The 72,089-nt window shown below is 42.6% G+C and overlaps 2 protein-coding genes across 4 annotated transcripts; both read left to right on the top strand.

Moving 5' to 3' along the window:
- Nucleotides 1-2,096: 2,096 nt before the first annotated feature.
- LOC147624174 (putative sodium/metabolite cotransporter BASS5, chloroplastic) lies at nt 2,097-6,221 on the top strand. 3 transcript variants are annotated; one of them, XM_086819106.1, is made up of 8 exons: nt 2,097-2,565; nt 2,866-2,949; nt 4,045-4,180; nt 4,269-4,462; nt 4,561-4,813; nt 4,900-5,153; nt 5,458-5,540; nt 5,660-6,221. In XM_086819106.1, exons 1-8 carry the CDS (start codon nt 2,409-2,411, stop codon nt 5,738-5,740), a joined length of 1,242 nt encoding a protein of 413 aa, XP_086675232.1. In that variant the 5' UTR covers nt 2,097-2,408; the 3' UTR covers nt 5,741-6,221. The 3 variants fall into 3 exon arrangements, with proteins under 3 accessions (XP_086675232.1, XP_086675234.1, XP_086675233.1); XM_086819108.1 differs by having other exon boundaries at nt 2,172-2,235; XM_086819107.1 differs by lacking the exons at nt 5,458-5,540; nt 5,660-6,221 and having other exon boundaries at nt 2,267-2,565; nt 4,561-4,797; nt 4,900-5,097.
- Nucleotides 6,222-35,665: 29,444 nt separating this feature from the next.
- Nucleotides 35,666-36,932, top strand: LOC147624173 (uncharacterized). Its single transcript, XM_086819105.1, has 2 exons — nt 35,666-36,217; nt 36,462-36,932. The coding sequence occupies exon 1, from the start codon at nt 35,766-35,768 to the stop codon at nt 36,213-36,215; it is 450 nt and encodes a 149-aa protein (XP_086675231.1). The 5' UTR covers nt 35,666-35,765; the 3' UTR covers nt 36,216-36,217; nt 36,462-36,932.
- Nucleotides 36,933-72,089: the final 35,157 nt, after the last annotated feature.

The raw sequence follows: 72,089 nt of genomic DNA, 5'->3' as shown, positions 1-72,089 counted from the left end.
GAGAGAATATATTCTCTTCCATAATCGAGCCACCATATATAGCAGAGAACCAAGTTACGATGGCAAAGCTGCTAGGTGAGGATGAAAAGGCGACTGCTGTCGAGGCAACACATCGATGCTGCCCATGGCTAGGCAAAACATAGTTGGCTAGCGACACATAGGTTAGTGAGGTGACTCATGATTCTTTTGCTAGGGAAATGCATAAATGGCAGCAACATTTGATGAAAAAAGAAAACATTGACTTTAGGCTGAAAAAGGGGTTATAAGGAAACCCAAAAAATACAAAAACCCCAAAAATATAAAAACCCTAAAAATGCAAGAATTTGATGAAGAGCTTCCAATAGGAATTTGATGAAGAGAAGGGCTAGATAGAACTACAATCAGTGTTATGTCATGAACAAGTACATGGAAAAAGACACAAAGAAGTAGATAGCATGATGGCGTGGAGAAAAGGGTTAGTTAGGCATGAGCATGGTGGGATGGAAAAACACGAGTGAGAGGTGGATAAGGTGGCTCTGAAACCATGTTGAGATTATATAGTGCTTCAAAGAGAGAGAGAGAGAGAGAGAGAGAGAGAGAGAGAGAGAGAGAGAGAGAGAGAGAACACAATGGAGAGAGAGTGATTGCACAACACAATGATGAATGAATTATATGCATCAATGCTTTTATAGGCACTAGGGCCCTATCTTTTGTCCCTTAATAAGAGGTGGTTCACACTTAATGTATTTACACCAAAAGACTTAAATAACCTTTCACACCACTAAGACTCCGACTATTCCAACACATACCTCCATTGCATTAGTCAAATGGTACCGGAGGCTTGCCCTAGAGCCCTCGAGACAGCTAGCACTTGAGGGTTACCGTGGAGTATGGTATGCCTGAGTTTCCACTTGGTTCTTAGTATATGGGCTCCGCTTGGACCGCCTGCCACCCCTTCAGTATAGTTTGGGGTCCCCTTTTCTCCAACTCTCTCATGAGGACACCAACTGGGTTATGTGTTTAGATCTCCTCAGCCTCTACACCCACTACACATGGATCACACGTGCGGAGCTCCCACCAAAGATGCACTTCTATAGAGATTACTTCCTCACGCTCACTAAGGATGGGTTCATCCTCAATAAAGTTGGGCTAGTTGAGTGTTCACATGTCCCATGCCATGCAGATCACGATTGGCCAGATACAGGTTTTATTTCACTGCCTCAAAGTGGAGACAGGGAGAGCTCAACATGGCTTTAGAGCAGGGGAGCTCATACAGAGACCCGAGGAGTTCATACGGAGACCTAGGGAGGAGAGGATCTGCCGGTTATGCCACAGAGAGGTTGAGATAGGGGAGCATTACTCTCGCTACCCAGTATACTATGAGATCTGTGGGAGGTTTGGCCCACTTTCCAGGATCGTTGACTTCTTCAACCATCGTTGCCTAGGACACTTCCTGCTCAAGCTTTGTAGACACATGACACTTTCTTGAGAGAGCTTTGGCCCCAGCCATCCTGACTCCTCTCTTGCCAGCCAACTATCACTAGCTTCTGGACGCCCATTCAATGGATCCCGTGGACCTATCTTGGGCTGTTTGTAGATCCACCTTGCTCGAGAGGAGTTACCTTGGATTAGGGCCCCTGGCCTCCTTGACGTAGGCCATGATCCACCTTGCTCAAGAGGAGTTACCTTGGAAAGGTAGCTCATCAGCTCCAGATCCAGGACGTGCTTCATTGCCATTGAGCTACCTTTCCATGTGATGTAGGTGAGGGAGCATGCTTGATATTTTGGAGAGTGGCATTCCATGATGAGATTTTGTGTATTTTTGAGTTCCATGATGCGATATGCCATGGGCACTTAGGTCTCATAGGCCCGAATATACTTTTCTTTCTTTCCAAACTCCACCAAAAAAGGCAGGCTTTACCACGCATAGACTTATTTTTTCAGCACATGCCAAGAAAATTAGAAATGTGCACGCCTCTGTATTGTCAAGATTCTAGAACTTAGAATCATTTTATTACAGGACTTTCAAGTCTCAGTCTACTGAATTTCGAAGTTTTAGTGCGCTTGGAAACCCCCACGGCATCAAAGAAAACCAGGTACGTCCACTGGAGGGCTCCAGAGACGAATAAGAAAACTGCTGCAGTGGACAGTTGCCGGTATTAGGTCTCCGCCCTTACCATGGACTCTCGATCCATGCGCATTCTATTTCTGCGGGCGAAACGGGCAGCAGCGACTTCAAAAAAGCTCACTGGGCAGGTTTATTCTTCGTCGTCGTCTTCTCCTTCTTCATCTCTCTCTCTCTCTCTCTCTCTCTCTCTCTCACACACACACACACACGCGCGCATACACAGCACAAGCACAAACAAACAACAAACAAAGAAAAGTCGGAGGGCTTCAGACAAAACTTCTAGTGTTATCTCACCCTCACCATGAAGACCCTCGTCATTCAGAGTGCTGTCTCGAATTTCCCCCTGCTTTCGCTTCAGCAGTGTACCCATGTCCACCTTGGCAGCAGAAGCAACAACAAGCACATATTTAGGGTTCTTGTTGGTGCTCTACCCTCTACAAGCCGCCACCATTGTACTTGTATGTTTCTTTTTCCCACCTTTGTTTTCATTACATGTGCAGCTGCCGATGTAAAAACCGTGTTAGTAGTTCCTGTGGGGAACCTGCAAAACGTGCTTGGCCTATCCACGGCCTAGCGTTCAGTGGGTTGAGCTTGGCAAGATGGTTGACGGATTAGCAGGATCTCTGCCCGGGAAAATAGAAAAGAAAAGCATGCTGCTTGGCCTAGTGACTCATGCGAAGGAAGAAATACTGATTGAAAATCCTGATTTATGTGCAAAACCCTTTGTGAGCATCTTGACACGTTTTTTGGTTTTGCAGACACTGGCAATTGGAAGAATCCTTCAATCCGAGCCTCTGGAACCGCTGGTGAAGATGGCCAGCTTCACAAAGCAACATCACCAGGTACTTCGGTTGAAATGAGTCGAAATTTTCGTTTTTAAAAAACAAAATAAAATTGACAGAGAAGAGCTGCAATGTTTTACACTCTCCTTCCCTCTTTTTTTTAATTAAACGAAAAGTGCAATGGTCCTTTCCTTGAGATTCACTCAAAGTCAATCAGAGGTAAAGGAGAAGCTACCCAACCTAAGACGTCTTTAGTACGGCCAAGACGTAGGTCATGTTTGTAAGGGATACCCTGCGTGCCCACTTTCACATCAGGATGTGTAACCTCAACTATAGGGTAGGTGTGACAAGACATTGAAGAGCCTCACTCTAGACCACTTCAAGAGCTCTGCACAGGGTTTGGCAGAGGTGGGTCTTTGTGGACTTGATCTGAATCATCTTTCTTTGAGGTCGGGAAGGGGAATCCAAGACGTGGAGCTTCAGATGTTGGTGCAAGGCAGCCGCAGATGTGACACCTTTACTTGTCAGTCCCTTTTGTCTATCTTCAAACACCCTGCTGCCGACAAGTGGCAATGCTCTGCTAACTCTAAAAGGAAGGCCTTGTTCTACCTTGTACATGTCCTCGTGTTAGACTTGGTGTATGCACTTGTTGAGGACAGATTCACGTTTTACACTCTCCTTCCCTTTTTTATTGAACGAAGACTCCAATAGTCCTTTCCTTGAGATTCACTCAAAGTCATTGGTATGGCCAAGAAGTAGGTCATGTTTGTAAGAGATACCCTGCCGGCCCTCAGTTGCTGAGATCCACTTTCACAAAATTGCAATGCTCTGCCAACCCTAAAAGGCCTTGTTCTACCTTGTACATGTCTTCATGTTAGACTTGGTGTATGCACTTGAGGACAGATGCACGTGACGTGCTTTCCTACTTATCTTTGAACAGCACGGTGGGTTATCTTCAAAGATGCTCTATCTTTATCTAGGTCTTCGTACTGTTCTTGCTCCTTCAAGAACCTATTGGAGCTTGTCAATGACTGTTGCTGTCCCCATGGATGCGTGTGCTTGAACTTGTTTGAGGCCTTAATCGTTGGCTGTTTTTCAAAAGTTGTGTTATTGTGTAGTCCGATTGTGATGACATTGTACCCTTTTTTGGCACAGCTCTCTCTCCTGTGACAGCTTCCGGTAACCTTCTAAATGCTCTTCAGAATGCAAACAAGCTGATACCTTATGTTGTATTAGGAAGCACATTACTTGCCCTTGGTTATCCACCATCCTTTTCATGGTTCACAAACAGGTATGTCATTTATGTGTAGCTCAAAATCCTACTTATACCATCATGAAAGGCTCCCAAGCTAATCCAACTCAAAACATTGTGCTTACAGGTACTATGCACCAGCTTTAGGATTCTTGATGTTTGCCGTAGGCATCAATTTGAACTACGCAGACTTTGTCAGTGCCTTCAAACGCCCTTTGGTAATAGCAGTGGGATACATTGGGCAATTTGTTGTCAAACCTCTTCTTGGTGTACTATTTGCCTCCGTCGCAGTCTCCTATCTCCATCTACCTGAGGCCATTGGTATGCCCATGATCACATGCGGCAGTATTCATCTAACTTGATTTTATCTCCATGTTTCTGATGAAAAGATTTTGTTTGTGTTTTGATGTTTTACACAGGGTCGGGAATAGTTTTAGTTTCTTGTGTAAGTGGGGCACAGTTATCTAACTATGCAACATTCTTGGTTGAGCCATCAATGGCGCCTTTGAGCATAGTGATGACGGCCCTCTCTACAGCAACCGCAGTGTTTGTCACACCAGCCCTAACACACATGTTTTTAGGCCAACGATTGCCTGTGGATGTCCGGGCAATGATGTTTGACATCACACAGATCGTTGTTGCACCTGTTGCTGCAGGTCTTGCACTCAAACAGTATGAGACTCCACTCTTGAAAAGCAAAAAAAACTTTATTTGAAAAAAAAGCCCAAATGTTTCTCATTGATATATTGTATTTACAGGTTTGCTCCACCAATTACAAGGATCATCAAGCCCTTTCTTCCTATTCTCTCCGTGATGGTTACAGGCTTGTGCATGGGGTCTCCCTTGGCCACGAACATCAACGCTGTTGAGTCTCCATTGGGTCTCGAGCTTCTGCTGCCTATCATAGGATTCCATGCAGCTGCTTTTGTGGTCGGACACAAATTCTCTGGACTTATTTTCTCCAAGGAGTCCGACAGGAAAGGATTGCAGAGAACGATATCGTTTGAAACAGGTTAAACTTTACTTTTGTAGTAAGAGAGCAGATGGATAGCAAGGTCTAGATAAATCAGCAATGGTCTATTTTTGAAGAATCCAATTCAGTTTTTTAAAAACACTGAGTTTTTGTTTAGTTTGTGAAATAACCTGAACTTGCATTCGTATATTCAACTGTTGGATGGCATGTGTCATGGCATCGATTGGATGCATGTGACATGAACTTGTGCAACTTACATGTGCACCACATGTGCGTTGTGATTTTGCTGAGTTGTTTGTTTTGGAGAGCTTACTCCTCTGGCTTGTTTGGTGCTTGTTTACAGGCATGCAGAGCAGCCTTCTTGGCCTGGCATTAGCAAACAAGTACTTCTCGGACCCCCTTGTTGGGCTTCCATCGGCCATGTCGGTAAGTTGCACCTGGCACTTGATCTACAAATATTTGCTCCCATCAAAGGTTGGATGGACTTGACACACAAGTGTGATATTTTTTTTGGTCCCTTTTTGTTTCCTGTGCTCTTGTTGCAGACTGTCCTCATGTCCCTAATGGGATTTGGCCTAGTCATGTATTGGAACGCAAAGAAAGAAAAGGAACTACGAGGCGCATAAGATTTTTCTGTCTTTGGGAATCCTGAATACTTTTTTTTGGGTACATTTCACGGGTGGGTACATTTTTGTGTAAATGTTCGGTGGTGAGACACCATTATAAGATTTCTATGTCAGAATTCCTGTGTAACAGCATGATTTATTCTCTTAAAAAAAGAAAAAGAAGATTGGTTGCAAAGCCAGAAAAATCAGGGGAGTGTTTTCAAGGGACATCCCAAGGAAGAACTCACGATTTTTTTGTCAAGGGTAATATGCATAGGGGTAGTCAACGATTGTCCTGGTAATGTTGATAGCTTACTTTCCAATTCTTAAGGATTGGGTTCCTTTTCTCTCACAGCTACTTAAAACCAATTTTTATTAACCACTTCTTATGGAAGGCCAGCCTTTTTTAGTATTTTGGATCCCTCGGGATGCTTTGTATTCTGAAACCCCAAAGGTTATGAGTATATGCTTTTTGTGAAGAAATAAAACTCGACATTTCTCTTGCATGATTCATACACTTTAAAAGCTAGCATTAAGTAGCAGTTTTCAAATTTCCTAGCTAGAAGAGCGAAACTTATGGCCAAAAGCCAGACACACAGTCATGAAGGGTCACAATTATTCGAGAGTGTAGAGGCTTCTATCGAAGATCAATATGTATAATGGGGCCACCTCACCTGTGAGATTTTACATGCAACCTGTTCTTTATAGATGGGTCACAATCTTGTTCATGTGGTCAATGGTCAAAAAGACCATTCTGCAGCGCCATACAGTACACTGAGCGAATCTGTCTTTGTGGCTGGGGACGACGAAGCTTATGACAAGCGTTTCTGTTCGAGTCTTAGAACGAGTCTGCTCGTCTCTGACCTTTGCTCGAAAAACAAAAAAATCAAGCACATTGACACTGATGATATTTGTCTTTAGTGCCTTCGCAACAATCCTACTTGAAGCAAAGCCTTTCGGAAAGTGATAATGAAGCAGATTCATGAATTTGCATGATCTGGGCCCTAAATTGGTATGATGCTTGCCAAATCTGACAAACTAACGTTACTACAATTTGATTAGAGAAAAACTCTCTTCTTTTCATGCATATTGGCATAGAGCACAAATAAGAACCTTCATTAGTTAAGCTACTAGGTGTTGATGCAGTGAAGGTTGAGATTAGCAGCATGTTCCCAGTTGAGGCAAGGAAAACTGGGAAAGGTCAGTCACATAGGCCAACGTTCATAACACATGGTTGAGGCGTTCATTGCATGTTGTTCCCAATGCAAAAAAATAAATCAAACTATTTGTAGCCAGTCAATCTACAGTTGGTTCAAGGTTTCTGTTAAGTTAAACTAGGAAAATCTACTTCAGAATCAGGTGGTGACGTTTTAAGGGACTACAAATGATAATGATGTGTTATTTTGAAGTTTCAAACGAAATGTATGTCTAATTATGGAATTCTTAGTGATCCTCAAACTATTTACGTAACTTGAAGACATCATTTAACAAAAAGAAAAAAGAAAAGAACTTATCCTCAAAAGCAAGATATTGCAATATTTTGAAGCCATCTGTGTTAATTTTTTTTAAAAATCGTAACAAATTGTATAAAAATGACTTGCTTGCATTTTTAAAATGAAAATTTGAGTATACAAGTTGACTTTGAGAATTTTATTTTATTTTTGGCTCAATTACTACGCATGTTAACCTCCTCACGTACGTACTAACGATTTCTTTCCCTTGTAATGTGCTTGTACCTCTTGTATGTAAAACCATGGACATATTTAATGGTTTATCAAATAATCCATCAATGCTTGTATTTTGATAATAACTCCATTGAAGAACCACAAAAGTTCCATTCTCATTCGGTGTGTGGTCACCTCGATGTGCACATCCTTTTTTTTTTGGGGTTTTTTGTGCTCGTGTGCATGTGTGCTTCATGCTGTCGTCAACAGCTAGGAGGTTTTAAACCCATCATCTCTTGCATGGGACTTCAACACCTTACCACTAGGCTATATTTTCATGGCTCAATGTGCACATCCTAGCCTACTAAGGAATTTGCATATTAGAACTTCTTTTTAACAACATGATTTACTTTTTTTTGTTTGATAATTGGTTGCAAACCTACAAAAATCAAAAGAGTGTTCCAACAGGGGGCAAGCCTAAAATGCATAGGGAGCTATATCTCAATCTTCTTACATGATTGAAGTACGCACTATACTTAATCCAATGTTTTCAATCAATATATCATCTTCCTTGTTGTTCATATATGCCGTAGAAAGCCAACCTTGTATGGGGACACATTTGTTTTGTATTTAGAATCCTTGCATTTTGAATCGTTAGGTTTATGAAATACTTTTCTACATGATCTATGATTTATATTGGACTCACAATGCTTCTTCATGTGACATCATGTAAACATCCTGATTATCCATCATCCAAATATTTATGATTTATCATTGGACTCACAATGCTTCTTCATGTGACATAATGTAAACATCCTGATTATCATCATCCAAGTATATACACATACGTTTCTTTTCTTGCATGCATAATTACATGCTGGAAAGAATTCAGGTGGTTCACTATTAATCCTATGTGTTAACAATTGCTCTTCGCTACATATAAGAAGAGAAATGGTTTTTTTTTTGGTTACAACTACACCGCTAAAAATAGGTTGGACTTATCCAAAAAAGGAAATATATTATCAAACGAGAATCAATTTTCAGGGGTGAGTTGAGGATGTGAGAATAAATTTTCACGCCCGTGAAAATTAACCAAATCTTCACGCCATGAGAATCCTCCGAGGAACCTCAAAAATTGAGAATAGGGTTGATCGTTGAAGTGTTTGAATTGATTGGGAACAAACAAAGAAAGTGAACAAATCAACGCATTTGCGTAATCGTCATATATGGCCATGGGGATGGGTGAACGATGACCTCCACCTAGTGCCATCCACGGATTCCAGCTGCTGAGGTGTCACACCATGATCGCATTCCACAGAAATTAGTGTTCTAGTGCTGAGGTGTCGCATATTCCACATAAATTAGTAGCATTCTCACGATCGTGAAGTCCATGCAACGATCACATATCTCGATTGGGATTGATACACAATACGTGTGCAAGGGCATACCCTTATTTATTCCATGAAATACGCAAACCACACCAAGGATTAGGAGAGGTGCTACCAACACTCTTAAGGCTGGAAATGTTTTCTAGAGATGGAGTTATAAGAGAAAATTAGAAAGACACAAATGTAAATGCTTGAGCTAAGAAGAAAAGCTTGGATTTAAGACGAGGCTATTGAAGATGAAGGGAGGTCAGAAACTGGTGGGTTTAAATTCGACCCTATGATGTAAACATCTACGTAAGTCCATTCCCAGCCTCTTGCTTAAACATTATGGACGAAGGAATGCCACCCAAGAACGCTCAAGGGAGGGTTGGGACTTGGCCACTCAAACAAACATTGTAGAGAGCCTAATTTTGAATCAAAGGAATCCACAGAGATCAATTGTACACCAAAGAAGACATTGACTAATTGTTGATTGATTGCACATGTAGGTCATCTTAATGCAAAATTAAGAAGGAACTCTAACAGCTCCAACTGATAACATATTAGGGGTACAGGTGGCCACACCTCTATTGTACAAAATTCTAGGCCTACACCTTAATTTATGCCTGACCCTAGAAGAGGAAGAGGAAGAGGCATAGTGCCACGCGTAAGACCCTGGAAGAGGAAGAGACGTAATGCACAGACCCATCCCACACGACTACACAAGACCGATACAATCGCACATAAAACTGACCTTGTTCAAGTCAAGATCTTACCTTAGCCTCCTTTGGCAAATTATATGTCGTTAGGTCTTACCTTCGAGCCGCAATTACAACTTCCTGATGTGGGTGCACTAGCTCGTCCATTGCATTCTAACTCCATTGTCACATTAGAATGCTCCTTTTCTTAGGGAGTGAAGGTAGAGTTCTCTATGTTAAAATGCAAGCAAAGTGATGAGCTATGGTGGATCAAATGCAAGAATCAACATCATTAACAAAGGGATTACCAATACCTCAATTTATAGAGTTTACATCCACAAGATGCCAAGCATCTAATCCCACTGATCTCTCCTTGACTCTCTCTACCTCTTCACTTTTCCCAGAATATCTCCACACATCCTAGAACTTCTCATGCCACCCTTTATTCTCTCCCAGTAGATACCTCTCACCTTTTCACTGCTTCTCACTCATTTACAAATTCTCTTTTATAGCCTCTTGCTAAGGGGTTGTTCCCGCACACACCCATTCACTTATATATTTCAACACTCTATAACTAGATGAAGGTAAAAAGTGAATGTTCTTCGTGGTGGTTCTCTCTCCCAAAAACTGGGGAAAGAAGAAGCTAATGAGACGGAGCAACCTACTACAAACAAACCTATCTAGCATGCATCCATAAGCAAGCAAGATTTAATAGCATATATGCAAGCAAGAGTAGAGAAGAGAAGAGTTCATAAGTATTCTATTGCCAAGGAATGAATTTGTATTATTGTGTTTCAAAAATGACTTATATACAAATTGACTAGTCAAGTTTAAAAATGGTTACTACTATTACTGGTCTTAAGAAAAATGTACATGGTCCTTAGACTTTCCCTATTTGACATTAAGCTCAAGGTAAGGCCACTTTATATGTTCTGGTACATAAGATAAGTGCCCATTCTAGTAAATAAAATAGAAAAGTGCCTTAGGCAAGTGAAACCATGTTAATCATCGAAGTGGTAAAACATACCTTGTCTTACAAAAGATAAGTACCCATTCAAGAGGGTAAAATGGCAAAGTGCCTTAGGCGAGTGAAACGATGTTAATCAATGAAGTGGTAAACATACTCTCCCTTCTAATGGTGATTGTATCCTTGCGTCACCCAGGGTGGTGAAATTGCTAGGATGGAGAGGTGTGGACGGTCTAACGTGAAGAAGCGTGCGAGGTTAAGTGGCAGAGCTGAGACTGATCTGTCGGATGATGCAAGGCAGAATGTGATAATATTTGGGTAGCCTTGGCGGGAGGTAGCTTGTTGAGGCGGTATGAAAGGTATAGGTGATGTAGAAGCACTTTTCATGCAAGGCCTCATACTATGAAAATGGCTTGGATCCTTCTAATTCAGGCAGTTAGTAGATGTGACGGTGAAATGAGTCCAAGACTAGAAATAAATGATTGGTATAGATAGATGGAAGTCTAGACCTTCACGGCACATCATAATATTATGCCTTGACATGATCCTTAGAGAGTGGAAGTCTTCGTAGAGTGAATACGAAGACTAAGGCAAGGTGTGGGTGTCTGACATTGAAGTCGAAGTAGAGGTTGTATGCATTGAAGCTCTTGGAGAGGCACCTATGAGGTCAATGGTTTTCCAAGCGATTGGGTTGTATGGACATGGTCCCCCCTATTATGAGGAGTTAATTCATGGAATATATATTCTCACATTTTCTATTATTTATGGATTAGAGTTAATCCATGGAATATATTTTTTAATTTTATGAATCCTCCTAGATGGGTTTAGATTTGGATGCCTTTCTAAATTCGGGCGATTGAAGCTTACTTTACATATATGCGGGTGAATCCGTATATGCGTGGGACTATTGGCTGCATCGTTATGATGATATAAAGTTTCGTATGGTTGTCTATATTTTTAATCAATTAATTAATTGATTGGCTTAGTTGATGCAAGTGCAGATCATTAGGCTAAATAATGGAGGCGAGCTAGTGATGGTGGTTAGGAAAATTTTAAGATGATTGAATTTTGAATGTTGACAAATAATATTTGATTTTGTGAGAACAAGTGCCACTAATTCATTTTGGGCGCCATTCATATTATTAGCAGTGTATTTATTATTTGGGACATGTGAGAGCTGCCTTGTGTATATTTGATTTTTCAAGATATGTACATTGTTATATGGTTGTTGCGTCCAGAAGCTCAGTGGTGGTAGAAGGCTCAGTGGTAACAGGAGGTGCAGTCAACCCACTCCACATGTCATGAGCACCACCTCGGTATCACACGTGTGAAGGTGGCAGACTGTAACCATCGGAGAGCCGTTATTGCCAAGAACAAGAAGTCTCAACTTAAAAGGAGACTCACTACTAAGAGATATAGAGAGAGACAAACATAGATAGAATTGAAGGGTGTAGTCATTGTATGCTCTCAAACAACTGGTACTTGACAGTGAGTGTCATGAAGCTTGTTATAGAGATAGTCCTCAGAAGTCAGCTTTGTAAATTGCTCTATAATAGTATACAATACTTCTCGAAAGTAATCAAGAGCGATTTTGCCATTCCATCATGTCAATACGTTACTCTCTACACTGTAATGATTAAGCATGATGTGTTTCTATTTTAATAAACATGCCGTGTATGTGTGAGAGAGTGAGTGAGATGTGCAGCGAGTTGCAGAGTGAGAGATGAGAGAGTGTGAGTGAAGGCATGCACAACAGAGTGGTGTTTTGGGTGTCCCCATGACCACTTAAGAGTTGGTGTGTATCTAAATACTTTGGCGGGTGACTACACGTCTCCCACGACATTTCTTGACTGGTCTGTCACACCAGACTACTGTCTTGCCATTTTGCTGAGAGGAAAATTAGCGAGAAACACCTAGCGATCCTATTGGGGACAAATTTCCTACTGGGTTCTGTGCTGAGAAAAACCCTTACCACAACTCTATCGGACTGCTATTGCAACTCCGCTCAGAAACTTCCTATGGAAGAAACTCTACAGCATCCTGGCTGGAAATCTCTCAAGTTGAGAAAATCCCTGCGAAGCAAGAAAACCTCCACTGTGAGTAGCATTCTACACCTTCAGGAGGAAAACTCTAAAAAAGAAAGTTGTGGGTCCACTTAAAATAAGTCTGCGGGAGAAACCATAACATGGAAGGAATTTTTCAGAAAAGTCAGTGCAAAGAACCTTTCACCACACAACCCAACTAGATTCAGGCATGCTTTCCGCATGATCATGAATCTAAGGATGGAGAAAAGTAATACCTTCCAAGAGATCCTCTAGGAAGCTCGCAGTTGGGAGTGCCTCACACTGTTATAATCAAGAAGTGAGTGCAAAAACTTCTATAGCCCTGCACGAGCAAAAACTTCTATAGCCCTACACGAGCAAGAGGGAGTGCTAGAATCTAGGCACAATTTGGACCAAGAAAAGGAGTGCCAAGAGTGAGAAGCCGTGCACAGTCCAGGCCCGAAAAGCCCAAAAAGGGTGGAGCAACAAAACTAGGAAGAACAATCACAACAAAACCCCTGGAAAAGGTTCAAAGGAGCCATGACATCATTACCCGAAAATTTCTCGGTGTTCTCAGGAGGAGAGAGAAAAAGGAAGATGTAGATCTACATGTGAGGAGGTTTGAGCAATATTAGAAAGTGGCCAGACCTCAGGATGTGGAAGAGCCAGAACTGAGTGAATTTCATAGAGATGATTTCATGAATACCTTCAAAGATAGAGATGAATACCTTCAAAGATAGAGCCACGGAGTGGGTGTCAAGATATCAAGACAACCATTTCCAGACCTATGAAGAGGTCATGATTGCTTTTTCTGGGAAGATTCCATGAGATAAAGTCTGCAACTCAACTCTGTGATCAAATGAGAGAGATTCGACAAGAGGATGTGAATGTAGAAGCCTATGCAACAAAGCTACTAAGCTTGAGGCAGAGAGTGGCGAAACAAACCCGACCCTCAATGCAAATTGTTGCTGGTTTGTCCAAGGGGCTTAAGCCGGACATTCACGTAGCAGTTAGTACAAAGCAAGCAAAAATTGAAGAGGAGTTTGAGGAACTAGTTGAGTTGGCCAAAATGGCATGACACTTTAGTGGTGGTAAAGAAAAAGAAAGACAAAACCTAGGAAGGCACAAGCAAGCCCCAGAGAATTGATGTTGCAGGTAAAGCAGCTGATACACCAAATGAAAAAGAGCAAAGGCTCAAATTTAAATGTGTTTTGTTTCCAATGCAAACAGGAAGATCACCTCAAGGAGGAATGCACTGGGAGAAATGCACTGTGCCACCAACTTGTACCATTTGTAACATGTACAATCATAGTACATGGAAGTGCAGGTACAACATGAAAAATAGAGCTCCCAGGGTGAACAGCATGGAAGGAGCGGAAAGAAGACCCCCAGGAATGGGAAGGTATGGGAATAGAAGAGGAAATTATTCAGGAAGAAGAGGCCAAGGATGTGTCGGTGGCTCTACAACCTTCACATGCTACTATTGTCAACAGCCTGGACACACTAGAGTGGAATGTGCCATGAAGAAAAATCACGATGAAGAAAGACAAGTAGAATTGATGCAGCTCAAAGAAAATCCGCCAAGTGCCAACATGATGCAGGCATATGACATGCGGATGGAGGTTCATGACATCTTGGCAGTCACGAGGGCTAAAGCTAATGAATCTACTGTAGTAATAACTCTGTTAGATGATCAAGACTTACCCAAAGCCCGCCAACAAGAAGGCAGTTGTGGACTAGGAACAACAGGAAAAGGTGAGGATCCAAACCACAAAGGAAATAGAGAGAAGGAAAGGTAAGCAAAAAGAGGATGGCTCATGTGAAATCATCGTAGATCTTCTAGAAACAAGTAGAAGCAAGTGTGCAGAGCACCTTGTTATGGGCTACCACACCTCCAAGAGGGAACTCAATGCATTCACCTAAAGGAAGAGCAATAGAACACAACTATCGCAGGGCACTTACCAATGCTTCAAACTTGAGTCCCTTGAGGCCTCCAAGCTCACTTGTTAAGCTCCAAACCTCCAAGCTTCACCTCCACGCTGTCATCGTAGAGTCACTCGCATTGTCGCCGCATAAGGTAATCACTCTGTCACTCTCCCACACAAGCATGGAACATACAAGCATAGAAAAGGCACAAGTGCTAGAATGCTTTCTCTCAATCTCTCTCAAGACACAAAGAAGAGCTCTCAATAGCACAAAGGGAGATTGTGTCTTTTCATTATGAAAAAATGCCTTATATATATTTGGCCCTTATTCATAGTTGGGCGCCTAAAACTTACTTAACTAAGGCCTTCGGTGGCCAATATCTCATAATGTACAACTTTTATAGTGCCTTTCCATGACACTCATTAATGTCCTCAATTGGAGGAGCATACTTGTTAATCCAAAATGGGATTAACATCCCCCCCTACCCTGATGTAAGTTATGTCCTCAGAACTTTCACCGAGGTCTAAAGACCTGGTCGCTGAACTCATGACACGGTAGAAGTTTCAGTGAGATTGAAGCCTTTTGAGAGTTCTTCTGAATGCTGAGTGTGATCTCTAGAACCCGGTGTCGACCATGTCCTCGAATGTGACATGCATGTAGGTAGGAAGACACCTTAGGTGATGATAGTACAATATCATGCCTCTGTCAGATGGTCCTTGATTCATGTCAAATTGCACATATATACATGGTTGTATTCTCGAATTGTTAGGAATTCCTTTCTCCAATCTGGCTGTATGTCAAAATCTTCCAACCTGGGGTGTGCATCATCTGTGAGTGATAATTGTCGCATATCCCCCTCTTGTATAGCTTTCCTCCACCTGCGGAAGCAATAACTGATCATAAATGTTACCACTATGATTTCCAGCAGGTCAACCAATTGTGGATTGGCTATTTTGGTTTGCTGTGCCACGTTAGACCACAAGGTGCCCTCTCTAGCCAAAGGTAGCAGTTCTTCTAAATTTGGGCGAGGTGCTCGGAGGGGGTACAGTACATAATGTTGCTTTGTTGGTGTGACATCAGAGTAGGCCTCTGGTAGAATCCTTCGAGTTGGCTCAAATGGTGTTATTTGTATTAACACCTTGAACATTAGTTTTGGCTTTAGTAGTGGATTGCCAGCTCATATGAAGCCTTCATACTCTGCACTAGACAATGACTCCAAAATAGTATCATCAGTAAAAGCTTCAATATTGTCTTGGGGGAGAGTATGCCATACCTCCTAAGTTTTTCATGGGGGAGACGGGTCAGGTGCTGGTACCTCCTCGAGGGCGAGAGGGTTAGTGGGAAATTCTATATGTTGAGAAGAGAGAGTAGAAAAAATGCAGTGTGCTTGAGACTTGTCAGTATAGGTGGAGCATTAGGATACGGATTAAGTAATTTGTTGTGCCTACATTAGAATACACGGGGTAAGTAGGGTTAGAGGATGTACTGGATGTCTCTTCTTGACCATGACTTGAGCTAGGCTTGTGGAGTTTCATAAAATCTTGGAGCTCAGTAATGTCCTCATCAGAACTTATGTTAGGATATTCGATATGTGATTTATCAAAAGTGTAGAGGACAATGAGTAACATGGATTCTAAATGTTTGTAGATATTATGGTATAGCTTTAGAATACCAAAAGGATGATATAAGGAAGACTCACATAAGTTTAAGTGCTAGTGAGTATTGTAGACTTCTAGCCACCCATGGCTTATAATCTATTGATAGCTTTGTGCTACCATCTCGTAGTTGGCTGGGGTTTTGGGAATATCATCGGGAACAAACATGTGTAATTTTTCGACACTGTGTCTAGGATTTTAGAGTTTTGGAGCAGCCGACATCAACTACAAAGGTTTAGCACAATAGGGTGGTGCAATGGATAAAAGTAAATATCATGTGGATTAGTTAATACTACATCCCCCTGCAAAATTCCCATAATGATAGTGGGATCAGCATCACGCTCAGTATTTTGCTGAATGAGGGTTAGTTCACCTAGGCTTAGGTCCTCGACAAATTTATATCATATTGAAGCAATGAGAGGGTTAGTGTAGTCAAAAAAGAGTAAGAGTTTGAGGAGGGGCCCAAGGAGTTACTGGCAAAAACAACTGACCTATCTCCGAGTCTCGCTCAAGGAGTAGGCCTTTTTAATCCTGTAGGCTCTTGTCTTTGACTTCGGCCCTATATGGCCAGTTGTCGTTCTAGTTCTTATATACGGGATTCATTGGTGTTGAGGAGGTTTGATATGACTATTTCTTTGACCATCCTTGCAGCATCCAACTCCTCGAAGTGCCTTGTTGCTTCCTCTTGCGCACGCCTGGCGCGGTAGCCTCCCTTCCCTGAGCTTTTGTGATTCTTTGAAGTCTTTCGGCAGCCATCTTTGACTGTCCTATAACTATTGGGTGACTTGCGCCATTGCCTCTTGGTGTGCAATCACCAATCTCTACATCTCAGCTTGATTGGTGCTAATGGTATCATTAAGGGCTTGAACCTTCTCCGCATGTGCCTTGTTTGTTTGTTCTCTTTCTTGTTGCAAGTGGGTAGCTCTGCTTTCTGCTTCCTTTAGGCTTAAGGAAAGCATCTAGATCTGGCTTTGTAGCTCCTCTTCTTTGGCTAGGGATGTATGCTGGAGCTCTTATACTTGCTAGGCATGGATGGTTGCTAGCTCGTGGGGTAATGGGTAACTTCCTTCTGAAGTTGCTCTTTAGCCTGATCTAGCTGTGCTTTCAGATCCGTATTCTCTTTAATTCTTTGGACAATAGTTTGGCTGATAACCAAAGTATCGTTTTCCAGCGCTTGGTACCTAGCCTCTTGCTCCTTGGTGGCCTTTAAACTCTTTGTGTTGTGAGGCGATGGCACCTCCATACTCGTTGCTCTTGCTCCCACAATGATGCTTTTGTGGCCGTTGCCCTTTCCAGTCTTGCATGCAGTAGATTTAGTAGCTCATCCAGCCCTTCCACTGTTTCTTGAAAGATTTTTTCATAGTCTAGATTCTGTAGGAATGACGACTCTGGGATCATCTCTTCGTCCTCCAGATGCCTTCTTTTGCTTGGGCTGGGTGTATCTTCACCTCTTGGCTCTACAATTTGCATCGGGAGCGATGTTACTTCTTCAAGCTCTTGGGGTTCTTCTACTGGCACTACTTTTGCTCCAGTCTCTAGCTGCATCCCCACAGGTGTGTGACATAGTAAAATTTTTGAGTGGGGACATGTTTTTGAATATTAGCTGAGTTGGGCTTTAGGAGGAGTCATCTTCTATGTTTCTTCTTGTGTGGCCTCGCTGACAGTGGCTTCCTGCTGCTCAAGTACTTCCTGGAATGACTAGATCTCTTGTGCGAGCTCAGCCTCAATCTTTTGTGTTTCCTCAGCCACATATGGTATGACGCCTCTCATCTTCCTTTCCGTCTTCTTTTTTCTTCCTCTCTTTATCTCCTTCATTATTGCATTTGTTTCCACCATGAGGACAGCTTGCCCTTCTTGCATCTCTGCCCAGCAGTCAGTGCTGGAGGAGTGCCAATTGCATTTGCTCTGCTAGTTTTGGTTCTGGAGCCACATGGTTAAGGACCTGTATCATGAGGTACGGGTTGCATATCTTTGGTTGATGGGCTTTGAGGTAGTTTTCCATCTTGTGGATATAATATGCCCAGTCCTCCTCCTTTTCTTCATGGACCTTTGTGATTCTGTTCAGTGGTACCTTGTTGTATCGGTCCATTGGCTTTACCTGTATGATTAAAGACATCGCCCTGCATGCATTCTCTGTGGCTTCATCTTTGATGTTTTCATATTCAGCTCCATTAGAGTTGTAGGAGCTCTTCTTCAACATAGCATCCCCAGAGGCATCTTGTCACAGGCATGTGCGTGTATCTTGACTAGTGGTGGGAGATGCAGAGCTTCACATATGAGATCCTCAGTGATTGATCAGGACTTGTTCTGTGGTGCCATTGGCTTTTGTTTACTGTACCCCGCTTGGTAGCTTTGTCATATGTCTTTATGTATTTTGCACAAAGCTCCATGTCTATATTTCTGGGGAGAACCTATGCCATTCTGCCACCTTCTCCAGCTTGTCCTTCATTTCTGCCTCTTCCCAAATTTGGAGACACTCCGGGCTGTGATACTGCAACGCCACTTTTCATGTGCCATGTGGACCTCCTTGTTGATGATGGCACCATGGAAAGCCTGGGCATATGGACCCAGGTAGTTCATCTTTGGGCCCCGTATTGGCCTTTTCTTCTGGCTCACCGAGGAGCCCGTAGCACTGACATGTGTTATCGTGGGGGTCTTTGTGGCTTCTGGGTCTGAGGTCAACATCTGTATATGTAAAAAAGATCAGTCTATAGACTTGTGGGGGGGCATGTACCACTCCTTGTTGTTGTCTTTTTTCTTTCTTTCTTTATTAATGGCAAGAAGGTTAATTGACATGAGAAGGGTGTTAGTGGTGCGAGCAATAAACGAGATGTGTTAGTTGCTATATTAAAAAGGTCAAGTTATGTAACATGAAAGTGTAGGTGCTAAAACCGTGAAAGTGCAAGTAGTGTGAGGGGTAATCCCGTGAACCGGGGAAAACCCGTGAGAGTTAATTGCGTGAGATGGATTTCTGTGAGATGGATATCCGTGAGATGGATTTCGGTGAGACGACAGAAATCAGTGAGATGGATTTCTGTGAGACAAAAATCCACGAGGTTTAGTTGCGTGAGATGGATTTCCGTGAGAAGGAAATCCGTGAGGTTTAGTTTCATGAAAGTGCAGGTTTTGGCCGTAGCCGCGTGAGACTGTAGGTTTGTGCCCTTTTCCGTGAGACTCCAGGTTTTTGGCCATGAAGTATTTTTTATTTTTTTTGTAAATTTTATAAATGCATGATTGGATGAGACCGCCTAGTGGAGTTTAGTGTAAGGATGATCGATCACAAGAGCAATGAATTAAAAAAAAGGATGATCGATCATAGAGCAATGAATTAGAAAAAAGTCCTTTGTTGAAAATGCAAGACGTTTGTTAGACATGCAAAGATTTTGTGTGCCTGAGACATTTAATTGATTATGATCAAGGTTTGAAAAGAAAGAAAAGAAAAAACAAAGAAGGGCCCAAGCTCCCACCTCAATACATAAATGTCGAATTGAATTCGAAGAAGCGGAGGTATGCGATGCAAGAAAACGCGATTGCGTTTGAGCACATGATGGAAGATGATTGCAAAATGACTGAAAAGGAAAGAACTTCGAATTTATGGCGCAACCGTCGGACTGGGCGGCTGCCTTAATGCAGAATACCATGTGTTGTCCTGCGGGCGATTGGTCCAAAAATTGTATCCGTTTCACGAAGTGAAGCACTGTGGACCAGTTCATGGCATGAGCTGTTTTGCACCAGCTCTTCATAGCATGAACTACTTTGGATCAGTTCACAGTGTGAACCTTTTACACGGCATGAACTTTTTATACCAGTTCACGGCGCGAACTTTTTTTTAGGATCATGTGTGTGCAAGATTGATACCTTCTATTTCTCTTCATGCTCAGACATTCAAACATGCATATAAAGGAGTGAATGATACCCAGTTTTACCTTGTATCCATTTTGTGACTAATGGATACCTTCATCTTTTTACTGCCATGGGAACCAAGGTGGCACTTTGGCACTACTGGTGGGTAGGTGTTGTTGCAGGCATTTTAACTCTGTGTGGGAGTCCCTCCCCCCAACTGAACAATTTTTCTACTGAGTCCTGTGGCTTGGGGATTGTATTATCAGTGTCCATTTGTTGAACCTTTTTTTTCTCCCTTCAAGGTCCTTGTCTAGGTGGCTTGGGGCTTGTATTATCAGTGTCCATTTATTGAACCTTCTTTTTTCTCCCTTCAAGGTCCTTGTCCAGCTCCTTGATCGAGGTGGTTACTGGTATTGTTTTGGCTATGTTTAACCCATTTTGTTGGGTTGGCTTCTTTCTCCACACCAGTGTTTGTGCATTTTGAGCATTGGTTTTAGTTGGGAGTTGGTTCCGCATGCCTTTACTACCCTTTCCTTTGTATTTGGAGGTGTTTGCAAACGATGGTCACTGGGTGGGGTTTGGGCACCCATATTGTCGTATTGCCTTGGTAGTAACCTTGTGCAATTAGTAATTCCTTTCGGACCCATTGCCTCGAATGCCTTGTGGAATGTTGATTTGTCTAGAGTACCGCCAACTTACTTGTGAAGACCATTTCTGTTCCTTGACTCCCTTTTTAACCCTTCTTATTGTTTCCTTATTAGCCTCCTTCTCCTTCTTGTGGAGCTGGATTCTAAGTTGGACCTTAGGCACCCAATGCTGTGTCCCCTCTGACTTGGGATGCTTTTTGCATTGGGATTGTGGAATTGCTGCCTTTTTTTCTTCATGAGTTGATGTCACCGTCCTTGGTGTTTCTATCTCCTCAATCATGGCCTACTTCCTTGTGTTTATTGGGCTCCATAAGGGTACGGATATGACATTGTTACCCTCGTTGAGCAGTGATGTTCTCTTCTCCCATTGGATATTACATTTGCTAGCAAATCCAGGATCGTCCTAGGATCATTTCCTCTTCCATGGTACATGCAGGCATGACAAACACCTTCCCAACCAAGGAATTATTTCTGATGGAAATTTTACCAGAGTTAAAAATCCCTTAGCTTTTGTAGTTGTCAAGTTCACATTGCGTACTTGTGCATTGGTGGTTTCAAGGTGCGGTTTATCTAAGGCTACCCATGTCTCATATGAGATCAAGTTATGACGATCCCATATCTATAAATGTAATGCTCGTTGCATGACATTTAGCCGTAGAGAGTCCCACCCTGAGTCGTGCTAGCTCAATGTTCAGTTCCTCTTCATCCCAGAAGAGTTAGTGAAGCCATGTTCACGTGCAACATTATCTTCTAGAGTATCTGTTTGGCTTTGTCCTCCGTTGCCTTAGCCTCTTCTTGAGCTTGCTGTATTTTTTCCTTTGCGGGATGCTTTTGTTGTTTTAAGAGATGTTCTTGCAAGAAAATCTCTTGGGTCAATGGTCCAAAATCTTTTTTGAGTTTTCTCCCATTGACGTAACCCTCCATCTGTACGCCTTCAATTGTCTCAATTCTAACCAACCCTTGAGGTGTGATCTCAGACACTCAGACGGGTCCTAGGCCTTTGTACTTGAGTTTCTTTTTTTTTTGTGCTTCTCACACCATACATGAGGACAAGGTCCCCCGTTTCCAGTTCCTTTTGTTTTAAGTTTTTATTGAATCAATGTTTTCTTCTTAGTTTTTTGACCATGAGTCCGTGCGATGCAATTAATATGGTCTCATCAAGCTTCTCTAAATCGATTAGCCTTTCAGCTAATGCATTCTCCGTCAGACGTTCTTGTACAGTAATCCTTAAGCTCGGAACTAGGTATTCCATAGGCATTACTTCCTGAACACCATAAGCTAGACGGAAGGGAGTGTATCCCGTCGCTACCTTATATGATGTTTGATATGCCTATACGGCTGTTGTCAGCTTATGATCCCAATGTCTTCGACTTGCTTCCAAAGTTTTCGTCTCAAGATAGTACACGAATCTTGTTTGTACTCTCTACTTGACCATTAGCCTGTGGATCAATCACCTCATTAATGAATCCGGCAAGTTAATGATCAATCACCTCATTAATGAAATGTGAACCGCGATCACTAACTAATTCTAGTGGGCAGCTGAATCTCAAGATAATTTGCTTATATAAGAATTTTGCTGTTGTTCATACATCAGCTCGCTTCTTCGAGACTCTGGCTTTTGCCCATTTGGTGAAATAGTCTATGGCCACGATTACATATCGAGCTTATTGATGGATGTGCCGCTGGACTAATGGGTCCAACAAAATCAATCCCCATTTCTCGATATCTCCTCACTCCATTCGGGCACCATGTCCAGTTTGAACAAACAAGCATCAGCCCAGCACATGCTGTGTCCCCTTTCTTACCGAATTGTAAAGTCGAATTCTAATAGTAATAGCAACCAACGTGTGATTCTTCCCGTGGTGCAAGGCTTGTTCACCAAATATAATAAGGCTTGATGGTCCACGAAGAATACGAATTTGTTGGCCAATAGGTAATGTCGATACTTCTTGACTGCATAAACCATCGCCAACCCTTCTCGCTATGTGGTGGTGTAGTTCACCTCTGCATCATTCAATTGATGACTAGCGAAGCAGACTGGATAGTCCAATTTGAACTCGTCGAGCTATGCTAATACGCATCCAATAGCAAAGTTTGATGCATCGATATGCACATGAAATATGAGGTCCCAATTGGGGGGTCTTAGAATTGGTGCGCTAGCTAATGCCTGCTTCAATCAATCATATGCTTCCTAGCATTCCTCAGTCCATTAAAAGACAATGAGTAGCTTGTACCATGGCCTAGCGATTTCAGCATAGAAATTTATGAAGTGGCGGTATAAAATACCGAACGTGGCCCATAAAACTTTGCACACCTTTGTAATTAGTGGGTGGTGGCAGTTCCAAGATCAACTTGACCTTGCTGTCATCTGGATATATCGTTCTTTGAAAAAATGTGTCCCAATATCACACCATGTTTGACCCAAAATTGGCACTTTAAAGGGTTTAGGGATATACGATATAATCGACATCGCTCAAACACCTTTCTTAAGCAAGCTAGATGGTCTGCCCCATCGAGAGTGTGCACACAGATCATCAATGAATACCTCCAACCACTTCTGCAAGTAGTCTTTGAAGGCTGTGCACATCAATCATTCGAATGTTACTGGGACATTGGTGAGACCAAAAGGCATGACTTTGTATGCAAACGTCCCCCACATTGTATTGGTTGTCTTATACTGGTCTTTCGGTGCGATAGACACTTGATTGTAGCCTGAAAATCTGTCCAAGAAGCTGTAAGCTTCTTCACCATTAAGGTAATGGGGATAATGGTCTTTCCTAGTAGCTGCGTTGACCTTTTTAAGATCGACACATACCCTAAGTCTCCCATTCTTTTTTGGCACTATTACGATTGGTGACAACCAAATCCCTATGTTCTATCTCATAGATGAAATCCATAGGAATGAGTTTATGGATTTCCTCCTTATAATTGCCACATATTTAGGATTCATCTGGTATAGTTTTTGCCTGGTTGGCCTTGATCCTTCCATGATTGGGAACGTATGTTACACCACCTCAGGTGGTACACCCTTCATCTCCTTGTAGTTCCAGGAGAAACAATCCTTAAACTCCTTAAGGGAGTAATGAGCTCATTTTCTTCAGCCGAAGTCAAGTCCTTAGTGATATAAACAGGTTTGGCTTCCTTAGTGATATAAACAGGTTTGGCTTCCTCCCTTGGTTCCCTAATATCAACTTCCTTGACTTTAGCTGGGCCATCGTAAGATGTGGACAGCCCATCTTCCTTAACTCTTTTTGCCGTTAGTCAAGCCACTTTCCGTTCGTCAACAATGTAGGTTTTGAAGTAGTCTGGTATTGAAAGCAAAAATAGTTTATCCTCATTCTCACTTTTTGTTTTAGCCATGACTTTCCTAGCCTCTCGCTCAGCTTCTGCCAAAGCTTTGATTCGTTTTCGAATGCCCAGCTTTCGTAAGCTTACGTGTTTCTGGTTCTTGAAGGATGACTTTCTCCTTATGTTTCCCTTCAAGTGATATCTTACTCAATTCCTCACCCCAATTCTTAGAAAACTCATCATGTACCTTAGTGGCTTCGAGGTATCTTAACCACTGAGCATCCGTGGGTTTTCTTTGTAATAGGGCATTTCGTCGAGCAATATATCGTTTTTGCTTTCAACATCTTCTGAGGCATTGGGCGCTGGTACGACCTTGTGATCCAGCCCCTTCTATGCTAGAGGCCTCCTCTCCTAATTCTTTATCAATGGTTTGCCAATTGACCATACAGAAAGAGGTAGTGGGAATAGTTCGAGATTCCACATATTGGGTCCCTCTGGGTTGCATCACATCTATGGTAGCTAGCACATGCATCCAGTTTTCACTGAAGTCCGGAGGAGGAAGTGATGCATTCATTTCCATTTCCTCTTCCTCTTTGGAATTTTCCACCGTGGGCTGGCATATTTGTATAGATGTGGTCTGCTCAGTTGTGACCGAATCATTACTGAATAGTTGACCTTCCATGGGGTGTGCTCTTCACGTTCTCAGATCTATCTTTAAAATTTATGAGTCCCTATGCACGTAGACATGATCTAATGCTCAATCGTGCACCAATTTGGATTCCCTCATGAAGGGTCTCCCCAATATTATGTCATATGAGTCTGGTTGGTGTGGAAAGTCCATTCCTACAAATGTATGATGGTAGCAAAACGTAAAGAGTTTGAGTTTCACATTCTCCAAAATCCCAAAATAGGCCGTGAAGATGTTATGTCTGCCATTTTAACGATTAGATCTGCTCTTTTTAGATTGGGTTTTTCCCAGGATTCCCAACACCATTTTGTGATGATGTTAAACCCCATCCCACCATCCAAGATAGCCAGTGCCTGGTACCCGTTATAATGAATCGGGATTGTAGCATTAGTGTCGTCACTTTCGTAATAATGTCCCAATTGATTAAATGGTATCTTGACGACTCTGGTTGTTCTTTCTCTTGTGTGTTTTAGGGTTCTTTCTTCCAGAGGTGATAGAACATCCTTTGTAGTGTCGACTAGCCTTAGTCCACCTTCTACCCATTCCTTTATGTCTGCCCATAATATTGGTGAACTGCGTAGGAGTTGTCCCAATGGCATTTGCATAGAAGTAGACAATACAACCCGCGCGAGGACTATGTCTCTGGGTTCTCTGGCAATTGAGGGTTCCTTCCATGTGTGTGTCTTGTATCCATCCTTAGGGAATGAATGGATGGACTCACCTTGCACATATTCCTCAAACATTCGTGACATTGTGTTCCCTTGATATCCCTCTTCCGTCTCTTCTGGAATTGGAGTAGGTACGTCCAATTCTCTTTCCCTTGGCTCGTTTCTTGGATACATTGTATCCTTGACCCGATTAGCCCTTAGTTTGGCTTCATGAAGATGTTGACATTCTTCTACTAAGGCCCTGGCGTCTTCGAGCTTTCTTATCTCCTCTTTGGCATTTGGGTATTCCTCGACTTCTTTAGAGGTTGATGGTCTTTCCCCTTGCACCTCTAGGTTAGGCTTTTTTGGTTGATCGCTTGATCCCCTTCTTCTCTCGATTGGGTGGATCTGGTGTCAATCGTATCTTCTTCAGATCCATCTTGGACTATGACCCTAGTGTCACCCTTACCCACTTTTTTCACTCTTCTTCTCCTCCGACTAGTTTTGGAAGTGATTGCATCTACTTGGTTCTTCCCCTTGTCCCCCACCAATTGGGCCTAGGCTTGTCAGGACATTGAGTGGAGTGATATTTCTAGCTACACACTAATGGTCCAGACGGTGGCTTGGTTAGAAGTGGAAGTTGAACCACTTGCATAGTAGTATGGACAATCCTTCATCAAATGATCAATGCCACATTAGTACAAGTAAGTACTGGCATGTCATTGGGCGGAACAGTCAATTGTTGGGGTTGGTGCGTATGAACCACATTCTTGTTTGGACACTCAACGATTTGATGCGGACCACCACACATCCAAAACATTGTAGCGGTCCTCTCCTCATGTTTGAGTTTGTCCTTACCCTTCCACTGTATCGTGGTTTGAAACACAGGTACTGGGGTGTGTTATTCTATAGGACATAGAATTCTGGTGCGATCTCTGCAGCTTCCTCATAGTATTCTCCACCCACTAAGTTCTGCTTCATGCACCATATCAATATCTTTTGATGGCTCTTCAATCAATTCTTGGTTGATTTTAGCCTGTGGTAGTTATGGTGGTAGAACAGGTGGTGGTAGAGGTGAAGTGTCCTGTACCTGAAACATCCCCCTAGGTAAATAGGAAGAGTTGGGCTGTCCTGCAGCTACACTGATTTGTGTACAGGCGGTGCTGGTAAGGCCAATGAAGCTCTAGGTGTTGGCAATTGTGCAACTATTTGGAACCTTGGATATCTACACATGGAAGTGTCATGATTCCTAATTTGACACAGTGTGCACAATAGAGTAGTGGCCTTGCTCTTAACTGTGAACATTCGGTGGCAGTGTGATTCAATCTACATATAGAGCATCACACCAATTCCCTACGGCGGTAAAGACGGGTATGCCTATGCTCATATGTGTCTCTTCCCTCCTTTACCTTCAATTTCTCTAGTATTACATTAATGAGATCGTCCACAGTCATGTTTCCGACTTGCTTGCTCCGAGTTCCAATCTCTTGGTGGTGACTTGAAACACGCGAAGTCGTTGCCAAAGATATTCTAACATCTTTTGGTTATTGTGGCAATTTCAACATCTTATCTTCATATTCAATTTGCAGTTTGCACATGCATCTATAGTAGCCAGTGGGGCTAATACCAGATAATCATGCATCTTGTGGTCTCTAACTCCTCTCTGGAAAGCAAGGCAATAACTGATCGTCAGTTAGCCTTTCCCATAGTTTGCACCTTGAATTTAAGTGATTTAGTTGAGACACATAGTCTTTCATCATCGACTCCATTTTCTTTTGTTTGATATTGTGCAGATGTGCCATAGGACTCCATCTATCGCCACTTCTGGCAAAGCTAGGCACAAACACATTTTTGAGTTGTGTGACGTTAATCTTATTCTTGGGTTTGAGGGTTCGGAACCATTGATGCTCTTTCCCTTCTAAGGTTAGTGAGAAAGCATGAATCATTGTTACATTACTGACTGGCCTGTAGGTTTCGCATGTGGATGCAAAAATCTCTACATATTGAATAGGATCCCCATCCTCCCAGCGAATTTTTGAACGAGCTTGGAAATGATGTGTGGCTTCATTTGGGAGGGTTGGGATTCTAGAGCAGTGCCTAGTTCCCTGACCATTCCTTGGTCCATTTTTGCGGCTATATATCCACCCTTGGTCTTTGAGGAATTGCTCTGCCCCCTACCTAGACCTCTTCCTCTTCCTATGTTGGCTCTTTTAGGCATCTCCAGTCTATGGGATGGTCCTACCACTTCATTTTAGAATGGCTCATCATTAGCCGCCGTTGTACGCCTTTGCAGAATTAAGAGTGTTCCATGTCCTGTAGGAACATAGGATGATTGATCATCTGCTCATCAATGTCCTTTTTGGTGTACAAGCGGTCTTTCACTTCGTCCACTGCTCTTGGTAGGTTTTTCTCTTCTTCTAAGGTTACTAACCCTTCCTCCATTCTAGGCTCTTCATTAATGGGTTCTAAGTTTGGAATTTCTCCCTCACTTCTTTCCATGACTATTTCTGGCTCTTTACCTCGTGATTGGAGTAAGTTTACACTTCCCATCTCCTTTTGTTCGGCTCTTGCCCTTTGAGTATCGAGCTCTTTTCCTTAAGCTCAACTCTCGTATAGCTGCCATTCCAACTCGATCCTTTTCAGATTTGACTCTACTTCCTCTGAGGTCGGGAAGAATACTTGACCCGTCCTGGCCGCACTTTCCATGTTTCTTCCCATTTGGGGAGTGCTAGTGTTTGACAGCCCTCGAATTTGAAGTTTGGATAGGCACTTCTTGCCTTGGACCAAGTCTAGCAGTGGGATTGATGGACCCATGCCCGCGCAGATTGAGCTTCTTCGTCATTGCTGGTTTGGAGACCAAAAACCCATTGGCTATATCAATGATACTGCTGGATCTGGTTGGGGAGGGTGGTTTCTCCTCTTCCCCAAACCCAGAGTATCGTAACCCTTCTTCCATGGATTCTTCACTACTAAACTCAACGAGGTTAGATTTCTTAAGACACTCAATTGAGTGCTTATTTTACTGAGTGGCTTGAACCCACATTCTTTTGATAGGAAGATTCTGGGTGATTTGATGCACTATTGTGAAGAGTGAGGTCGTTCTCTGATGAGCTGTCTAGACCTCAAGTGCATGTATATATGATTTGATAAGCTATTTTGCTGCCCGAATTGAATTTTGGTCAGATTTTGTTGCCTTGTTTCTGAGGCCGTGAGATTGCAAAGAACAGTTCACGGCGTGAAGTGTCAGAAAACAGTTCACGTCGTGATGAATAATTTTCTGCAATTTCATGTGTTTAAATTTTTTGCTTTTAGGCTCAGAATTCCACGTTACCTTGTTATGATTTTTAATTTTCTTAAGACTTTCTTAGCCTTAATTTAACTATACCAAGTTCGTGAGTTTGATTTGATTAAGGCATGAAATTGCAAAAAAAGTTCACGCCATGAAGAGAATAAGGTTTCATGTCGTGAAAAGCAATTGGTTCACGCCGTGAAGGGCTCTAAAATGGTTCACGTCATGAAATGAAAATGTTTCACGCCGTGAAGTGCTTTGAAATAGTTCACGTCATGAATGGTTTTCTGCACGTTCACGATTCTTAATTTTGTCAGACCTTGTGGTGTCAAAGGTGTTAGGATAAGGCTACCTATTTTGGTAAGATAATCCCGTGAATTGCAGGCGTTAATTGCCGCGTTGATGCCATGAGCGGTTCACGGCGTGAAGTTGTAGAAAACGGTTTACGTCGTGAACGATTTTCCTGCAATTTCATGTGGAAACTTCCCGTGCGTTGACTAAGGTGATTTTGGGTGCAAAATACTTATCTAACTGTTTTCAAAATGATTGTGCCACACCTAAGGAGTGTAATACAAGTTCAAGGCACAGTCAATGGCATCTTATTTTTTTTATTTTTGTGAATTTTTGAAAAGAAAGAAAAACAGAACACCAACTTGCTCATTCACGTTGATGATTCCAGTGCTGCAAACATCAAAATTAACTAGAAAAAATAGTGAAGCTCTCTTTCAAGACCACTCCACCACACAAATACACAACAAACACAACCAATTTATCATGATTTTTCACTTCCACACAAATCTTATCCATTAATTTCCTACAAAATGCACTACTAGAATGCAAAGGCAATCATGAATCTTATGTAATGGGAGCTGAAACTCCAAGAGGAAGGAAGAAACAAAGGTTTTTCCTTGGCAAAACGGCGCCAAAAATGTTATGGGCTACCACAACTCCAAGAGGGAACTCAATGCATTCACCTAAAGGAAGAGTAATAGAACACAACTGTCTTAGGGCACTTACCAATGCTTCGAACTTGAGTCCCTTGAGGCCTCCAAGCTCACTTGTTAAGCTCCAAACCTCCAAGCTCCACCTCCATGTTGTCACTGTAGAGTCACTTGCACCGTCGCATAAGGCAATCACTCTCTCTCACTCTCCCACACAAGCATGGAACATACAAACATAGAAAAGGCACAAGTGCTAGAATGCTCTCTCTCAATCTCTCTCAAGACACAAAGAAGAGCTCTTAATAGCACAAAAAGGGGGATTGTGTCTTTTTATTATGAGAAAATGTCATATACATTTGGCCCTTATTCATACTTGGGTGCCCAAAACTTACTTAACTAAGGCCTTGGGTGGCCAATTTCTTATAATGTTGGCTTGGCCTCCAACATTGTTACCGAGAGTGGATCACCAAGGTTGGCTGCCATAGGGAAAGGTGGGAGGGGGTCATATAGTGCCTTTACATGACACTTATTAATGTCCTCAATTGGAGGAGCATACTTGTTAATCCAAAATGGGATTAATACACCTCAATGTGAGGAATGCTTGGAAGAAAGCTAGAGGAATGCTGATTGGTTGTTGCAAACCAATGTAGTGTCAATGTTGCTGGTGGGTAGACAAGTCCGGCGCTGAGACAAATGCTGGACTTATGTCCTAGATTCAAGGCAAGACCTGATGGTAGGCATTGAAGGATTGAGCAAGGAACTAAAGCACTCAATAGAAGAAGAAACCCTAAAATGCAGCAATATACAAGCTGAAGAACCCCCAATATCTAGATATGATGAAGTGGCAAAAGTCACGATTCCACTGAACAACGTACTCATCAATGATGCAGTGATGGATGGAGGATTCAGAGTGAATGTCATCACTAAGGAAACTGCATTGGGAGCCCATTCCTTAGTGAATGTCATCACTAAGGAAACTGCATTGGGATTGGGCCCTCAAGTGGGATCCCATTCGGTTCAATATAAGAATGGAAGATAACACGGTGGTAGTGCCTAAAGGAATCATAAAAAATGTCCCAATGAAAATCAAACAAGTTTACTTCAAGGTCAACTTAGTGGTTATTACCATAGAAAACCACACCGGGTGTCTTACTAGGTTTATTAGGAAGGCCTTGGTTGAGACATGGCAAGGTAAATAAGGATTGGGGAATAAACAAAATCACCATTAGAAAGGGAAAGCGAAAAGTTCATGTTGATCTTTCTGATACAGGGGGATCAGTGAAACCTGCTCAAAGGCTAGTTCATATGCTGAAACGTTCAACATGTCACAAGGCTTTGATGATGATGAAGAGAACAGGATACTTCGTGAACATTTGGACCTGGTGCCCTTGTACATGTTACATGTGGATGAAGTAATAGGGCATTATGTAGAAGCAAAGGATGAAAACACGGAAGTAGTAGACAAACAAATAAAGAAAAAAGAAGCAAATTCTGCAAAAACCCAGGGCTCAAAACTGAGCAAAACCTTGTAGGAGAAAGTCTTGGAAGAAATTAAATGGGCTCAGAATCTGGAGCAAGAAGAAGAGATCCAAGAGAGCCGAGACTGGGTGCAAAAGAAAAAGGAGAACTAGAACAACAATGCCACAAAAGTAAGTTCGGACAAACTATAGAAAAGAAGAAAAGCATGTGAAGATCAGTCTGGAACTGGAAGAAGAATTCAAACAAGAGTTGGTGTCCTTGCTAAAGGAATACCAAGATGTTTTTGCTTGGTCATATGAAGACATGGAGAGCATTGACCCTAAATTCTTCTAGCACAGCATCAACTTAAAAGAGGGAGCTATACCTGCCAGACAATAGAGGTACATAATGAACTCAAACTATGCAAAGCAAGTCAAAGAAGAAATTGACAGACTACTGAGGGTGGGTTTCATTGTGCTAGTGAAAAAAGCTGCCTTGATATCCCCAATTGTAGTGGTTCCCAAGAAGAACATGAAAATCAGAATCTGTGTGGACTATCGCAAGTTGAATGTTGCAACTAACTCCCTTTCCACTTCCGTTCACGGACTCCTTACTGGATGAGGTAGCCAAAAAGGAAATGTACTCATTTTTAGATGGATTCAGCGGGTACAACTAGGTGAATATGGCACCAAAAGACACGGAGAAGACCAGCTTCATTACTAAATGGGGTGTCTTCGGGTGACTGTTATGGCTCACCCTAACCCTCCTTGAAACACATCCAAAAAGAGATTACCTGGTGAACCGCAACTATCAAGGGGATCTTTCCAATGGCCGAGCTTGTAACCCTTGAGGTCTCTAAGCTCTACAACTCCTTGAGAAGCAATTCCACCGCATCTCCCACGAGCGTTGTCACACCGTCGCGTTGCACTACGAGTCCTTGGTCCTCCTCTCATCTCACTTCACTCACTAGCACTCACTAGCTCTCACTAGCATGCATTAGGGAGAGAGATTAGCAAGAGCAAGACTCAATTGCACAATGGGAGAGTATCTTGTATTATGAGAGAAATTAACTTATATACATGGCCATAAGTGTTCACACACACTTAAACTGTGGCCGACCGGGCACTTTAGGCTCATAAGAGGCCTAATGCTATTACAATGACTATTCTCATACTATATCCATGAAGTACATCACTTAGGACTTCATATCTTGCTGCCACACGCTCTTGAAGACAGGAATCACCATAAATACTCCGTGACACATTATGAGTGCCTGTCCAAGTTGTAGCTTTGGACACTATGGCTTCATATCTTGAATGTATGACCCTTTGGTGTATCTACCATGACTCCTTGATGTAAGATAATGGCGGTAACTCTTGTTAACCCTAGAATTGGGTTAACATTTCCTGTGCTGATAGCCGCATCTGCGTGATCGCATTGAAGATCGTTGTGTGGGGAGAATGAACAAGCTTTGTTGATAGCATTGATGTTGAATGACGTTCAATGGTCTTTGTTCCTCCGGAAGAAATAAGAAAAGCTAGTTAATGAATGAATAGGTTAGTGGTGTATTGGGAATTCTTAATGAGGTGGTGGGTTTTGTGCGAATGATTGCATTTTTTATATTTGTGTGAGCCCCTTTTTTTTTTGCTCACTTTGTTTTTGGGAATCATCGGCAAGGTTACATTTGATTTTTATTAGTGGGGACACTAAGAGATGTTAATAATGGGAGGAGAGAAGAGAGAGAAGGATCCGGAGGAACGTAGACTTAATCATCAGAAGCAAGATGGTGATTCTCAGTTCCTCATTTGATTCACTGAAGCGACATTCATCATTTGAAGAATTTGTCCTTTGATGATGTCCCTTTGTGTGGGAGGACTCTTGTCAAATGTTATTGAGAAGGACCTGTACTTTTTGAGAAACCTGAACTAGTGAGATTGCAGGTTTTGACCCCAATAGTTTAAAAAAATAAATAAATTTTATGGGTCAGCCAGGTCATGACTTGCGAGCAACAACATCCTATGCACTTATTTCTCACATCCAGAGGGGTGACAAAGAGCATTGTTATTTTGTCCTTGATGCATTCATAAGTCTCCGTTGTTACAAATGTGGGTATTGATTTTTCGAGGCAGTAGGGAAGATTGCTGATTGTTTGCTTGAACACACAAGCTCTTATGTTGGTGCTGAATGTACGAGAGTTGTTGAGTGATTTGCTTGTCGTTGCTTGGGCCTCCATTCTTGTCGAACTTTAGGTGAAGTTGTTGGGGTTAATGTTGATGGTGAGGTTTTCTTCACATTGTTCAATTTTGGCAACCATATGATGGAATTACCATCATAGTATCCTTGTTGTTGAAGCACACAGGCACAGGCACCCATTTTTTATGAACACTATAAATTGGTGGTGGCTGATGTGCTTGGTGCTGAGGCTTCCTTATTATTTGTGCAAGCTTAGGGGACTTTGTTATGTGCTTGGGTACCCAAGCTGTGGTATTTCTTTGGTAGCACCTTTGTGCCTGCAGTAGTGTTTTTCGTACCCACACTTGTTGCATTGGTGGAGTTCTTTGAGGAACTCGCATAGGCTTTTGTGGACAGTGTTGTCGAGTACTCTTCTTCTTCCTTGGCCTCTGACTGTTGCGTTGTGAGGAAGAAGTTTTGACTGCCGAGGCACCTCAATTTGATTGGCACCTTCATAGTAGCCTTGAGCTACAAGTAGCTGCTTCTCCACCCACATTTTGATACTATTAAGATATCGTGATTGTGGTAGTCTTGGTGGAGTTTTCTTTTGGGTTGGTGTGTGGAAGGTTTGGGACCCTCCTTGACTTTGGTTACTGAGGCTGCAAGTTTGAGACTCATGGACATTGTTGATGATGATGAGGTTAGAGTCTCTTGTGGAGTGGCTGTCGATGATGACGAGGCCTTTGAGCATGTGGTTGTCTCCTTTGGTGAGGTTTGTCGATGAAGATGCATAGGCTCTGGGGGTCTTTCCTTTGATTTCCTTGTTAGAGATAGATGGTTTGGCTCTGGGAACTTCTTCAAGAACAGCTGTGCTGATTGCGAGGTTTTGGCATCGAACTTTGTAGGTAAGGATGGGGTTGAAGGAGTAGATGCTTTATCAGAGTCGGTCGTTGTTGATGGCCAGATGGTAGGTCATTGTGTAGAGGGGATTTTGTGGAAGAGGCTTGTATCCTTTTGCGTTCAACATCATAGAAATCCATTAAAGTTGGATCCTCTTCCTTGCAGTAGTATGGTATTGTCAACTTTTTATCTTTGATCATCATGATGACTCTATCGCTAGCAAAGCACAGTGGTGCTTTGATCATCATGATGACTCTATCGCTAGCAAAGCACAGTGGTGCTTGGGCAGCAATAGTCCATTTATGCCCCAAGATCAAATCTGCTTCTAATACATACTCAACCACAAAAAACTTGCAAGAAGTGAGGGGGTTAGTTTCAATATACATTGTATGTTCAAAGTACCCCAAACATGGCATGTTCAAGTCTTGTGTAAAGTTTATTCTTTCAGGATGTGCCGTGAGTGTTGGTTGACCTAACAAATCCCATAGCTCGAGGGTCATGAGATTGTGTTCTCGTGTTGGATAAAGTTGTGCTTGAGTTGTGGTAATTTTATTTGTAATTTTCAATCCAACCAGAATCATAGGGATCTTTTCAGTAAGATATGTTCTAAGTTTTAGCTCTTGCAAGGTTTTTACCTCCCATAATAGCAATTTTACATTGCTTGCAGGAATGTTCAAGGTGACTATTTGCATGGATTCATCTAGTGAATACAACGATTCACCTACCCAAGTTCTGCCAAGGACGACATCATACTCAAGGGAATCTAGGGTAACATGGAATGTAAATTCCATATCGCCCATCGATTGTTTGATTAGTGTATCTAAAGTATCCTGGAACTTTAATGTTTTGTCCATTGGCTCCTTTTGCAAGACTATTGCGGAAGAAGAAATCCCGAAGACAGGCAACATGCATCAAGTGAAGGCCGTGGCGGGATGAGACTTGGCATCAACAATTCAAATTTTTCTTACAGAACGTCATGATATGAGCAATATGCCAAATTAAAATTACAGACTGCTCAGAGTAGCAGAAGCAGGAGAGAAGATAAACTGGGCGGCCATCTACAAAGAAAATCTGGCAAAGAGAGTAGCCATCGTTGCATGATGTTCACTATTATCGTTTCTAGTTATGGTGATTCACTCTGCATGATGTTCACTATTATCGTTTCTAGTTATGGTGGTTCACTTTACATGATGGTAACTATTATCATTTCTAGCTATGGTGATTCACTCTGCATGATGGTAACTATTATTGTTTCTAGTTATGGGCGATTCATTGTGGTCACTTTGCATGATGGTAACTATTATTGTTTCTAGTTATGATGATTCATTGGAAAAAAAGACTTGGAAGAGGATTGTCTTTGGAAAGAGGGCAGGGAGAAAAGAGGATAATTTACCAATAATGGTGAAAGTTCCCAGAAGGGGTCATGATTTGATTGGTCGTGTAGCTAAGAAATCGGGTTAGTGTGATATTATATACTAAGAAAATAAAGTCCTTGGCTACATTTCAACAGTTTGGGTATGGTGATTTGATTGGTCGTGTAGCTAAGAAATCGGGTTAGTGTGATATTATATACTAAGAAAATAAAGTCCTTGGCTACATTTCAACAGTTTGGGTATGGTGTGAAAAAGCAGTGTGATTCCTTGAGCATGAAAAAATTCAAGTTTTTCATGTCGAGATTTTGGGCTTAAATTGGTCAATAGGCACCGGGGGCCTTCATACTAGTCCGGGCGCGACTTTATGAAAACCCAGAACAAATGTTGAACCTCCAAGCTCTCCAGACCTACAGTAAAATAAGAGGTTTTTCTCTTGAGGGTGTTCCGAGCTCTGCACTTTGAATTTCTTTTTGGGATTTTTATGGCGGAGAGGCAGGTCTCTGCACTGATCCGGCTCACGGTGCTTGCGGGGCAGGCGAAGGCGGCGGCGCCGGTGGGTCCGGCGCTGGGGCAGCACCGCCTCAACATCATGGCCTTCTGCAAGGACTTCAACGCGCGCACGCAGCACATCAAGCCGGACGTTCCCATGTCCGTCATCGTCACCGCCTACAAAGACAACAGCTTCGAGTTCACTGTCAAGTCCCCCAGCGTTTCATACTTCCTCAAGAAGGCCGCAGGCCTCCAGCTCGCCAGCCGCAAGCCCGGACACCAACTGGTCGGCCAGGTCACCATGAAGCATGTGTATGAGATCGCCAAGATGAAGCAAACCGACCCCCTTAGCCAGTACCTGTCTCTAGAAGCCATCTGCAAGTCCATCATGGGCACCGCCCGCTCCATGGGCATCGAAGTCGTCAAAGACCTCGAAAAATAAAGGTGAGCCTTTTGCCTCTACAGCGAAGGGGGATTTTTCTGCTCCCTGCATTTTCTCAACATGGATTTTGGACTGTAGATGCTTTTTCTACTTACCCTGTCACGCACGTCAATACATTAAAAATCAAAAAGTTTTGGGATATCTTTGGAATAAAAGAAACCCTTTTCACATGCTCTTTCTTATAGCTAGGTCACTTGTAAGGGCTTCTTTTTATGAAAATTCTAAAAATGATGTTTTTTTTACTAGCATTTAAAGCAGCATCCCTGTGGAGAATAACCCAAGGGTGTACTCAGTAATATTACTGTTAATGATCAATGCTGTGATTGGCAAGAAATTACTGGAAGATGGATACATCTGCCTCACAAGCATGTTGTATGGGTTGAGAGTAGAGAATGATTCCTAGAGCAAGGGCTTCAGGAAGGTAATATGCACTTTTGTTAGCATTGTCATTTGGATTATGATGAGCTTATGTTTCCAGCAGCAATGATTTATTGGGCATGGGTGTGGCAAGTCCATGAAGTGCAGCCATCCGGGCAGACTTGCTTGCCCAGCCAGCCGTCATTCTTTTAGATCCTTACATGGTGTGAAGTTTTGTACCTTTTTGGCAAACCACACCGGCCACCTGCACATACACAGCATGATAGGTTGGATTTTAACCTTAGGTGAACTTACTACATGAGTGCAAACAAAGTCATAAGTCTACAGATTGTTTCTGCCTTCTTAGTAAGCCCATTGGCTGCATGTCATGTGCATCATCTCTTCTCGCGACGCAATAGTCAGTTGTGAGCTAGAGCTAATGGTGGCAAGCTGCAGATGGGGATGTACCACTGTGAGGCAAAGTGCCAAGCAAAATTATGTGAATTAAGTAGACGCGTGCATGCATGCACACGTGTGTGCTCATACTCACGTGTAGAGAGAGAGAGAGAGAGAGAGAGAGAGAGAGAGAGAGGGGCTTGTGAGACCAAAGTGACACAATAATGTTTATGGCATATCTCATCATGGAATAGAAAATAAAATAGAAACAACACAAAACTCTCACTGTAGTGATACAAAACTGTCCATGGAAATTTCATAATGTAGTGATACAAAACTGGGTATGGAAATCTCATCATGGAATATCAGGAACACAAAACATAGATGGTATACCAATATCAAGCAAATGAGTATGGTCGAGAGGTCTCCCTTAGCTACTACTGTAGGATAACGGTTACGTGCATGTCCCTGGTGAGGGGATGATGGCCCAACATCCGAGGGCCGGGGGCGTTGAGCACGTTGGGATGCAAAGGCTTGGTTTGAGGTAACTCCTCTCAAGTGAGGGGGGTTTGGAGCAACCCAAGGTGGGTCCATTGGATCCACCACTGTATGGGTGTCCCCCTGGGTCCGGAAGAAGCTAGTGATGGTTGGTTGGTGAGGGGAGGGGGGGGGTCCGGGTGGCTGGGCTCAAAGCTCTCTCAAGAAAATGTCCTTGTGTTTGCAGAGCTTGAGCAGGAAGAGCCCAACGCAATGTTGGTCTGGGAAGTCAATGATCTTGGAGAGTGGGCCGAACCCCTCGTGGAACAGACAGTGACACCTCTTGCGGATCTCATATTATATGGGGCAATGACATATGTAATGCTCCTTTGTCTCAACCTCAGTGTGGCATAATGAGTAGATCCTCTCCTCCTTGGGTCTCCGTATGAGCACTTTGGCTTTGAAGATGCGCTAGCTCTTCTTGTCTCCACTTTGAGGTAAGGGGACGAAACCCGTATCTAGCTAGTTGCAATCCGCATGGCATGGGACATGTGAACACTGAGGTAGCCAATTGTTGGATGAATCTATCCTCAATGACTATGAGGAAGTGTTACGAACCTAGTACTAATCCTCGAGATTAGTGGCCTAATTGGGCAAGGTTAGGGGCGTGCCCATTGCTTCTATAAATAACTAAATTGTTATAAATAGCAAGTACACATGGATTTATTAATAATAAACTTAGTGGCTTGCATTAGTTGGCTTCCTTCTAATCCCAAGGCTCCCTTCACCTTGCCGGATTAGGCCACTAATCTTGAGGATTAGTACTAGGTACGTAACATATTTCCCCTCCTGAGATGTAGATGTCTCCACTCTTGGAAACAAAAATCTAAGAAAGAAAACTGGGAAGCCTATGTTATAAACTAGCAACTGTCTCCCAAGTCAAAGACATTCCCACTCATAAACAAGGGAAACTCAAACTGTTCCGCTCCAAAGATGGAAATCTACTCGGATCAAGTCACTCCCCGTAAACTATGACGGTGAAGGATTAACGCCTTGCACGATGAGGTAAGGGTTTGGTGGGGTTGGAAAAGACAAAATATCCAACAAAAGCAAAACCAAGCTTCCCCATTGGCCTTTTCTATAAAACATAATGTTTGCCAATGCCTGCTTGTCCTCTATGTCTATTCCTTCTCACCCACACATGCGTGAGGTGTGAAAGTGCCACAGGAAACAAATGCTCCTGTAGTGGCCACAACTACCAAGCCCAAGTGCCTATTTCACTCTCAAAAGGCTATCTGATGGTCATGCTACTCCTTGGCCATTCTGACCATGAATAGGGAGAAAAGGATTTCTTGTGCCCCTACAAGGGCATAATAAAATACATGCTGATTCCGATTCTTCTAATTTTGAGATCATTGGAAGAACCACTTAACCTAGTTTGCCGTTTACAAAAAGCGAAGTGTGAATTTTGCTCCCCATAGTTTTGTCCCACCCGATCATTGGTAAGTGTCTCAAGGCGTGATGGTTTTAAGAGGGATCATGTGCTTTATTAATAAGGTGACCATGCAAGGTGTTAAAAATAATAATAATGCTTTTCCCTTCAAATTCTGGGCGCTCTCCAAGTATCCTATTTTAGAAGGTTGCCTTAAAAAAAACAGCATGCTTCTTGTTTTAAATTATTTTAGGCAAAACCTCCAAAAATATTAAGTGCCGCTTTTCCTCTTCATGGCAGCCTACTTTCTGCTGGTGCCTATAGCATCTGGCGCCGTGATGTTTTGTCAGTGCACAGCGTTGCTGGCATCAACTTGCTGCCCCTGCCCTGCTTCACTTCTGTTGGCTGCCCTGTTGTTGGCAACAAACCTGTATGCTGCATCAGCAGACTGCTTGCTCTGTTGTGCCATGTGCTGCTGCCACACTAGCTGCTGGTGCAACCTACTCACCAATGGCCATGCATCTACACCTCCAGCTGGCTGCTATGCAATGCTTATGGATCATGTGCTGCTACTCCTGGTGCCTACCATGTGGCAGTGTCACCAATTGGCCGACCATTTAGTCCATTCCTAGCTTTGGCGTCTCGTTCACTTGAGGCCAGGCCGGTGTCTCATGTGAAGAGGCCAGTATTTTGCTGACATGGACGGGAGCCAGACTGGTGCCACCCGTGTGTTAGCAGGATGGTGTCGTATGGACGGGAGCCAGATCAGTGCCACCCGTGTATGACCTGGACTGTGTTCGATCCATGGGACTGTCACGCCATGGGAGAGCCAGTATTCGTGCCGTGTTTTGCCTATGGGACTGTCACACCTAGGGAAACTCGTGCCTGGAACTGTCTTACCTATGGGACTGTCACTCCATAGGAAGACCAGGTTTTTATGTAATAAATGTCGTGCCAGTTTTGTGCCGACAGATATTTTGTACTTGTTCCATGAACGGGAGATATGTCCATGTTACTTTTTGCACATGCACACATATTTTGCATGTTTGAAACTGTTTTCGCATGACATGTATTTGTGTGTTTGCCTGCCTGACGTGTTACTTACTGAGCGGGGACGCCTGCCAGTGAGTCGTGAAGTCTGCTCTGTATTCTGACGAGTTTCAGTGCATGTGAACAGGTGGTAAGTATGTTACACATGTTTGTTTTAATGTTTTAAATTCTAACCCTTTGATTTATAAGGTTAGGGGTTCACACTTATTTAAAAGTGGGCACCCCCTTTGGGCACCCACTTTGGGGCCAAGGTGGGGAGCCTCACTTTTAAGTGAGTGTGGGGGTGGGCATGGTCACCAACCCCCACTAATCCCCCACATGCAAACGTGGGTATGACCAAGGTTAACTCCACTTTCAATTTTATTAAAAAAAGGGCCCCCTTCAAGCGTGTATCCCATCGCTTCTTCCTGGCGTTGCTTCATCACCCTTCGTAAGCTTCCTGGCGGCTGGAGTTTGCTACGCTTGCTTTTGTACGGCTGTTCATCCAATAGGCGGCTGCCTGCCCTGCACAAAGACGGCAGCACCCACTACTCAGCCTGCTGCGCCTGCCCCTCTACAGGCGACTGAACCTGCTGCTGCAGGCGGCTGTCTTCCATCTGCAGGCGGCTGTTTTCCACCTCCTCCTTACTGCTGTGCCTGCTCCTCTCCCAGGCGGCTGGCTGCCCCATTGATTGCATCACCGGGCGGCTGCAACCAGGCCAACCACTGTTTCTCAGGTGGCTGCGCAGGCTGCTGGGTACCCTCTTCCAACAGGCTTTGATCTCTGTTCCTTCAGGTGGCAGCAAACCCGCAAGAACCTCAGCGTATTGCTCCTACAGGTGGAAGCATTCCTACAGGCGGCTGTTTACTCACTGGCTGCGTTGTCTTGTTCTTTTGCAAGCAAACGTGGGCCATCTTCTCTCCACACTGCAGCCAGGCCTCTCCTCCAAGTGGGTTCTCCTTCTTTCACAACAGGTGGCTGTTATTTCTTGCGGTGGTACTTGCCTTGGTGGTTCACCACGAGGCGACTAAGTCTTCATCAAAGGGACTTCGCATCACCTGGAAGACTTCATCATACTACAAGTATTGGTTTCATATCAACCATCTACAAGTAAGTGATTTTCAGATTTGAGTAAAGTATTAAATGTTTAAATCTGGAAAAAGATTCGTCCCGCTCGGCCTACACCCGTTCGGTGCCGGGTTGTCCAAGCTATATGGGCGAACCTCGGTCCAAAGGTGCTGAGATCGGGAGAGCCAGGCGTTAGTACGAGAGCGCCTGTCTGTGCGTGGTCTCGGAACACCAGTGTGGTGCTCTCCGCGGAGTCCAGTGAAAGCACAGGACCGTAGCGATTGGACCACACTAGTGGTCGATCTGCTTCGAGCTTCTACATCGAAATTCGAGCTATTTGTTTGGTACTGTTTTCATATGTACATGGACATTATCTGGTTCTCAGAACCCATGGAGCATTGTATTCATTAAATACTCCCAATAAATATATATATATTGAGAGGGGGGTCGGCCCGTTCCAGCCCCAGTGCTGGTGTCCATCTTTCCATTTCTGTTCATTTAAATTTCAAGTTGTTTTAAGTTGTCCATTTCATATTTGTGGTTTTAAAGTTGTGCTATTAAGCGTGTGGGTGTCCAACGGAGTCTTTCCCACTTGACGGGATCGGTTTCATTGGTATCAGAGCACGGTTGTTTCCCTCTTCCTAGTGGGGAAACGAACTTGTGTACTGGACATCCCGCTTTTAGCAAACTTTGAACACAATGGACAGCCAAGGCAACCCTTTGGAAGTGCCAAATTCGAGGGGTCCCTCTAGTGCTTCTCGTGGGTCTGATGCCCTGCGAGGTAGACACAAGCCTCTTGAAAGGGTTCTTGATAGTGAATCCAAAGGTCAACTGTCTCCAGGAAAGACAGTTATGCTTGAACAAGACCCTGATGCTATGAGAGCTGAAATGGAACATATGAGAAAACTTTTGCAGGCTCAAGAGCAAGAATTAAAGTTTTTGCATGAAGATCCTCATCTGCAAAGTGCTATTGAAGCCAGGAAGGCTGATGCTATGGTTGATGTAACCTTTGAATCAATGGCTCGTGAAGTGGGCAAGAAACCAAGGGAGTTGGCACTTGCCTATCTCCTTCGCAAAGGAGATATCAAAGAGGGGGATGACGGAGAGTTGAAATTCAGAAATCCACCTCGTTTAAAGCATGGAGATCCCGCATCCCAGAGGCTGAAATCTTTTATGCAAAAGGAAGAGGTGACTGTCACCTCTCGTCATGCATCCTCTCCCCAAGGCACTAAGCCTGACAGATATATGTATGCCAGTGCTCATGGAGGACATGAAAGTCACATGCATGCTAGACATGTATCTCATGGTGACAGGTCTACTTCCAGAAAAATTTTGCCTTCTGAGTTGTCTCATGGAGAGACCATGCCATATGCAGGTAAGTCACATGCATCTGAGCTTCGAGTTCGTGGAGCACATGCCACCGTGCCCCATGAAGCTTCTATGACGGCCCATGGAGCCCATGCAGACAGGGCTACCCCGTTGGATAAGGGGAAAAGAAAAAGAGAGGACCATGAGCCTCATGCCAGGAAGCTCAAGGAGTTCAAAGCAGGTGATAAATCTGTCAAATTTGATGTCTTTCATGGTGAACATGATGCTTCTAAGGTGTTAGCGTTTGTGGCACAGTTCGACATTGCTTTTAGCGATGAGGACTTTACAGAAAAGTCAAAGGTGCGCCATGCTAGCATGTTTCTGAAAGGCACTGCTGCCCATTGGTGGATCACCGAAAAGATCACCAAGGATCCCATCTCTACTTGGAAGGAATTCAAAGATAGATTTTATGCTCAGTTCTTGCCACCCAATGCAGAGCAAACTCTCACTCAAAAGTGGGACAGCAGGCTGGAACAAAAAGATAATGAGAGTGTGCAACAGTATGTTAACAAATTCTGGAAAGTGTTGCTGGAAGTGACTCCCTTCATGCTAATCACAGAGGATGAAAGAAAAAGGAAGTTTCGTTCTGGATTGCAACCTGCTTATAGATCGGGTATTGAATTGCACCCAAAACATACATTGCAACAACTCACAGCTTCTGTCCTTGCTACAGAGCAATTGGTGCTCAAGATCAAGCAGGATCAAGGAGGTTCCAAGGCGAAGGACAAGGCTGTCCCAAATCAGCAAAAGGGTGGACAGCCACCTAAAAAGAACTTCCGGGAGCCTTACAAGGGTGGTAAAGCTGAAAATAACCCATCTAAAGAACAGGGCCCAAGAAAGAACAAATTTGGATTAACCCCGGAGCAAAGAGAGCAATATGCTAAGGATGGAAAATGCTTTTCTTGTGGTAGCAAAGACCACATGTTTCGGCAATGCCCAGATCGCAAACCAAAGCACGAGGACAAGCACACCAAAGCAAATGTTCATGCAGTTCCTGATGTGCAAGGTAATACAGGTCATGATGCAAAAGAGCGCATGGTTTGCAAGGCTTGGGGGCAAATCAAGGATCAGCCCGCATTATTTATGTTTGATGACTGTGCAACTGACAATTTCATCTCTATGCAAATGGCAGCTGCATTGGGTATTGAGGTTGAAAATATGGGACCTCAGATTGAAGCTGAAGCTGCATTTATTGGCAAAGAGGTGCAGGTTACCCCTTTGATTGGGAAGTTGCGTATCCATATACAGGGCTATCTTGACAATGAACATTTCTTAGTTGCTCCACTGAATGGATGTGATGTATTGTTGGGCAAGCCGTGGCATCATAGGCTTGAGCCCCGCAAAGACTACAAGTCTAATATGATTTCTTTTATGCATAAAGGCCGCATGCACTTTATTGATGCTGGCAAAGAAGGGGATTCCATCCCAGTTGTATCACACATCCAAATTAATAAAGCAATGAAAAAGAGTCTTTCAGCGTACTTGATTTTTGTGCGTGATAGTCTTGTGCCAAATCATCAAAATGTGGATGCTATGTCTAATGATAGGCTGAATTTTCTTAATGCATTCAAAGACTGCTTTGCTGACTCATTGCCAGGTGAATTACCTCCCCAAAGGCTCGAAGATCACCGCATAGATCTTGTGCCAGGTAGTTCTCCACCTAACAAACCCGCATACCGAGTAAGTGCTGCACAACAAGAAGAAATTATGAAGCAGGTAAACGAGCTTTTAGAGAAAGGTTTGGTTCAGCCCAGTTCCTCACCTTACTGCTCTCCTGTGCTTCTTGTTCAAAAGAAGGACGGATCATTCCGTATGTGTGTTGACTATAGAGCTTTGAACAAGCTTACCATCAAGAACAGATTTCCTATTCCACGTATTGATGATATCTTGGATAAGCTTGATGGCTCAGCTTGCTTTAGCAGACTTGATTTGAAGAGTGGTTATCACCAGATCCGAGTGGTGCCACAAGATGTCCATAAGACTGCATTCAGGACAGCTTTCGGATTATATGAATTTTTGGTAATGCCTTTTGGTCTCACCAATGCTCCTGCTACTTTTAATCGAATGATGGATAGGATATTCCGACCCCATCGCAAGTTTACAGGAGTCTTCTTTGATGATATCTTGGTTTTCTCCAAGAATGAGCAGGAACACAGAACTCATTTGGTCACAGTGTTCGAAGAGTTGCGAAAGCATAAACTTTTCGTCAATGCCAAGAAAAGTGAGTTTTTCCTTTCAGAGATTCATTATCTGGGTCATATTGTATCCAAGGATGGAGTTACAATGGATCCTGCAAAGATAGAGACTATTCGGAATTGGCCCGAATTGCAAAACGTACATCAAGTACGTAGTTTTCTGGGATTATGTTCGTACTACAGGCGTTTCATAAGGCATTTTGCTATGATTGCAACTCCTCTACATGATCTCACGAAGAAGAAAACTGTTTTCAAATGGACTTCAAAGGAACAGGATGCTTTCTTGCAGCTCAAGCATGCGATCATATGTGGTCCAGTATTGATTGTTCCTGACTTGCACAAGTCATTCGTGGTTGAATGTGATGCTTGTGGTGATTGCATAGGAGCTCTCCTAAATCAAGAAGGGCATGTAGTTGCATACGAGAGCCGTCGTTTGCATGATGCTGAGCTTCATATGGATATCTATGAGAAAGAGCTCTTGGCTGTAATTCACGCCTTAAAGATTTGGAAACACTACCTTCTTGGGGCTGAATTTGTGGTCAAGACAGATCATCAAAGCTTGAGATACTTTCTATCTCAAACCAAGCTTTCAGAGAAGCAAATGAGAATGGCGAATTTTCTTTCCATGTTTCATTTTCAGATTGTGCATACTCCAGGAAAGAAAAATGTAGTGGCCGATGCACTATCTAGGAGGCCTTATATTGCTGCAGTCTCAGTGGCCTCTCATGCAGATCTATCTGCTATGAGAGATTTGTATCATTTGGATGCTGATTTTTGCCATATATGGACTGATTTGATGGCTGGTCATTCACATGCCTCTTATGTTATCAATGAGGGTTATCTCATGAAGGATAATTGCCTATGTGTGGTGAGGGATTTGCGTCCAAAGGTTATGGACGAATGCATGCTCCACCTTATGCTGGTCATAGAGGTATTATGCCTACTACTCGCATGATTCAGAGGTACTTCTTTTGGCCAAGCATGCGTAAAGACATTGAGGCTTATGTGCGTGCATGTATTACTTGCCAAAAAGTCAAATTTGACAGGCAAAAGCCTCCAGGTTTGCTTCAGCCATTGCCTATTCCCTCGCAACCTTGGGAAAGTATCACGATGGATTTTATTATGGATTTGCCTAGATCCCAGCATGGGAATGATGCTATTTGGACTATTGTGGACAGGTTTAGCAAGCAAGCTCACTTCTTGCCCGTCAAGAAAACCATTAAAGCTGATCATATGGTAAAGCTTTTTCTTGCTAATATTTTCAAGCATCATGGTATGCCTAAATCCATTGTTGGGGATAGAGATCCCAGAACTACAAGCCTATTTTGGAGGGCTTTGTTTGATAATATGGGTACTAAGCTTGAGTTTTCATCAGCTTATCATCCCCAAACGGATGGCCAAAGTGAAGCTGCGAATTCAGCTGTGTTGGATTTATTGAAGTGTTATGTGGCAGATCAGAAGAGTGCATGGGAGAAGTATCTTCCACTTGTTGAGTTTGCCTACAACAATACGATCCATGCTTCCACAGGAAAGGCTCCGTTTGAGATTATTTATGGCAGAGTGGTCTTGCCACCCATCCTTCGTACCAAGGATGAGATTTTTGCTGCTGATGAATATGTTCGTGACTTGGATGTTGCCTTTGGTCAGGTGCGGACAGCCATTGCAAGATCTCAGGATAAGCATAAAATGGCTGCTGACAAGCATAGAAGGGACATGGAAGTCAAAGAAGGTGATTGGGTATTGCTGAAATTTGAGAAGGCTAGGCTTCGGAAGAGGCCAGGACGAGAAGGATCATATCCTAAGCTTTCTCCTCGCTATTATGGACCCTTCAAGGTGATTCCGAAAATCAATGAAGTGTCCTACAGGCTTGCTTTACCTAGTCATTGGAAGATTCACAATGCTTTTCATGTCAGTCTATTTCGGAAATATGTGGGGCCAGATCCTGATGAGCCTGTCACAGAAGATCCGCCAGAAATTGAAGAGCTTGAGGAGATCCTCCAGCCAGAACAGATTGTTTTTCACAAGCAGAGAAAGCTACCTGCAGGAAAGCTTTCCAGGAGATACCTTGTGAAGTTTAAGAATTATTTGCCTATTGATGCCAAATGGGTAAATGAGGATTATTTTGCAAATTATCCGCAATTGTTGCAGGCATATCTTGAGGCTTTTAAGTTGAGGTCAACTCTTTAGAAGCCCGGGGGGATGTCACCAATTGGTCGACCATTTGGTCCATTCCTAGCTTTTGCGTCTCGTTCACTTGAGGCCAGGCCGGTGTCTCATGTGAAGAGGCCAGTATTTTGCTGACATGGACGGGAGCCAGACTGGTGCCACCCGTGTGTTAGCAGGATGGTGTCGTATGGACGGGAGCCAGATCAGTGCCACCCGTGTATGACCTGGACTGTGTTCGATCCATGGGACTGTCACGCCATGGGAGAGCCAGTATTCGTGCCGTGTTTTGCCTATGGGACTGTCACACCTAGGGAAACTCGTGCCTGGAACTGTGTCTTACCTATGGGACTGTCACTCCATAGGAAGACCAGGTTTTTATGTAATAAATGTCGTGCCAGTTTTGTGCCGACAGATATTTTGTACTTGTTCCATGAACGGGAGATATGTCCATGTTACTTTTTGCACATGCACACATATTTTGCATGTTTGAAACTGTTTTCGCATGACATGTATTTGTGTGTTTGCCTGCCTGACGTGTTACTTACTGAGCGGGGACGCCTGCCAGTGAGTCGTGAAGTCTGCTCTGTATTCTGACGAGTTTCAGTGCATGTGAACAGGTGGTAAGTATGTTACACATGTTTGTTTTAATGTTTTAAATTCTAACCCTTTGATTTATAAGGTTAGGGGTTCACACTTATTTAAAAGTGGGCACCCCCTTTGGGCACCCACTTTGGGGCCAAGGTGGGGAGCCTCACTTTTAAGTGAGTGTGGGGGTGGGCATGGTCACCTTCAAGCGTGTATCCCATCGCTTCTTCCTGGCGTTGCTTCCTTCGTAAGCTTCCTGGCGGCTGGAGTTTGCTACGCTTGCTGCTGTACGGCTGCTCATCCAATAGGCGGCTGCCTGCCCTGCACAAAGACGGCAGCACCCACTACTCAGCCTGCTGCGCCTGCCCCCCTACAGGCGACTGAACCTGCTGCTGCAGGCGGCTGTCTTCCATCTGCAGGCGGCTGTTTTCCACCTCCTCCTTACTGCTGCGCCTGCTCCTCTCCCAGGCGGCTGGCTGCCCCATTGATTGCATCACCGGGCGGCTGCAGCCAGGCCAACCACTGTTTCTCAGGTGGCTGCGCAGGCTGCTGGGTACCCTCTTCCAAACAGGCTTTGATCTCTGTTCCTTCAGGTGGCAGCAAACCCGCAAGAACCTCAGCGTATTGCTCCTACAGGTGGAAGCATTCCTACAGGCGGCTGTTTACTCACTGGCTGCGTTGTCTTGTTCTTTTGCAAGCAAACGTGGGCCATCTTCTCTCCACACTGCAGCCAGGCCTCTCCTCCAAGTGGGTTCTCCTTCTTTCACAACAGGTGGCTGTTATTTCTTGCGGTGGTACTTGCCTTGGTGGTTCACCACGAGGCGACTAAGTCTTCATCAAAGGGACTTCGCATCACCTGGAAGACTTCATCATACTACAAGTATTGGTTTCATATCAACCATCTACAAGTAAGTGATTTTCAGATTTGAGTAAAGTATTAAATGTTTAAATCTGGAAAAAGATTCGTCCCGCTCGGCCTACACCCGTTCGGTGCCGGGTTGTCCAAGCTATATGGGCGAACCTCGGTCCAAAGGTGCTGAGATCGGGAGAGCCAGGTGTTAGTACGAGAGCGCCTGTCTGTGCGTGGTCTCGGAACACCAGTGTGGTGCTCTCCGCGGAGTCCAGTGAAAGCACAGGACCGTAGCGATTGGACCACACTAGTGGTCGATCTGCTTCGAGCTTCTACATCGAAATTCGAGCTATTTGTTTGGTACTGTTTTCATATGTACATGGACATTATCTGGTTCTCAGAACCCATGGAGCATTGTATTCATTAAATACTCCCAATAAATATATATATATTGAGGGGGGGGGGTCGGCCCGTTCCGGCCCCAGTGCTGGTGTCCATCTTTCCATTTCTGTTCATTTAAATTTCAAGTTGTTTTAAGTTGTCCATTTCATATTTGTGGTTTTAAAGTTGTGCTATTAAGCGTGTGGGTGTCCAACGGAGTCTTTCCCACTTGACGGGATCGGTTTCAGGCAGCACAACTAGCCATGTCCCATCATGTGCCTAGCCCATGCGCAGGCTGAGCACAGCCCCAAATGTTACCTTACATGGCTAGGGTTCCAACATTAAAATGCAGCCATAAGAGAGTCAACCAAGGTAACAAGAGTTCCCAAAAAAACTGCACACATGAATCTCGTATATTCATGCTCTCTCAAAATCCATGTAACCTAACATGTGAGCAGAACCCTAAAAAGCATAACCTTTTCCTTGCGTTCAAAACTTAGGCATGGCGTAGAGAATTATCTTCAATGAGTATGCGTCAATTCAACCTTGGAACAAAAGCATAGAGAATACTTGGATTTTGTGAATCCATGAAAAAGCTTATTGAGATCTCCTCCCATACATTGTGATTACCATCCCTCTTTGAGAACCACAGAACTATCAGATATTTCAACATCGTTGTCATAAATGACCTCTGAAAGTGTTTCTAACTTTCTATCAAGACGGTGTGCAAGCTAGAACACCTAGAACTACCAAATATCTAAGCCACTTTGAGAACCATAGAACTATCAGATATCTAAGCAAACTATTATCATAAATGTCCTCCTATCAAGACCGTGTTCAAACTGTGCATTGGGAGAGGATATGGGACACAGTAGGAGGGTTATATCATGGGTGTTCTAGCTTGGACATCGTCTTGATAGGAACACTTTCAAAGGTCATTTATGATGATAGTGCTTAGATATTTGATAGTTTTGTCTTTCTCAAAGAGGGGAGGTATTTTTATCTTTTAGGTACGAGGAATTACCCAATCCTAATAGGATAGGTAATTTTATTAGCTATGGTTTCCATGGTCTCTCGGGCACAGGTAGAGGCATAAGGAGTCTTGGAGTCTTTTGACGATTATACTTGACCTTTTGACAAGTCAAGCACTTGGATACATACTTGTCAATATCCTTTCTCTCGCTAGGCCAATATAAGTGCATCCTTCCAATGCTTGCATAGTAGAAGAAATACCTCTATGTCTTGTAGAAGATGGTGTTAGAAGTCATCTCTTGTCTATTTTTATACACCAGGGCCTTTGTTGTGGGTGTGCCTACCCTTATGAGGTGTTTTCTCATTTTTCCCCACTCTTCGTATTTTTCCCTCATTTTTTCCTATTTTTCTGTGGATTGGGTGGTTGCCCTGTGGTGGCAGGAGGACCCTGTTGTTGACCGACTGCATTAGTGTACATACTGGAGCTGGCCGACTGATTCGCATGAGTCGTGGACTTCACAGATGTTGGTCGACACCCCTGCTGTGCTGGCCCACTGTACACATCAGCAAGTCGTGGAGCTTTTTGTCCTGTCGACTGCCTTTCTACAGGCTGACTGCATCATTGGGGCCATATGGAATGGCCCCACAGCCCCTTGCCAGTTTTATATCATTCCCGGGATCTTCTTGTGTATATAGAGCAGAGTTACATGCCTCTCTCTCTCTCTCTCTCTTGTGCTGTGATTTTTTGCATTGCGTTTTGCTCTCGTGTTCCCAGATCTGGTCATCATCTCTGCTGCGTATTCTGACATGGTATCAGAGCCCTACCTCGTGATAGATCTGGGGAGTTTTCTGAGCAAGAGGGGGATAGTTAGGTTGCTGATTGGTGGACTGTTTTGGACTGTTCGGGAAGAGAAGTTGCAAGAGGAAGGCGGGCTAAGGTGCTGGACAGCCACTTGCAGGTTTTAGAGTTTTTTTTTTCCCACCCACCCACCCTTTTCAGAGTACATCCCTGCAATGGCAGATCTGTTTGCGATGCCCGAGAGGCATGTGAAGATCCTGACACTCCCCACGTTCCCAATGGACCGTCAGTTGGACGGGAACAACTACGGCATATGGAAGGTTATGATGGAATCTGTTCTGGAGTCTTACGGCCTCGCTGATTTCGTTGTTGTTGGGGTTCCACGGCCGGAAGTAGAGGAAGGGGAGTTACCGTCGATCCGAAAGGATCGGGAGGCTCAGACACAGATGTGGGATCGTGTCAATTGCCAGGGTCCGTTTGTTTATCTTTCTCAACTGCACACCGCAGGTAATCAATCATAGAGGTATATGGCACAGTGTTGCCAGGCGTTTCTGAAACGGCAGGTATGAAACGGGTTTTATACGTTTTGAAACGTTTCATAAAAGGTAAGAAATGGGTACAAAAAGGTTTCATACAAAGTATAAAACTGGACAGGAGATGACTTCTAACACCCCCTCTCAGCTCTTGGCTGTGAAACCAACAATAGAGAACTGGGGTGCCGCCTGAGCAAATCCTGAGATAGCGACTTCGTGAAGAGGTCCACCGTACTGTCCTCCGTCGAACAGAACTCTAGCAAGATGTCATCAGCAACGATCTGTTCATCACGAACAAAGTGCCTCTGGATGACCAGGGGTTCCTCCAGTGGAAGCCCATACCTGCAATGCAACCTCTGCATTCTCACCACCTCACAAGCAGCTTCACAAGCAGCTCGGTACTCTGCCTCTGTCGACAAGGCAAAAGATGACTGCCTCTCACTGCTCCGAAAAACTGCTCTTGGGCCTGAAGTAGATCTCCTCGTGTCCGGATCTCCTCCCCAAACCAAGTCACTCTAACCGTGGAGTCGGACTCCATCCAACAATCCCCCTCCTGTGTACAAGAGTCCCTGATCCTTCGCATGCCGCAGAAACCACAGGAAACGCAATCGTGCCTCCTAAAGAGACATCCGCAACCATGAGCTGAACTGCCTCATCAGGAAGCTCCCGTTCAAGCTGGTATCCATCAACCAGATCAATGAACCATACAGCTTCTGAGTCACAGAGACATCACACTGCTCACAAGGATCAACACCTGTTACGGTGCACAAACAAGTCCTGGAAACTTGATGAAACCTGTCAACCACCCCCTCTGATTTCGAAACCACAAAGCCTGGAGAAACCACCTCCTTCTGCAAGTAAGCACCTGCCACTTGCCTGGCTTTCCGAAAGGTCCATGTGGAAAGAACATCCTTAACTACTGGAGGTTCTTTGTCTCGAATACTACGAGACATCAGAGCATAAGTGACCTTTTCAGCTTCTTGTGACTGACGAACACAAGAACTACCAACATCAGTACTGGAAAGTTCTTGCCAACTGTTGCCATCTTCTGGCAGGCTATCCACCACCTGGTCTCGGAAAGCGTGTACCTGCAGCGTATCCACACACAAGTGGCCATTACCAGAGTGTCACTCATCACAAACCTGAGGACCTGCGAGAGAGAGTGCTAAAAGCCTTTAAACTCCATTCTCCACTCCACCTTCCCAAACCACTTGGCCTGTTGCTTTGTCCCGGAGAGCAACAAAATGCTCATCAAACTCCACCCGTATGCCAGTCTTGCAAACCTGATGCACTAACAACAGATGAAAACCAAGAGCCGGAACATACAACACCTGGGAGGAATGCTTCCCCCCTCTGCCACCGGGAACTATCTCCATCTTGCCCTCACTGTGAACTGGGATAGTGGACGTATCCCCAGTAAGAATGTGACCAGAAAGCCTGCAGAGATCCTGTAAACCGGAACGGGAAGGAGTCATGTGCTTGGAAGCACCACTATCGAGAATCCACTCCCGAGTATCCGTTGTTGCGGAGAATCCTCCAATCTCCTCCCTGCCTGAAGAAAATGAAACATCGGTGTCCATCACCTCCAGGTGCACAAAAGCCGGAGTCTTCATGATTGCTGCAGAGGAATCTTCACCCTTCTCGGTCTTCCGCTTGGGACACTGTCTCCAATAGTGGCCTTTCTCGTCACAATCATTTACAGGTCTCCTCTCTGCCTTTAGTTTCTTGCAGTCAATAACGGACTTCTTCTCAGAAGACTTCTCCGACGAAGCCTTCCCTTTGCCGTGTTACGGCCTTTCGACCGTTGGCTAGTTCAGGCCTCCGAACCTCCACCCTGAGGAGGGTTCGTGAATCGTTCCTCCTGGTCCAAGACCATGGGCACAAGCTCCTCCCACGTGATGGTGCTGAGCCTGCCACTAGTAATCAACGACGAGTAGAATGCTGAGTACGAAGAGGGCAAGTGTGACAGCAACGTTATGGCCATGTCCTCTGACGATATCTCCTTCCCAGTCTGAAGAACTTCCTGCTGAAGAGCCTGCAGCTTGTTAATATGCTCCCGCATCGTCGACGACTTTGCAGGGTTCATAACCCGCATCTGTACTTCCAAGGAAATCCTCTTCATGGGCGATACCCTGTTGTAAAGAGAAGCCAAATGCTGCCATATACCTCTGGCCAGCGTCATATGCTTTACATGGTTGATTACCTGTGGTGTGCAGTTGAGAAAGATAAACGACCGGACCCTAGCGTTGATACGATCCCACATCTGTGTCTGAGCCTCCCGGTCCTTTCGGGTCGACGGTAACTCCCCTTCCTCTACTTCCGCTCGTGGAATACCAACAACGATGAAATCAACGAGGTCGTAAGACTCCAGAACAGATTCCATCATAACCTTCCATATGCCGTAGTTGCTCCCATCCAACTGACGGTCCATCGGGAACGTGGGGAGTGTCGGGATCTTCACGTGCCCCTCGCCATCTCTAACAGATCTGCCATTGCGGGGATGTACTTTGAAAAGGGTGGGTGGGTGGGAACAAAGAAGAACTGATACCTGCAAGTGGCTGTCCAGCAAATCAGCCCGCCGTTCTCTTGCTTCTCCTCTTCCCGAACAGTCCAAAACAGTCCACCAATCAGCCACAAAACAGTCCCCTCTTGCTCACACAAATCCCAAGACCTATCTAGAGCCTAGGGCTCTGATACCATGTCAGAATACGCAGCCGAGATGATGACTAGATCTGGGAACACGAGCAAAAACGCATGTAGAAAAAAAACAGCACAAGAGAGAGAGAGAAGTAGGCGTGTAACTCTGCTCTGATATACACAAGAAGATCCCGATATGATACAATGAGTGGTATGGGGGTGGGGGCCTATTTATATGCCCCCACGTGTAGTTGGCCTGCTAAAAAAGCCTCCATGACTGCATCTACAGTCGGCCAGCAGCATGCAGCCAGTCGGCCAACTCTGAGGGTCCACGACTGCATCAAGTACAGTCGGCCAGCTCCAATACACACCTCTGATGTAGTCGGCCAGCAAATGGATCCTCGTGCCAACTCAGGGCTGCCTCCCAAGCCACAGAAAAAATGGAAAAAATAAGGGAAAAATGCGGAGTGGGGAAAAATGATAAAACACCTCATAAAGGCGGGCACACCCACAACAAAGGCTGGTGTATAAAACTGGACAGGAAATGACTTCTAACAACATCCACTATCCCAGTTCACAGTGAGGGCAGGATGGAGATAATTCCCGATGGCAAAGGGGGGGAGCATTCCTCCCAGATGTTGTATGTTCCATCACTTGGTTTTCATCTGTTGGCAATGCATCAGGTTTGCAAGACTGGCGTACGGGTGGAGTTTGATGAGCATTTTGTTGCTCTCCAAGACAAAGCAACAGGCCAGGTGGTTTGGGAAGGCGGAGTGGGAATGGAGTTTACAAGCTTTCAGCACTCTCTCTCCCAAGTCCTCAGGTTTGTGATGAGGGGATGTCTGGTAATGGCCACTTAAGTGTGGATACGCTACAGGTGCAGGCTTTCCGGGACCAGATGGTGGATAGCTTGTCAGTAGATGGCAGCAGTTGGCACGAACTCTCCAGGACTAATGTTGGTAGTTCTTGTGTTCGTCAGTCAGAGAAAATTGAGCAGGTAACTTATGCTCTGATGTCTCGTAGTATTCAGGACAAAGAACCTCCTGTAGATGAGGATGTTCTTTCCATGGGGACCTTTTTGAAAGCCAGGCAGGTGGCACTTGATTACTCGCAGAAGGAGGTGCATACTCCAGGCTTTGTGGTTTCGGATTCAGAGGGGGTGGTTGATAGGTTTCAGAAGGCCTTGTGTGGTCTTCAGCAGGTTTCCAGGACTTGGTTTTGCACTGTAACAGGTGTTGATCCTTGTGAGCAGTGTAATGCCTCTTTGACTCAGAAGCAGAATGGTTCATTGATCTGGTTGATGGACACTAGATTGGACGGGAGCTTCCTAATGAGGCTGTTGAGCTCATGGTTGCAGATGACTCTTTCGGAGGCAGGATTGCGTTTCTTGTGGTTTTTGCAGCATGCGAAGGATCATGGACTCTTTTACACAAGAGGGGGATTGATTGATGGAGTCCGACTCCACGGTTGGAGTGACTCAGTTTGGGGAGGAGATTCGGACACAAGGAGATCTACTTCCGGCCGAGGAGCAATTTTATGGAGCAGTAAGAGGCAGTCATCTTTTGCCTTGTCAATGACAGAGGCAGAGTACCTGTGATGCTGCTTGTCAGGTGGTGAGGATGCAGAGGTTTCATTGCAGGTTTGGGCTTCCACTGGAGGGACCCATGGTCATCCAAAGGCACTTTGTTCGTGAACAAATCGTTGCTGATGACATCTTGCTAGAGTTCTGTTCGACAGAGGACAGTACGATGGACCTCTTCACAAAGTCGCTACCTCAGGATTTGCTTAGGCGGCACCCCAGCTCCCTGTGGTTGGTTTCACAGCCAGGAGCTAAGAGGGGGTGTTAGAAGTCATCTCCTGTCTATTTTTATACACCAGGGCCTTTGTTGTGGGTGTGCCCGCCCTTATGAGGTGTTTTCTCATTTTTCCCCACTCTCCGTATTTTTCCCCCATTTTTCCTATTTTTCTGTGGCTTGGGTGGTTGCCTTGTGGTGGCAGGGACCCATTGCTGGCCGACTGCATCAGTGTACGTACTAGAGCTGGCCGACTGATTTGCATGAGTCGTGGACTTCACAGATGCTGGCCGACACCCCTGCTGCTGGTCGACTGTACACATCAGCAAGTCGTGGAGCTTTTTGTCTTGTCGGCTGCCTTTCTACAGGCCGATTGCATCATTGGGGCCATATAAAATGGCCCCACAGCCCCTTGTCAGTTTTGTATCATTCCCGGGATCTTCTTGTGTATATAGAGCAGAGTTACATGCCTCTATCTCTCTCTCTCTCTTGTGCTGTGATTTTTTGCACTGCGTTTTGCGTGTGTTCCCAGATTTGGTCATCATCTCCCCTCTGTATTCTGACAGATGGTGCATATGACTTCTAAGTTCTCATTCACCTTTTGCCTCAAATCCTTGGTTACACATAATTGTGTATGCATCATCAAATATCCCTCTCTCAAGGAATAGTGATTAACTATCTAACCATCGTCTAGGTTTTGCATAATCCCACCAAAGGCCTCATCATGCACATAGTGATCTCTCATGGAATCCAACTCTCTATGATAGGCAATGGTCATTGAATGTACCTTTGGTCTCCTAGATAGAGCATTTGCAGCCACATTCTTCTTACTAGGAGTATGGATAATTTGGAAATGAAACATGGACAAAAAGTTTGCCCACTTTGTATGCTTCTCGGAAAGCTTAGTTTGGGTCAAAAAATGTCTCAAACTTTGATGATCCGTCTTCACCATGAAATCAGCCCCGAGCAAATAAGACTTCCATAAAGCAAGGGCATGAATCATGGCTAGAAGTTCTCTCTCATAAATGTGCAAGTGTTTTTCGGCATGTTGCAACCTTCTGCTCTCAAAGGCAATCACATGCTCTTCTTCTTGTAAAACTGTCTCCATACAATCCCCACTTGCATCACATTGCACCACGAAAGGTTTCACTAGGCCTAGAATGACCAATACCAGTCCAATAGTAAGCTTTTCTTTCGATTGGTTGAAGACATGTTTTCGACGCTCACCTCATTTGAACACTACTTTCTTCTTGGTTAGCTCATGCAATAAAGCGGCAAGTGTAACTTAGAGAGGGCCCATGGGGGTTTTGAAAAACACTTGACCATTAATGTAATTAAACACTTAAATGGGCCATAGCCTTAAACATATGCCACTTAATCCACAAAATTGTAAAGAGAGATGTGCACAGCTGACTCCATATAGGGGTCGGAATGGGTCGACCCCTCCTCCCCCCCATTGTAGTATTTTGTTACCCAAAGAGAAAATGTAATGTATAAGCTTTAAGGGTCTTACTCTCCCCACTGCAGATGACGGATCATCCATATACAACCATAGCACAACCCAACACAAGGCAGCCATAGAATTCAGCAAGTACACAAATTGTATAAAAGCTGAGCCAACAATTTAATCAATGCACCTCTGTTTGGGTATTGATTCTTTTCCAAAAACCACAGGTTTTCATGCAAATAGAGTTGGTACAACAAGTACAACTCTCCATTCAATCAGTATAGCCCTCCATTTAGTCGATATAGCAAGTACATGGGTTGGTACAATACAATGGTTGGTACAACAAGTACAAGGGCAACTGGTACAGTGGTTGGTACAACAATTATAAGGGTTTGAACATCAAGTACAGTGATTGGTACAACAAGTACAATTCTCCATTCAACCGGTACAGGGATGGTGCAGCCATTAAGAGGCTAAAGAAATGAAGAAACCTTGTGTTGACGGGATTGAAGGAGTGTAGAAACTCTCCACAAGTAGTAGTTGACGAGAATGCAAACAACCAACATGGTAGAGGCTACTGTGCAGCAAGAGAGCCTCCTCCAAATGAAGAGAGGGCTCCAATCTATACATTTGGGCCTCCCATGAGCTAAAATGGCAAGAGAAGGCTATAATGATAAGTGGAGAGCCACACAATAGCTAAAGTGACAAGTGTGAGGTTACTTGTCTCACTTTGATCCACTTTCTTGGCACATGTCTCAATCTAAGAGATGGTTCCTCCCATAATCTTTACCTTTAAAATATCCTAGCTAGTAGCCCATTTGTCAGAGGTACTTTGGCAACTCGTTCAATTCCAGAGGTAATGATGCGAACAAAATTTCCATCAGTCAGGCTAAAAATAGCAACTCCTAAATTTTAGGAGTGTGATTCTTTGTATTAAAGGATAATCTCCCATTCCCAAAGCTTGTACTTTTCAAATATTTAGACATCCTGGAGTCCACCAGACCCCCTTTCATACTAGGAAATGTCCAAGTAGGTGACAGCAATGGTGGCAAAGTTTCTAATGAACCTCCTGTAATATAACCCCAAAAAACTATGCACCTCATGTCAATTCTTGATGGCCTCAAGCTTTGATGGCTCCATCCACACTCCTTCCTTAGACACTATATGTCCGATGGTATTGTATGTTTTCTAAGAAAAACTCAACTCTTCTTTCCATTGATGAATAACTTGTGCTCGCGCAACTCTTCGAATACCTTAGCTAAATGCTTTTTGTGTTTCTCTTCAGTCTTGGAAAACACAATGAAGTCATCAAAGAAAGTGCTTGCATACTTTTGATGTGGTCTAAAGATCCGGTCCATCATGCGGTTGAAGGTAGCCGGAGCATTTGTGAGTCCAAAAGGCATCACCAAATACTCATACAATCCAAGAGTGGTACGGAAGGCAATCTTGTTCATATCCTGTGGCTCGATCTAAGTGTGATCTCAATCTAATGATAGTCACTCTTGAAGTCAATGTGACTAGAGAATGTCGTGCCTTCCAAATGATCCAATACATCATCAACCCTCGGTATAGGAAACCGATTCTTGATTGTAATCTTGTTTAAGGCTTCGTAATCCACGCACATGTGGAATGAGCCATCCTTCTTCTACACTAGAAGCATTGGAGAACAAAAGGGTGAAGAACTAGGCCGTATCAACCCCTTTGATAGCAAGTCTTGTACTTGTGTCATAATCTTTTCTTGTTATACTGCACTCACACGATAAAGAGGTCAATTCATGGGTGAATTTCTCGGTATCAACTTTATCACATGATCCTCTGGTCGCTCAAGAGGCAACTCCCTTGGAACAACATCTGTGAAGCAATCCTTGTATCCTTCTATGAGCTATAGTCTCTCCCTCTCAAGAGAGTTCAAATCTTTCACCAAGTCTTCACTCTTATCCTTTACAAAGATTATATATGCAAAGATGGAAGACTTTATTGCCTTGGAAATAGATACAATAGTGATATCCTTATTCTTAAGTTGAAAAGAAATGGTCCTCTTGCGAATCTGGATAATAGTACTCTTCCTATGGAACCATGGCAGTCCTTAGATGACATTTGAGGGCCTCAAAGGTGAAATATAGAAATCCTCATAGTCCACATAATGAATCCTCAACTTACCAATGACATAGTCCACATAACCCTGACATGATAGGCATTACTGCCACTACATCACCATGAAACACTTTCTTTGCATGCAAGGTTGGTCCCATCTCCTTGGGTTTGATAACCAACTATTCCGCAAGCTATATGGAAATAAAATTATATGCGGCTCCCTCTAGAGCATTCTTGTCCCGCACTTTGTCCCAAGAGAGGCATATCTCTCAAGTCTTAGGTTCCGAAGTGTTTCGCAATACATCAGGAATCCCACCAACCATTGGCTTAGACTTTTCCTTGGACTTCTCTTGCTCTCTATGTCCCTTAGGATGATCCAAACATGTACCCTCTTTGCTACATCTAAAGCATTTTCCTTTCTTGTGGTAGATTGCTATTTGCTCATTGGTCAAGTTGTGCTTTCCTTTGTAGGACTTTGGAATACCCCTTGGCTTCATAGGTTGAAACCTATTCTTGGAGTTCTCTCATGCTTCTCAAGTACCGAAGACTTTTGATCTCCAATACGTGTCTTTTTCTTTGGTTCGTCTACCATGTAGACCTTGGCAGCAATTGAAGTTGAATGCATCAAATCTTGGATGGTATCATTCGAACATACATTCACAAAATCTTGAATGTCGTCAGTGTAAACCGGCTCGAAACTCTCTTAGCTTAGATTTTTGAGAAATCTCCTTAAAAGGAGTAATCTTGAGATATGCATCCCAAAATTTCTTGTTGTAGTGATCAAATGTCTCACTTGTTTCCATCTTTAATCTTTCCCATGCAAGGCGCACATCATCTTCAAATTTCTTAGGTAAAAATTGATCTTCTTGAAGTAATTCCATTTCTTGGGAGATGTTCCCTCAACCGTGAGTGCACCCCAACATGCATTGTTTGTCTCCATAAGATGTAAACTAACCATGCGAATCTTGGTTGTCTCTGTAAGATGTAAACTAACCATGTGAATCTTGGTTGTCTCCGTAAGATGTAAATTGTGAGTGCACACGTTGTCTTTTTAAGATGTAAACTAGCCATGTGAATCCAATTTCTTTGACCGTGTGGGTTCTTGATTCTTCTTGGGTTTACTTTCCACTTTTGGTGGCTTGGTCCTCTTCTTAGTGGTGAATACTTTCCATTGCTTGAAGAAAAAGCAAAAAGCAATGCGTGTAAAGATTGTTGTCTCTCGTAGGAGAGAGATATAACCTTGCTTTGATACCACTGAAACATGCCTTCATAAGGGTTGTGGCATGGGTACCTAGCTTATCTTCAAGAAAACAACAAACTCACGTGTATAAAACCTTGAGAAAATCTAAAAAATAAATAAAAGAGAGAGAGTAGAGAGAGAAGACACCACACTAGGGGTTGGAATAGCCTTGGGTTTTGACCGCCCCTCTTTGGGTTATATTAAATAAAACCCCTTGGAGGATTCTTGAGTACAAGTTCTTAGAGCTAGAGAGCTCTCTTATCTTTTTACATGTCTCAACAATGAGAGAATAGCTGAATTTTTAGTTCTTGCCTAAAAGTACTTGGAAAAAGGACTTTAAAACTTACTTATAGCCCAAAAAGCATATTTTTAATAATAAAGGCTCTTCTCTTTTTAGTATTTAGAAAGCTTTTAATCTTTTGCTATCCAATTTTTGGTTGCACTCTTTTTGGTATTTAAAAAGCTTTTAATCTTTTGCTTCCCAAAATTTGGTTGCATCATTCCAAGCCTATAAGGTTGCTCTGCGCTATTATCTTTCCATGTGGCAGTGCCACATTATCAATGCCACGCTATATATATATATATATATATACATATATACATATATATATATTTGCGTTGTGTTTTTGTATGTTAGCAACTTGTATTTTGATGCTTTGGTGAGATTGTCAAACAAAGCTTTCTAAAAGAGGCTCATTGTCTTGGGATCTCTATCTCCCACGATGGAATTAGGCATACCATGGTGTTTGAACACTAGTGCCACAAATAGCTTGACCATATGCTCAGACTTACTGATATTTCTAACTCGCAAGAAGTGTGTCTACTTGTTAAACCTATCAACAATGGTCCAAATAGCATCATTGCCTTGTTGAGTACGAGACAAATCCATGATAAAGTCCATTGCAAGCCTTTCCCATGGCTCTGAGAGAATAGGCAACAACTGAAGAGAACATGGAGACTTTTGCCTGTCAAACTTGACCTTTTTGCATGTGATACATGCACGTACATATATCTCAATATCCTTGTGCACACTTGGTATGATATCTCTATGCATACGAAGGAGCATGGCACTCATCAATGACCTTTTGCCTCATGTTTGATACAACATATAGGTAGTTATCCTTCATGAGATACCCCTCTTTGATCACATAGGAGAGGTAGGTGCATGTTGAGGCACTAAATCAGTCAATATATGCCCAAAATCAACATATGTATGGTACAATTCACGCATGGCAAACAAACCTCCATGTGACGCAACTAAGTCGCAAATGGTTTTATTGACAATGTATCTGTCGTCGGCAAGTTCTTCTTTCTTTTTGTGTGCATAATTTGAAAATGAAACATAGACAAGAAGTTTGTTATCCTCATATGCTTCTCCAAAAGTTTTATTTGCATCAAGAAGTACCATAGGCTTTGGTGATCTATCTTGATCATAAAATCAGCCCCAAGAAGGTAGTGTTTCCATATGGTCAAAGCATGAATTACAACCAACAACTTCTTTTCATAAGCTATAGCATGTCCTTGATTTAGGACAGTCCCAATGCAACTTCCATTTGCATCACACTCAACATAGAAAGGTTTCTACAAGTTTGGGATGACTAACATAGGCCCACTCATAATGACATCCTTGAGGCGAAAGAAAGCCCCTTCTTCTCATCAACTGTCTATTTGAAGAGTGCCTTCTTCTTAGTGAGCTCATGGAATGGCGAAGCAATCCATGCAAAGTGGCTTATAAAACGCATGTAATATGAGCATAAACCCAAAAAGCTCTATACTTCGTGTATGAAAGATAGCTTAGGCTAATTCCGAATGGCCTCAATCGTTTCAGGATCCATCTTGATGCCATCCTTTGATACAATGTGTCCCAAATAGTGAATCTCAAAAAGGAAAAATTCACTCTTTTTCTTCTCATTCTTGAAAAATACCAAGATATCATCAAAACTCACCTATAAGTTTTTTATGCTTACAAAAAATGCATCGTGGGTGGTTGGGGCATTCGTGAGACCAAATGGCATAACCAAAAAATGCATCGTGGGTGGTTGGGGCATTCGTGAGACCAAATGGCATAACCAAAAACTCATGTAATCCAAATGATGTCTTGAATGCCATTTTGTTGTCTTTTTGAAAAGCAAGCCTTAATACATATAAATATAAGTGAGTGGTACGACGGACCACACTCATCTAGGGGAGATTCAACCCAATCTTGTGCAGTGGTCATCTCTCTGTTACTTTCAAGCTCTTGTTTATTTTATTTTCTTTACGTAAGGTTCATGCTTTTAATTTGTTCCACGTCTATTGTTAATTCTAATTTTTGTATTTGAGAAATAGAATTCTTCTCCAACTGTCATACAGGTTTAGACAATGGTATTAAAGCTTTGGGGACCACTCAAGGAGAAGAATTTTTACAAAAAAATTCAAAATTAAAATTTTACACGAGCTTTTGGAGAAAAGAGAGCCAAGAAATTTATTTTTGGAAACTATTAAGGCTTCAACAAAGCAAAGAATGATTGCACGAGAAGAGGCAAAAGGTTGCAAGGCAGTGTGAAAAGTACTTCTGAAGAGAAAAGATTAATTTACATATTTTTGGAGGCTTTTGGATAATAGCAAAAGCGATTTTGACCATTTGATTAAGCTTCTTCTTCACCATCTCATCAAAACCACCTACCAAGACCACTTACAAGCTTCAAAACTATCTTTCTTCTCCCTCAACCTCTCCAAGATCGGAGGTTATGGATGCGATCCAACAGAGATTGAACATCATTTTTCTTTTATCAGACTAGGAAGAACTTCAAAGTCGGACTTTTGGCAAATCAACGGCTCACGGACGCATCTCTCTCCATCATTTTTAAAAATATATATATACTTTCTCCTTCGCGCGCTACTACCAAGATGGAAAAATCCTCTTTTTTCTTTGTTTGCTATGCTAACAACTAGTTGCCATCACTTTTATCTACAACATAAAGCTTTACTTTGTTTAAGCTTACAAAGCTTTGTTATTTAAAAGCTTTAAAGCCGTAAAGTGCTACAAGCTTAGCTATTCAAAGCTTACATTCCAAAGCTCTTATATTTTATTAAGGTTTTAATCCTTAGATCTAGCCAAACCACATAAATTCATAAGCGTTACTATCTAAAGCTATAAAAGCTTTACCTTCAAAGCCTCAAAAAATAAATAAATTTCAAGGCATTATACTCAAACTTCTTGAAAACCCTTTTCAGGCTTTAGCTTTAAGCCTTAGCTTAGAGTTAAAGCTTATAAATTCATAAGCTTCATTAACAAAGCTTACAAAAGGGGTATATATCTATAGTGCAAATCTTCAAACAAATTCAGTATCAAGGATTACATGGAAGATGATATTTTCAAAGGATTTATCAAGGGTTCAAGGACAATTTTAGCATCAAGATTCTCCACCATTTGAGTTTCTTCAATATCTCTTTTTCAATGCTTACAAGACCACTTTACGAACTTTTTAACACTTGAAGTTGTTGATTCTTACTCTACAAAAATTGGGACGACATACGACTTCATTAAGAATTTCTTGCTACCTTAGTATAAAGCAAGAGTGCTCAACAATGAGACATGCTTTGATAAGTTAATAAAGAGATTGAGATCAAAGGACTAAAAGTGGAACTTTAATTCTAGATTAAAGTCTGCTCATAGAGTGGAGATCAATATGTTTTAACCTAATTCTCTATCTACGACAATCTCTTTGGCTTTTAATTGTGAGCAAAAGAATGGAGTTTCAAGGGATAACAAACCACCTCAAGATTCTTATATTAAAAATTTTAAAAAGTTATTTTCTTTTTCGTAAATACCAAAGATGTTATTTCCAACAATAATAATCGTGGTGCTAACAAGAACAAAAAAAAAAAGGTGATGAAGAAGAAACAAGGTTCCGTATATCTAGAAATGTGACTTGCTACTACTACAATTGTTGACAAAAAGGTTATATCGCATCCAATTGTCCAGAGAAGAAGAAGCAACCAACTATACGAGTTAACATGATTGATGGTCATGTAGATACAGAGGATGATGACTTCTCTCGAGCAAGAGGGTAATTCCAAACATGAGGATATTTTTGATGATCCAGGTAATGCCTAAATTATTGAGAATAAAGTTTCATCCTAGATTTTATGGACCTTTCAAGATTATTGCCAAGATAAATTTTATCCAATCGACATATTCATTTAAGTTGGAGCTTGGAGCTATACTCCAATTGGCATATTCATAATTCTTTTCACATTAGTCTTTTGAGACCTTTTAGAGAACCTCTACTTTCTCATCCTATACTAGAAGAACCTCTTGAATTAGTAAATGAAGAAGAATATCTTGTCCCTGAGTCTATCATTAACCATGAGACCAACACTACATGCACATGCAACACTTACGGTAAGTATCTTGCAATTTTCAAGAATCATCCTATTGAAGATGCTAAATGGATACCAAAAAAGTTTTTTGGTTCTTACGAAAATCTCATCCACTCATACCATTCATGCAATTAAGGTCAATTACAACCCAAGCAAGATGGAATGTTGTCATAACTCTTCGAAATATCTTTGCATCTTTAAAAAACGTGGACTAGAATGCCACATAGATGAATACTAAAGAGTGTTCCTCATGTTTTATATGTTCCCAATTGGTTAAGAAACCACTAATCGATATGACTTTAATTGGTCCTTCTCGCCATTCTTTTCATTGTGTCATCGTACAAAGGATCAGTATTCACTAACCTCTATGGAGACGTTCATTATTTTATCAAGGATATTTTATTTTGGATGTGCCTTTTATTTATATCATTTTTTAAGATTAATGTATTTAATTAGCTATGTACATTGGTATGATATAGTCAAGATTAATGTGTTTATAATTAGTTGTGTGCACTAACTAATATTATTTTGGATGTAAGCAATGATTGAGTGGTGGATTATTATGTTAGTCGTGGGTGGAACATTTTTTAGACCACAATGAGATATTTTGGAAGACATGTAAACACCTATTATGGCTATCTATTTTGGTATTACTATTTTTAGAAGGCTCAAAAACTCAAAATTGCCAAGATTTTTCTTTCAAGATTATTGCCAAGATAAATGCTTTGTAAAATCTATTGCTAAAAAACTATTTTGATTATTGCATAAGATTATTTATGGACCTTTCAAGATTATTGCCAAGATAAATGCTTTGTAAAATCTATTGCCAAAAAACTATTTTGAATATTGCCAAGATTTTGAGTCGACCCCTCCCTCAAATAGTGTGTATTAATCCTAGGAGAATCAAGTATATAGTGTCATGCACATTTCGGACCGAATTTCCATACAATGTCTATGAATACAATATTCCAAACAATATGGTTGTTGTCGATAAAGATATTCTACTCACACTACTCTCTAAAGTGTCCATATTGTCTTTAATTATGACCCAGACTTTATTGCCATATGTGTGAGAAGATTCGCATTAGTGAGAGCATGCTCAAGGTTGAGTGAAGAAGAAAGAGATAAAGTGCCCCAAAACTCACGCACACAATCACCATGAAGGAGACTTATGTATACAAGAAAGATCTTGTTGATTAGTTGCTCACACTTACAACTATGCCCATCCTCTTACAATGAAAATGAAACACACTATGCCTTTATGTAGGCATAGTCACCTAGGGTTAGGGTTTACATCCCTAGGGTGACTTTACACACTCTCTCTATCTACACCCTTGTTCACATGCCAAGCTTATTTTGTAACACCCTCCCTCAATGCTATCCATGTCAATGCTCATGGCGTAGACTGGGTAGCATTGGCGTACACGGCAAGATTCCCTTAATCTGTGAGTGGAATGCCTTTATAACATAGGCTTATAAGGATTTTTTTTGTGATATGTGTTTAGACAAGACTTCCAGATGAAGGCTCAGAAGCATAATTGGTGTCTTGGCCCGTAGAGGAAGATGCATTTGGACACTTAGAAGTAATGTGCCCACTTTGCTTACATTTGGTACATTTCATTTTGTTGGGGTATTGTTGCCTTAACTAATCAGCAGAAACTATTTCTTACTTGTCTGTCTACTCTCCCTAATCCTTAGGCTGCTATAATTTTATAGAGATATGACATCAAAGACTCTTTGCTGTCCGCAGCTAACTCTCAGTTGATTGGACTGACTGAAGTGACTGCTGACGCAGCTAGGTTAGACTTCCTTTGTTGTGTGTCCTCTGACACCTTTAGACACTCTAAACACTTAAACCACACAAGGATCCAGCGCTATGGACACTTAGCTAATTGCAACCAACTCGCAACTGACTCTGTATAACCAATCAGCCCACAAACTCGACTGTCTGACTGTTGACTTCTATTAGTCTCCTAACTGTCAAACTTGACTCAAAACTACTTCCCTTCAATCCAAAAAGGTTATATGTACCATTATACCTCTCCAGTTGAGTGCTCTTAATGCACAGTTTTCTTGATGTCCTTTTTTCTTGCAAACAATGAGAGCACCTCAACACTTGATTGGCTACAAGTGTTTGATGTGTAGAAGTAGAAGGGGAATCTCTATACTGGTTATCTACCTTGGGTTAATTATCTGCATCAAGGTAAGACTGGATGACTCCTTCAAAGGTGGGATTGGGTATATTCTTCAAAGTAGTCACCAATGTAGGATACACATTTTTTATGAGAGAAATTGTATCATCACAACGAATTGTTGAAGACAAAGTTGGCCTGCCCAGTAGGTAGAGAGATGCCTTGTATCTCGCTTGATTGCATCTTATCCTATACCAACCAGCCCTAGACCGTCTGCAGCTACGGTAAAAGCAGGGGAGCAAGAGGACATCCTTACCTTACGGATATATTTAGCACAAAGGGTTGAGAGAGAAGACCATTTATACAAACTTTTGCCCTAGCATTGCCAAACAGAGTTGCCATTAAATGTATAAATTTTTGCCCTAGGCCCATATTTTTGAGTGACATCAATATAAAATCCCATTCCAATCTATCACATAGGCTTTGTCAAAGTCTATTTTAAAGAAAAAGTAATCCAACTTAGATTTTTCTACATATTCTATTCCTTCCCATAAAGCAATAATAGCATCAAATATGAATCTTCCCTTGACAAATCCTTTATGTTTCTTCTTGGTCCATCTATTAAGATGGTTTGATAGCCTTAAGGCAAGAGCTTTGATAAATATTTTATATGCAGAGCAGAGCATGGTGATAGGTCTCCAGTTTGTCAGTTGCTCCTTCTCCCCTCTTTTATGGATTAGCTTAATCACTTCTTCATTTAATTGCTTTAGGTAATGTCCCAAAATGGCATGCTTCTTGCTAGACCTTCACTAGCTCTTCTTGCAAGGTAAATTTATCATTGTGAAAAACTTTGGACTATCATGCTGATGAAAAACCAAGTAGCTTTTCACGCTATATGAAAAAACCAAGTAGCTTTTCACGCTATATGAAAAAACTCACTCTATGGGAAACCAAAAAGTTGATTAAACATAGAAATAAGGGTGGTGAATAGAATTTTTCCTATTTAGATCCAGTCTCATGCACTTAAAATTTGGGAGTGATTAGTGATGATATCACTATAGAAGATAGTGCATCTAAGCACCTAGGATCCCTAAGTGTAGGGTCTAGTCACTTATCGAGCACTCAATTGAGTGTGTTTTCTTGGAGAGGACTAGAAGCTATTGAAACTAGTAGTGAGAAATCCATGGAGAATGCTCCGATAATTAAGGAGGAGCAAGTGGGTAAGATGATTGTATCTGCTTCCACAAAATGCTCCAATAATCCCAATTTACTGTATTTCAGGACATCTGGAATGAGGTGATACTGGCGGCTTCTTCACCACATAAAAATTTGAGTTTTTCACACCCTAAAAAACTTGACGATTTAAATGCTACCCAATAGAGATGTATAGAACATCAACAAAGTCTTTGATATAACCATTATTCAACATCAAAACAGCAAAACCTCTAGTTTTTGCACACAAAAAAAAGAACAGAGAGCATTTATGTAGTGAAATAATCATATTTGTCAAAACATGATAAATAACATGTTTTGACAAATAGTCATATTTATCAAAACATGCCAATCTCTATTACTAACAATTATGGAAAATAATCCCCAACTTCTTAACCCTCACTTATAACAGATCAAGCCTCACCATTGCCAAAAACCAAGGGATGGCAAGCATGGCTTGGCACCTACCAACCTACTATTTTAAGGTTGACTGGCTCCTTTACTTTTTTAACAAAACGGGTCTCAAGAAGGTTGATTAGTTTCTTAACTTTTTAATAGGATGGGTCCCAAGAAGGTTGACGAATATGCCTTTGGCCATGAGTCCCAAGACTCATTCACTTCAGAGGAGGAAGTGGCCACACCCTACAAGGTAGGGAGAAGAAGGTAGAAGACATCATCAAAGAAGACATCAAAGAAGGAGGTAGAAGACATCAAAGAAGGAGATGATGTACTTGGTTCCATACATTGACCAAGTGGCTTACAACATTGGAAAAGAGTGTGGAGACCCTCAAAAGGAAGGTTCATATCCTCTACCACTCACTATTGGGTCTTATTCTTATAAGCTTCATACATTAAGTCAAGCTACAAGCTGTGGGATTACATAGCTATGTACAAAGCAAACGTATATCAATTAATAATTTTGTACAAAGCAAACGTATATCAATTAATAATTTTGTCTATAGAGTTTCTAAAGAACTATGACCATGGCACAAAGACAAGCAAAGTAACTTGGCCTTAGAGTTTCTAAAGAACTGTGACCATGGCACAAAGACAAGCAAGGTAACTCGGCCTTAGCAAATTGTTAGAAAATAAGCTTGGCATGTGGACAAAGGTGTAGGTAGAGAGTGTGTCTAAAGTCACCCTAAGGATACCAAATCTTTTGTGAGGTGTATTCTCATAGCCATAATATTGTAACAAGACTAGACACTACCCTTGTGCACACACAATTGGTAAGACCTTCTTCATCTTTTTAGTAGCAAAAAAGGACACCAAGGTGCAAATTAAGGAGTTCAATGGTGAGGGCTTCCATAGGTGTGTGGCAAGTCCTGGTCAAATACAAGATGATGTCCAAGGGTTCTTAGCCATGTATCATTGGTACAAGGACAATCAACCTCACAAATGCTGAGGATGTAGAAGATGATGAGAGAGAACAATCTATCATTATTGTTAGAATTAGGGTTAGGGTTACAACAGTGCACACACAAGCTAGAGAAGCTTGAGAGCACATTAATTCACTATAATAGAATTAACAAATGTGTGCCAAATACAAAAGATAAGTACAAACCCCAAAATGAGTAAATAAGAGGGTGTACATATGCATGGGTGAAAAAACCTCCTAGTGAGGGAAAAAGTGCCCCCCGTGGTCCTAAGTGTGTTCACACACATCACTACCATATAATGCTACAAATCCTCCCTAGAGTGATGATGTAAACATGTACAAGGTATGGCTGATCAATCCTAAAAAAGGTAGTAAGTCCAAAGCTTTACGAAAAGCTTCAAACTTGTCACAAGGAAGAGCCTTCATGAAATAAATCTACCATGTTGTCATGTTTAGGCATATAGACCAAGCTGGTCTCAGAGTCTTTCCCTGACATAGTGGTAATGCACCTCAATGTGCTTTGTGTGAGCATGAAAAACTGGGTTGCTCACAAACTGCTAATGCACTCTAGCTGCTGTCAGATGATTGTCCAACACCCAAATTAGCCATAAGACGTCTGAGCCACACACACTCAACTGTAAATGCAAAAGCTTCCTTGTACTAAGCTTCACAGCTGGAAGTGGCCATTGTAGGCGGCTTCTTGTTGAGCCATCATATACATGAATCACCAAGGCAAAATCAAAACCCACTAGTGGACACTCGTGTGTCATAACATCCAGCCCAATCTGAATCACTAAAAGAATGCAGCTATGACTCACCTCCCTTTGGATAAAATAATCCAAAATACTGAGTGTCTTGTAAATAGTGAAAAACCCGCTTAATAGCTTGCCAATGCTTTGTGCCTGGGCTATACATAAATCTGATCAACTGTGAGACCGTATACTATATATCTGGCCTCATGTTGCACACATAAAGAAGGGATCCAACAGCTTGCTGATACAAACTAGCATCAAAAGAGTCTCCTGCATCTTGAAGACCAAGTCGAGTACCCGTCTCCATAGGTGTAGCCATAAGTTTACAGTCTTCAAGATTAAAATTCTTCAATAGCTTTTGTATATATTTAGACTGCAGCATCACAATGCCATCATTGCGCTGCATAAACTAAATCCCCAAATAGCAATGCAAGGGTCCCAAATCTGACATCTCAAATGATGATTGCAAATCAGGTTAAAGGGTGAAATTTGAGCTATATTGGGTCCCATGAGTAGCATATCATCAACGTATAGAATGATGACCAAAATGTGTCCTTAGAGGGTACTCTCTATTGGACTGTTGCAAAAATCATTTGCAAACCAAGTATGCATGAATCTTCTCATACCATGCTCTAGGAGTCTTCTCAAGGCCATAAAGTGTGTTTTTCAACCTGCATACTATAGACTCTTCTTCTTTCACAATAAAACCAGGAGGCTGTGATACATACACCTCCTCATGTAAATCAACATTCAAGAATGTAATCTTAATGTCCAAGTGATTTACATTCCACCCATGATGTGCTATGAAAGCAATGAGACACCTAATGGTAGTCATACGAGATGTGGGTGCAAAGATCTCATCATAATCAATGCCCTTTTACTGGGCTTACCCCTTTGCAACAAGTCTGGCCTTGTAGAGCGATCAATGCTACCATCTGCTTTGCGTTTTAACTTATAAACCCACTTAGTACCAATGGCCTTCTTGCCACATGAGATAGATCTGTCAAATACCAGGTGTCATTCTTGAGTATAGAGTTATACTCATCCTGCATAGCATGCATCCAATGATCATCATCCTGTGCTTCCTCAAAGGAAACAGGTTCCTCCTTATTACATAAAGTAGAAATGAGAACATGATCCACATGAGAATAATCTGCATGATGAGAACTTGCGAGTTCTACTAGGTAAAGGAGCTGCCAACTTGCTATCCCTCAATGTCTGCACAAGCCATTTTGGCATATGCCTAGATTCTTCTATGGCTGCTCTCTCCTCATCCACTACATCCTCAATAATTACCTCATCAATAGACTGATTTTGCACCTGCAAAGGCTGAATTTCAGCACTTGGTTGAGCATTCAATTGCTCTACATATGGCTGCCCTCCATTAAACAAAGATAGGAGTGAATTAAACATGTCCTGTGAGCATACATTCTAATGTTTTTTGCATGAAAGCATGGGCTGAACTAATTTTTCGACAAAAACAACATGTCTACTTGCCAAAATCTGCTTTGAGGCCGAATGGTAGAGTCTATATCCCTTGCTTTCTAAACTGTATCCCACAAATATGTATTTAACATGCCTTATCATCAAGCTTACTGCGTTGTTGCTCAGGTACAAGAGCATAAGTAAGATAACCAAAAACACACAAATGAGCCACAGAAGGCTTCCTAGTAGGGCATTTGTTTAACACATAGTTTGCACACATAGTTGCCTCTAACCAAAAACCATGAGGTAAATCTTGGGCTTTCACCATACATCATGCTATCTCCATGAGAGACCTGTTCTTCCTCTCAGCCACACCATTTTGTTAAGGTGTGTATGGCACTGTACATTGATGCCTTATGCCTTTGCTAGCCATATATGCATGAAATTCCTTGGACACATCCTCTCCCCCTTGATCTGAACGAAGGGTGCCAACTTTACATTCACATGCATTCTCAGCCATTGATACAAAGTGCTTAAAGCACATAAAAACCTCTAACTTTTGCTTTAATGGAGACACCTAGCTATATCTGTAGTAATCATCAATAAAAGCGATGAAGTAGAGATACGCCCAAATAGATGGTGTCCTCATAGGACCACATATATCACTATGTATAAGTTGTAATTTCTTAACAGCTCTCACAGATCCATCCTTTGAAAATGATGCCCGATGCATTTTACCAATAATACACCCCTCACATACATGTCTAGCAGGGGTCTCAAGCATCAGCAA

This window comes from Cibotium barometz, chromosome 25 (genome assembly GCF_041138505.1).
Source record: "Cibotium barometz isolate CiBa-2024 chromosome 25, ASM4113850v1, whole genome shotgun sequence".
Lineage (NCBI taxonomy): Eukaryota > Viridiplantae > Streptophyta > Polypodiopsida > Cyatheales > Cibotiaceae > Cibotium > Cibotium barometz.
This window is presented reverse-complemented; position numbering and strand designations above follow the sequence as displayed.

Excerpts from the sequence above, each read along its gene's own strand:
- LOC147624174 (XM_086819106.1), top strand. The coding sequence starts at position 2,409 with ATGAAGACCCTCGTCATTCAGAGTGCTGTCTCGAATTTCCCCCTGCTT. Across the intron at positions 4,181-4,268 it reads TTTTCATGGTTCACAAACAG|GTACTATGCACCAGCTTTAG; the intron begins GTATGTCATTTA and ends TTGTGCTTACAG. Across the intron at positions 4,814-4,899 it reads GCAGGTCTTGCACTCAAACA|GTTTGCTCCACCAATTACAA; the intron begins GTATGAGACTCC and ends TTGTATTTACAG.
- LOC147624173 (XM_086819105.1), top strand. The coding sequence starts at position 35,766 with ATGGCGGAGAGGCAGGTCTCTGCACTGATCCGGCTCACGGTGCTTGCG.